We start from the raw sequence: 72,089 nt of genomic DNA, 5'->3' as shown, positions 1-72,089 counted from the left end.
GTATTTCTGAAGTTTCAGTTGTTACTTCTCTTTTTTCATTTCTAATTCTGTTGATTTTAATTTTCTACCTTTATTTTGATGATTCTGGCTAATGGTTTATCATTTTTGTTTATCTTCTCAAAGAACCAGGTTTTGATTTTACGGATGTTTGCTATTGTTTCCTTCATTTTGTTTTCATTTATTTCTGATCTGATCTTTATGATTTCTTTTCTTCTGCTAACTTTGGGTTTTTTTTGTTCTTCTTTCTCTAATTGCTTTAGGTGCAAGGTTAGGTTGTTTATTTGAGATGTTTCTTGTTTCTTGAGGTAGGATTGTATTGCTAAATACTTCCCTCTTAGAACTGCTTTTGCTGCATCCCATAGGTTTTGGGTTGTCGTGTTTTCATTGCCATTTTTTTCTAGGTATGTTTTGATTTCCTCTTTGATTTCTTCAGCAATCTCTTGGTTATTTAGGAGTTTATTGTTTAGCCTCCATGTGTTTGTATTTTTTACAGTATTTTTCCTGTAGTTGATATCTAGTCTCATAGCATTGTGGTCAGAAAAGTTACTTGATATGATTTCAATTTTAATAAATTTACCAAGGCTTGATTTGTGACACAAGATATAATCTATCCTGGAGAATGTTACATGAGCACTTGAGAAGAAAGTTTATTCTGCTGTTTTTGGATGGAATGTCCTATAATTATCAATTAAGTCCATCTTGTTTAATGTATCATTTAAAGCTTGTGTTTCCTTATTTATTTTCATTTTGGATGATCTGTCCATTGGTGAAAGTGAGGTGTTAAAGTCCCCTACTATGATTGTGTTACTGTCAATTTCCCCTTTTATGGCTGTTAGCATTTGCTGTATGTATTGAGTTGCTATGTTGGGTGCATAAATATTTACTATTGTTACATCTCTTCTTGGATTGATCCTTATGTAGTGTCCTTCATTGTCTCTTGTAACAGTCTTTATTTTAAAGTCTATTGTGTCTGACATGAGAATTGCTACTCCAGCTTTCTTTTGATTTTCATTTGCATGGAATATCTTTTTCCATCCCCTCACTTTCAGTCTGTATGTGTCCCTAGGTCTGAAGTGGGTCTCTTGTAAATAACATGTGTATGGGTCTTGTTTTTTTATCCATTCAGCCAGTCTATGTCTTTTGGATGGAATATTTAATCCATTTACATTTAAGGTAATTATTGATATGTTTGTTCTATTACCATTTTCTTAATTATTTTGAGTTTGTTATTGGAGGTCTTTTCCTTGTCTTGTGTTTCCTGCCTAGAGAAGTTCCTTTAGCATTTGTTGTAAAGCTGGTTTGGTGGTGCTGAATTCTCTTAGCTTTTGTCTAAGCCTTTTTGCCTGTAAAGGTTTTAATTTCTCTGTTGAATTTGAATGAGATCCTTGCTGGGTAGAGTAATCTTGATTGTAGGTTTTTCCCATTCATCACTTTGAATATGTCCTGCCAGTCCTTTCTGGCTTGCAGAGTTTCTGCTGAAAGCTCAGCTGTTAACCTTATGGGGATTCCCTTGTATGTTATTTTTTTGCTTTTCCCTTGCTGCTTTTAATATTTTTTCTTTGTATTTAATTTTTGATAGTTTGATTAATATATGTCTTGGTGTGTTTCTACTTGAAGTTATCCTGTATGGAACTCTGATCTTCCTGGACTTTATTGTTTGTTTCCTTTCCCACATTAGGGATTTTTCAACTATAATCTCTTCAAATATTTTCTCAGACCCTTTCTTTTTCTCTTCTTCTTCTGGAACCCTTATAATTTGAATATTGGTGCATTTAATGTTGTCCCAGAGGTCTCTGAGACCATCTCAATCCTTCTTATTCTTTTTTTCTTTAATCTACCCTTCAGTAGTTATTTCCAATAGTTTACCTTCCAGGTCATGTATCCATTCTTCTGCCTCAATTATTCTGCTATTGATCACTTCTAGAGATTTTTTTTTTTATTGTGTTGTTCATCATTGTTTGTTTGGTCTTTAGGTCTTCTTGGTCCTTATTAAATGTTTCTTGTGTTTTCTCCATTCTATTTCCAAGATTTTGGATCATTTTTACTATCATTACTCTAAATTATTTTTCAGATAGACTGCCTCTCTCTTCTTCATTTGTTTGGTCTGGTGGGCTTTTACCTTGCTCCTTCATCTGCTGCATATTTCTCTGTCTTCTCATTTTGTTTAACTTACTGTGTTTCGGGTATCCTTTTCACAGGCTACACGTTCATAGTTCCCGTTGTTTTTGGTGTCTGCTCCCAGTGTCTGAGGTAGATTCAGTAGCTTGTGTAGGCTTCCTGGTGGAGGGGACTGGTGCCTGTGTTTTGGTAGATGGGGCTGGGTCTTGTCTTTCTGGTTGGTGTGTTTTGGGGTGTCTGTGAACTTATTATGATTTTAGGCAGCCTCTCTGCTAATGGGTGGGGTTGTGTCCTTGTCTTGCTAGTTGTTTGGCTTGGGGCATCCAGCACTCGTGCTTGCTGGCCGTTGGGTGGAGCTGGGTCTCAACATTGAGCCAGAGATCTCTGGGAGAGTTCTCACCAATTGATATTACCTGGTGCTGGGAGGTCTTTGGTAGTCCAATGTCCTGAACTTTGCTTTCCCACCTGGGAGGCTCAGGCCTGACACCAGGCTGAAGCACTAAGACCCTGTCAGCCACACAGCTCAGAAGAGAAGGGAGAAAATAATTTTTTTAATAAAATAAAATTATTAAAATATAAAAATTAATTTAAGAAAAGGAAGAGAGCAACCAAACCAATAAACAAATCCACCAAAGATAACAAGTGCTAAAAGTTAATTAAGATAATCATAAAAATTAGAAACAAATCAGTCACAGACAGTGAACCCCAAGCCTACTGTTGCTCCCAAAATCCACCACCTGAATTTTGGGATGACTTGTTGTCTATTCAAGTATTCTACAGGTGCAGGGTACTTCAAGTTGATTGTGAGGATTTAATCCACTGCTCCTGAGGCTACATGGTGAAATTTCTCTTTCTCTTCTTTGTTCACACAGCTCTTGGTGTTCAGCTTTGGTTTTGGTCCCACCCCAGTGTGTAGGTCACCTTCAGGCATCTGTTCCCTGCCCAGACAGGTGGGGGTTAAAGCAGCAGCTGATTAGGGCACCCTTGCTCACTCAGGCCGGGGTGAAGGAAGGGTACAGTAGTCAAAATTGGGATGGGGCAAGCCTGCATTGGCAGAGGCCGCTGTGATGTTGCAACAAGCTGAGGCACGCAGTGTGTTCTCCCGGGGAAGTTGTCCCTGGATCTTGGGAGTCTGGCAGTGTCGGGCTGCACAGGCTCTCAGGTAAGGGGTGGATAGTGACCTGTGCTTGCACACAGGATTCTTGGTGGCAGCAGCAGCAGCATTAGCATTTCATTCCTGTCTCTGTGGTTTGAGCTGATAGCAGTGGCTTGCGCCCATCTCTGGAGCTGGCTTAGGTGGTGCTCTGCCATCTATGGGCAGATGGGGAAGGAATCCCCTCTCCTCATGCACCCTGAAACAATGGTCTCCTGCCCCTTAGATAGGTCCAGACATTTTCCCAGACTCCCTCCTGGCTAGCTGTTGTGCACTAACCCCCTCAGCCTGTCTTCACACAGCCAACCTCAGTCTTCTCCCTGGGATCTGACTCTGAAGCCCAAGCCTCACCTCCAAGCCTCCACCTGCCCTGGTGGGTGAGCAGACAAGCATCTCAGGCTGGTGTGTCCTGGTCAGCATGAACCCTCTGTGTGGGAATCTTTCTACCTTGCCCTCTGCACCCCTGTTGCTGCGCTCTCCTCCATGGCTCTGAAGCTTCCCCCCACCCATCCCCAGTCTCCTCCCGTGAAGGGGCTTCCTAGTATGTGGAAACTTTACCTCCTTCACAGCTCCCTCCCAGAGGTGCAGGTCCCATCCCTTCTCTTTTGTCTTGTTTTTTCTTTTTTTCTTTTGCCCTACCCAAGTACGTGGGGACTTTCTTCCCTTTTGGGAAGTTTGAGTTCTTCCACCAGCATTCAGTAGGTGTTCTGTAGAAGTTGTTCCACATGTAGATGTATTTTTGGTGTATTTATGGGGAAGAACGTGATCTCCATGTCTTACTCTTCCACCATCTTGAATGTCCCCCCATAAATGTTTTTTATTAGAGGTTAAAACAAAGTAGTTGGTTAGGATAAAAATGTATAATTAAGTCGGTTTTAAAACATTCTCAGGTGAACCCCATTTTTAAATTTTTATTTGTATTTTATTTGAAATATGTTAGATGTATAGCATTGTATACAATTAAGGTGTACAATAGTTTGATTTGACACACTTATAGGTCGTAATATGATAGCCATTGTACCAATACTTAGCATCCCTATCACATCACATAATCTTCATTTCTTTTTTGAGGAGTGCATAATTAAGATCTAGTCTTATCAAGTTTGATGATTTTAATACAATATCGTTGTCTATATTCACCATACTGAGCATTAGAAACTGATTTTTGAATCATTGATTCCTCAGTATTCTCTTGGTTTTCTTTTTCTGGCATTCCAGCTTTTTGGATGTTGGAACTTAATATGATTTTCCCAAGTCTCTTACAGCTTTTTTCATACTTCACAATCCCTTTTCCCTTTGGAAGCAATCCTCACTTGAATACATCTACTTGTTAGTTTACTGTTCAGCCATATCCATCTTGCTATTTAGCCTACATACTGAAGTTTCTTTTAGTTTCAAAATATTCTATTTTGCTCCGCGGCATGTGGGATCCTCCCGGACCGGGGCACGAACCCGTGTCCCTGCATCAGCAGGCAGACTCTCAACCACTGCACCACCAGGGAAGCCCCCAAAAACTCTATTTTTATTCTCTGGTGTTACTCTTTTTGTATGTGTATGTTTAAAGTCATACTTCCTTTAAGATACAATCATATCATTTTGTTTTTCTTTGTGCTTAAATGTTTCTCTTCATTGAGCCTGCTATTTCTCTGTTCTGGAGTCTGCTTTCCTGTCTTGTTTCATCAGTCTTCATATTGTTTTGTGGAAATTCCCTGTTGAGAGCTGAGATTCCATTGCACAGTTTACTGTCTACTTAAACATGCCTTTACTCCTCCATTGACTTCATCAAATTCACATTAGTATCACAGACAACTCTTTTTTTTTTTTTTTTTTTTTTGTGGTACACGGGCCTCTCACTGTTGTGGCCTCTCCCGTTGCGGAGCACAGGCTCCGGACGCGCAGCCTCAGTGGCCATGGCTCACAGGCCCAGCTGCTCCACGGCATGTGGGGTCTTCCCAGACCGAGGCACGAACCCGTGTCCCCTGCATTGGCAGGCGGACTCTCAACCACTGCACCACCAGGGAAGCCCCACTGACAACTCTTGCCCAACTTCACATTAGTATCACAGACAACCCTTGAGCAAGAAGATAAAATTACAAATAATTTTATTTTGCATTCCAGTAACTTACTGAAAGGTACATGTCAAGACCCTTTGTCCTACTTGCCTCAAAATTCTATCCTTACTGTGTCCACAATCCTAAACAATTTTATTATGTTTCTTACCCAATCCTAACCAAGGTTTCACATTAAAGGAGTCACCTTAAACCAGGCTTTAAAATCTCAATGAATATCTCTTTCCCCTCTGCTGAGGTAGTGTTCTCTGTTACCATGGCAAGAAATGAATTCAGGTTTATCTCATCAACTTGTTTTGGTAATACATAGCAAATCAACATTCAGTATTGCTCATGACTGAACAAAATCTTGGGGAACAAGGAAATATTGAATACATTCTGCTATTTTCATTGAAAGTATAGTCAAGTGAGCCCTGCTGCTGGGTGAGATGTCCGGTCATTGGGAAATCTCCATTCTTTGAGGTACCAGCCCAAGGGCTTGGTTTCCTCTCTCCTCTCTGATACCCCATTCTCACCGCTTTCCAATGGAAGTAAGGTAGCATTGTAAAGGCTCACTCTCTAATTAGACAACCACCCATAAACCAGAAATATTAAAGCTATATTAGTTTATACCTAATTGTGACTCAATTCTAATTGAGTTTAGACAATTTTTTAAAGTGCAAATAATTGAATATCAGATCATTCTTTGACTTATAGACTGGGAACTGTGAGGAAGTAGAAAAGCCCCAGACAATAATTGCTAACAGAAAAGTAAATGATTCTGTCAGAAGATAAGCCTCAAGGAAGTTATAACCTTGATTAAGATGGTCCCAATTTATTTTAACCTCTTTGGGGAAAAAGGTTCTGGAGCCTCTCCATAAAACAAATTACTCATATTGCTGTTTTCATTATGAAGCTTCTTTCTATGCTTGAATAAAATACTTTGGTTTTAAAAGGATCTGTTCTTTGAGGATTCATCGTATTTTATACATTGATTTTTTTTCTGACTGAAACATTTTCTATAAATACTATATACTATATTTTATAAAATACTTGAGGTTTCACTTTGGAATATGCATTGTAAAAAAGCAAAACAAAACCAAAAACATTTTTTTCTTTCCCTTTTCCATTCTAAAATTTCGAGTTTGCAATTATTTATTTCATTTATTGATTTACTGATAACTTCCATGTCCTGAAGATTTAAGGTGACTTATACAACTTTCTTTAACAGAGCAGGAAGATTTGTGTTTAGTCTTAATTTTCCAAATCATCATTCTTTCTTAAGATAAAACCATTAGTGTATGCTTAGCTTAATACAGGTAATATTCTGCATGTCCACCTCCATATAACTCAGTTAAATCTTGAAAAGTGACAATTTTATATGGTGTCTCCAAAGCTGAAAGACTTCTTTGTTTAGATCTAATTCTAAGAAGGTCAGGACAACCTAAAACCATCAGTCTTCATCATAGGTAATTCTTATACTTGAAAGCAGTATTTAATCTTGAACTTGTACTCTATGACTAAATTTTATTCCATATAATAGCATCATTTAAATACATTTAGAATGCTTTAATGGAAATGAGGAGACTTTTTAAAAAACTGTCATTCACCCACTTTTACAACTTCCTTCCCAACACATTCCAATAATTTTCTTATTCTATTTTTTCATATTGATGGTCATTTTAATATTTGAAACAATGATTAAATGGATGAAAGATATAGAATGGAGCCTTAAGTTTTCAAATCACTGATGGAGCTAACAAGTAGCTCATATTCCTCTACAGTTTCTTAAGTAACTTCAAAATAGTATGGCTTCTTTTTTTTTTTTTCTTTTTTTTCCGGTATGCAGGGCTCTCACTGTTGTGGCCTCTCCCGCTGTGGAGCACAGGCTCCGGACGTGCAGGCTCAGCGGCCATGGCTCACGGGCCCAATAGTATGGCTTCTTTTTATTGAGTAGAATCAGTGGTGTTATTCCCACTTTTCAGATGAGTAAATTAAGGTTGAAAAGATTATGTGATTTTTTTAAGGTCAAATGTCTAGTTGTTAAAGTTGTAAAGGTGTAAATGAATTTAGATGTTACCATTTATCTTAAAATTGTTGAATTATTACCATAATACACACACACAGACACACACACACACACATATATATATGTATGGATATATGTGTGTGTGTGTGTGTGAGTGTAAAATGTATGTCTTTACTCTTGATGTTCTGAAAGTGAAGATTGCTTTACTTTTCCTACTCAGATTTCACTGTACTATTTTAATGTGAGAACACATTTTCTATATTTCTAGATAAAAATTTCTATATTTCTAGATAAAAATGAAATCACATTCTACTTAAATATAGATTCGCTTCCCTATCACTTTTCTTCACCCTCTGGTGTTCCTTTAGACATATATCCATTCTTATTTTGTCTGTTTAGTTCAGTCATCATCTTTTTCTTCTTTTCTCTCAATCATCATCTTTAAACTCACTGTGATGTGTCCTTAGTGTTTTCCTAAGATCTGTTGGCCAAATAATTAACTAATAACAATAATGAGTAACTAATTAACTCTCTATCACTTTTAAATTTAAATGCAGATATGATTTATTTCTGGGATTTATATATTAAAAATGTTCTAGGCCCATTATGAACTTTATTTCTTCTTTTATCTCTTTGAATAATTTAACTATGTTTATTGTAAAATAAGTTTTCAGATCATTTTAAATCTATAGATTCTGGATCTGAATTTTCACTTTAATTCTGCAAATTCAACTTCAAAGAAAAAGATTCATGTAAATGCTTTTCAGTTGTCTTTGTGAGCCTTTCTCCAAAGACATTGTCTTCAAAAGGAGTGTCAGGTGTTCTCTGGGCTGTAGAAGTCTTCATGGGGGATGGGAGTGCATTCATCTCTGTGGGGCCTATGCTGGATTGTCCAATGTCAATTTAGCATCCACCTCATCCCCGTTTTCTGGTTTTCTCTGCATGGTAGAGGAGAAGCAGGGAACTTCCTTTACAGAACCCCATTTCCTCTAAAACTCTGGGCTACAGTTTACCAGTAAGAGAACTCATGCAATATTTAAAAGGTATTTTCTTCCTTACTCGTGGTCAAACTGAAGAATCACTGTAGCTTCTCAGCCAGCAAGTGAAAAGAACCATTTCCCTGCTGCTGACTGAAGCATTTGATAGGAGCTTCCAATCATTCAGTCCAGCCCATGAGAACCACCCAATCTAATGCTTAAGATGAAGACTTTGAGGTTTGTTTCTCTTACCTCCCACGAGCAATTGTTTTATATTTGGTGACAATTCCTTGAACTGTAGCTGCTCCAGCTCTCCCACAATCATCTAATCTCAATGCATTTATTAAACCAATTATTTCATTAAAATGACTTTGTTTTCATGATGGAATCAAGACTGAAATGTCGCTCTAGAAACTCTTTATGTCTGAATGATTTTTATGTTAGTTCTTTAAATAGAGGATTTATCACCAGAAATTTTGGGGTTCAGACTTAGGCATCTGTTTAGCCACAGGTGACACTCTTTTTAACTCACCATATTTCACTTCAGTTGGCCTCCTGGTCAGAGTTGTCAGTGTCTTTGCCCACTTATGGTTAGGATCGTTTTGGTTTTGTCATGGTCTGCGACCTTGTATCCATCATCACTTTATGGGTATTGAAACAAACCCAGCATGTTTGTATTCCACAACCCTATATGTGTAGTGACAATGTAACTTTGCACCCAAACCAGAAAACATCTGAGAGTATAAGGGGGTGATATTATTTAATCCAGATAATAAGGATATACTGGAATATCCCAGGCAAACTAGGTTACCTTAGACACAAGCCAAACAGCTTCCACATCATCTGCTGCTAAGGCATCTGAAAATTTCCCTGTGTTAACTTCAAGCTTGATTCTCTCCCTCTCTCTCTTATAAATTGTATATATATATATATATATATATATATATATATATATATATATACACACACACATATATATATTGCAAATTATATAAGTACATATTTATATATATTTACACTTTATACATATTTTTACATATTATATTCAGCATTTGTATATCTCAGTAGCAGAAACATAACATTCTATCATCTTAGCCAGATATCTGCTCCATGCTTTCTTTATTAATGTATATTGCTTTTTTCAGCATAATTCTCGTAATCAACAAAAGAGATTTCCTTATACAATTGCTAATAAAATGAATATTTTAAATAGTCTGCCACATGATTTATACTGATGGCTTATTTTAATAGAAAACCCTGATGTATAATAATCATAAAGAAAGTTCTAAACTGGAGACCCAGAAGCCTAGGTCTCAACTCTTACTCTGCTTCTAATGAGCTGTGTAGCTGAAACAAACTCCTACAATGCTCAGTATTTTCCTCATTTGCAAAGTATAAGTTTAATAGTCACTAATATTGAATATCTCTTCCGCTTTAAAGATTTGAGTCTATAATTCAAATAAGTATATTATTTTTTGTATGTACTGGAGAAATATATTTCAGAGATGGTCTTGAGACTAGAGGAAATAATATTTGTCCTTTGATTATTAAAATATGATCTCCAAAGGGCTCTTGTTTTTTGCAGCATCAAATTCTTTCATGAGGCTGGAATATTTGCCTTTGATAGCTCTGTCAGTTTGTGAGCTAGACTACAAAGCCTAATCAGGGTTCAAAAACTGCAAGAATGATAGCTCAGTGTTAGCTAAACTCTCTGTCACTTCAGTTTACCGCTGTCCTGGTAAATAAAGAATATAATGCAAAAGATGCACAAGATGAGGATGCACGTGGGGCATATAGCTCCTGGTGCTCATAAGTGCCCTCCTGAAGGAGACTGAGGTAAAGTTCATTGTTGAATAAATCCCATGTAGAATGATAAATTGAACAGGTTAGAAAAAAATAAACAATGGGCTTGCTGTCCTTTGTTACTTTCAGCTAACATAGGGATTCTATCTCTACTAAAAAAGCAAGTCTTAGCTTTCATACTTCAGTAGAATGTTTCCTTCTGGTCCATTTGGTACTAATGTGGCCTTGATTATGGCCTACCACAGTATTTTTGATAGTCAGACATCAGTTTGAAAATTTATTACATTCAATTTTATAAACAACTAAAGGAAACATACACTTTAAATTTTACAAGCTATGGCATGATTAGCTTTGAGTCTGACTGAGTGAGACCTACATAGTAATTGTATTTTAAATTGGATTTTCTTTTGTTTTGATTAAAGCAAAAGGGATATATTAAGTATGTATTAAAGTATTAAGTAAGTATTAAAGCTGACTACAAATTCTTTGATATTTTTCCACCCAGAGGTGGAGTTGATATGCTTTCTACTTGAATATGGGAGACTTCTATGACTACTTTTTTTTTTTTTTTTTTTTTTTTGCGGTTCGCGGGCCTCTCACTGCCGTGGCCTCTCCCATTGCAGAGCACAGGCTCCGGACGCGCAGGCTCAGCGGCCATGGCTCACGGGCCCAGCCGCTCCGCGGCACGTGGGATCTTCCTGGACCGGGACACGAACCCGGATCTTCCCGGACCAGGGCACGAACCCGTGTCCCCTGCATCGGCAGGCAGACTCTCAACCACTGCGCCACCAGGGAAGCCCTATGACTGCTTTGACAGACAGTACAGAAATAATGCTGTGACAGGTTCTAGGCTCAGGCCTTAGAAAAGTGGCAATTCCCACTTCTTGTCTTTTGCAATAATCTTTCTTAAAACCCAGCTATATCCTAAGAAGAGCCCCAGATAGCTTCAAGGAGATGCCCATTAGGAAAGAAGAAAAGATCCATGGCTGGCAGCTCTGGCTCAGCTCACAGCCATATGACCAAATCATCCTGGAAATAGATTCTCCAGCCACAGTTTAGCCACATCAGTGACACTCTGTGGCGTAAAGAGGAGCCAGCCCACCCCAGCACTGCCAGAATTGCAGGTCTGTGATCAAAGTAACTAATGATGTTTTAAGCCATTAAATTTTGAGGTAGTTGTATAAACAGCAATAGATAACCAGAACACTAATGTTTACAACATTTGACATTATTTTATGTATGATTAGTGCAATTCAGTGACATAGAGCATTCCTTTCGTTAACTAATTAATTAATCTAATTCCTTAGATTTTTTTTCAGTCTCTGCTTGTGACTGAGGTCTAGCCCAGAATTTTTTAAACAAATTTTTAAATATATAATGTATGTCCATTTAGTGTTTGTCTATTGTTTAATATAAGGATGCTGAACATTTGCAGGGGTATGTAAGATTCTTCACTCTGAAATGTAGGCAATTTGAATATAGTTAAGATTTCTCTAGGAAGGAATTGGCAATATATATCACATGATATCAAATATCCACTTTAGGTATAGTGAATTACATAGGAGAGTCAAGAGAACAGACAACAAAGTTCATACCACTTTTTGTTAATTTTGCCTAATCCTTATTATGTACTCTTATGGTAAAGGTAGGAGGCTGAACTTGGGAGAAATATGAACTTTAAAAAAATTTATTTTCAAATGAAATGTATTCATTTCATCAAAGTTTCATTATGATATGCTGTTGAAATATCTTGAGGAAGATAAAATTTCCTAAAGGACTACAGAGCAGACACTTTGCAACTACACAGATTACTCTGGGAGACCGACTCAAGAGGTTTCAACTAAGTGATAGGGATAGAAATGCTAGAGTTATAAACATAAAGACAGAGACAGAGCTAGATATAGACAGGCTGTGCCAGTGATAGAACTGATTTCCTAGCTACAGAAAAGACTTTATCTAAAAAATGATCGTGAACAATGGAGTTTTTGTGTGCATTATTTTCTAAACTTCACATCTGTATTCAGGCACATCTCTCTGTCTCTGGCTGTTTTGTACACACACATATCTATGCTGAATCCTTCCAGATTGGCTTTTAGCCTAAAGAATCTGTAAAACTGGTTTTCTACTGAGAAACATATAGGAATTTGGAACCGAAGACATTCTGACCAGAAACTCCTCATAAAAATACCTGATGACTTAAGTTACTGTAAAGAGTTACTTTTATTTTAAACCCACCTCTTTTAGAGATTAATATTAAAGCTGATAATTACCCATGGCTTTAATCAAATACTAATTCATATATATTTGAGGTACTACAAATTTCCTACCTTACTTTCAGATTTTTATACTCTTTGGAAGTAAACAGAGCACAGTATTTTCCCTCAGAACACATTATCTCCCATAGAATTTTGGAGGAAATTGGGGCTTCTGAATATTGCTTTTGGAGGACATTTCTTTTGAAGAACACATTTTAAGAAGCTTGCAAATATTGTGAGTTTTACCATTTTCATCATTCTTTTCATTTAAATGTACCTGTTTTTCCTTTCTCTTTCCAGCCCTTTCTATCTTTCATCACTCAATTGTAGAATGAGCCAATATACTGGTTCAATTTTTTGTTTTTCATTTGCTTCTTAAGCTTATTTTCAAAAAAACTAAAAACAATAGAAAATAAATGAAAGCACCGTTTTCATTTACAGCTGGGATTTTGCACAGCATGTAATACTAACTGCATCTGTGCAGAAAGTCCACCATATGGGTGGGAGGGGAATCATTTAATTTAGTTCATATGCATGAAGCAAGTGAAAAGTTGACTACATTTTAGATCTTGCCAAAGTCAAGCAACAGCAGAGCTAGGAACAGAATCCAAAAAGTTTCATAATCAATCTTATGTTCTTCTTGCTAAACTACTCCATCTTTTAAGGCTGTTCACTTGTACACTCAAGTGATCTATTCTCTTACTCTGAAAATGTATTTTTAAATCTATTTTTATGCATATTAAACTGTATAAAAGTAGATTTTATTAACAATTTTTTTTTATTTTTGAAGTTATATTTGAATTTCTTTATAAAATGTCTTAAATATGCAATTTAGAGGAAATTAAAAATGTAAATAATACCTGAAAATGACTTAATCATTTCTGGAAAACAATCAGTGTGAATTGGATGAATAAAGGCATAATTTTAATCTAACCCTAGCAAATGTAAATTAGTTAATTTTAATGTTGCAGAGATTAAAGGAAGCTCAGGAGAGTTGGTGCCAACAAATGGCACATTATAAGGACATTTGCCACTCAGAGATAAAGGGTAGAGAGGATTGAATGTGGGAAAGAACATCTGAAGAGTAGAGGACCTAAAAAGGAAATTTAATTTCATTATTTTCAACACAGTTACTCAAAATATGCACTCACTTTATAAGAATAATCTTTCTGCAAGTTATTTCAGAGATTTTTTGAGTAAATAAGCCTTCAAGTTTCTCATCTATTTATAGAGATAATGGCTACTAGGTGGCATATTAAATGAAAGTATAAATAAATGTTCTATATCTTCTTGAAGAAAAAACTTTCAGGCAAGTTTTTCATTATTTTTAAAACATTTTATTTACTACTATGGAAAAATGTCTCCTCTCTGAAGCCTTATTTTACTATGGGAGAACCATCACAACCATGAACTCAGAGTTCATTATATAAAAATAAAGCTGTGTGATTCACACATTTATATCCATTAAAAATATAAAAGGAGAGGAAACTACTTCTTGTGTAGAGATAAATATTATATTAATATGTTTCCAATGTAGATGTTATACATGGTAATATCTATTTGCTGTCAAAGGTTCTCAACCAGGCTACATTAAAGTAATTAGGATTAATCAACAATTTCCATTGCCATATTGTTGTAATTGATAATTTAATTTAAATGAATAATTCAATAAAATAATAGAGTGCTTCTGAAGAGTCATTTATTCTATTTAAATTAAAATAAGTGGTTATGGCTGGACTCCTATGGCTCAAGTCCTGACAACTCCCAAGAAACCCATGTGTGCCTTGCCTACCCTGCAGTGTGGCTCCACAAGACAAGGTCAGCAGAGGGTGGGAGGACTCATCAATTGACTATGAAGCACTAGGAGACTTGTACTCAAAGGGAGCTGCCATAGCTGGTGCTCACACAGGTGGTATATCAGAGGCAGCCTGGACAACTGTCTGTAGCCAGCTCGCCACAGCCTGTGTGATGTCATGAGCTGAGACCCTACACAAGACCAACTTGTTCCAGTGCCATTCCCCTCTGGGGTGGGATTCCTGGTGCTGAGAGAAGATAAGCACACACTTGAAGGGAAAAGAGCCAGTTCAAACTTAACACTCAGGGCTTCTGCTCCATCAACTTGGGATCTGTACCAGCACTTCATAGGGCAGTGATGGTAACTAAGCACAGGGGAAGCCCTGCCTCACACCTGGCTCCTGTCCTAGCCTTACCATCTCCAGCCCCACCTCCTACAGAGGTGATAGCTGCCAGCATAAGCTGAGTAAAGATGTGACTTCTGCTCACATCAAATCCAGGTCTCCCACCAAAGGTACTGACCACACACAGACTATATAGGGATGACCCCATAGAAGGACACCCCCTCAAGACAGCAGTAGGTAACTGTTTCACCTAAATTCATGTAGACAGAGAATGTTAAGCAAAATGAAAAGACAGAGAAGCTAGTCTCAATTGAAAGATCAAGAGAAAAACCCTGAAAAAAAAATAATAAAACAGCAATAAACAATTTACCAGATAAAGAATTCAAACCATTAGTAGTAAGAATGCTAACTGAATTAGGGAGAAGAATAGATGAACAATGAGAATTTTAACAAGGAACTAGAAAATATTAAAAAAAAAAAAAGAAAAAGAAAACCATTCAGAACTAAAGAATACAATAACTGAAAAAAAAAACCACACTAGAAGGAATGAAGAGCTGACCATGTGATAGGAAAGAACACATAAGTGATTTGGAAGACAGAATAATAGAAATCACTTAATCAGAACAGTAAAAAGAAAAACAAATTTAAAAAATGAGAACAGTTAAAGAGATCTCTGGGATGACATCAAACATACCAACACTTGTATTATAGGGCTACAAGAAGGATAAGAGAAAGAGAATGGGGTCAAAAATGTATTTGATGAAATTATGGCTGAAAACATCTTAAATCTGAAGAAAGAAAGAAAGAAATATTCAAGTACAGGAAGCTCAGAAGGTCCTAAGCAAGATGAACCCCCCAAAACTAATATCATATCATAATTAAAATGGCAAAAGTTAAAGAGAGGATTCCAAGAGAAAAACAGGCATATAAAAGGGAACCCCCATAAGACTATAAGTTGATTTTTCTGCACAAATTTTGCAGGCCAGATGGAGTGGAATGATCTATTCAAAGTGCTAAAAGGGAAAAACCTGCAACCTAGGGTATTCTACCTAGCAAGATAATAATTTAGAATAGAAGGAGAGATAAAGAATTTCTCCTACAAGCAAAAATTAAGGGTTCATCAATACTAATCTTAAATGTTAAACATTCTTATCTAAGTGGAAAAGAAAAGGCTATCACAAGAATTAAGAATCTATAGGAAAGGAAAAAAAAATCACACTAGGAAAGGCAAATATACAGTAAGAGCTGACACTCAATCAACTTAAATAAGATAGTACTCAGAACAAAAGACAAAAAAAATTGTAAAAGCAACTATAACCATAATAAGCAGTGAAGGAATAAACATGAAAATGTAAGATGTGACATCAAAAAGACAAAATGTAGAAGAGAGGAGTAAAAAAGTGTTTCTTTCTTTTAGAAAGTGTTTTAACTTAAATGACTACCAGTTTAAAACAGTTATAGCTATAGGTCAACATATGAGCCCTATGGTAACCACAAATCAAAAACATACAATAGACACACAAAAACTAGAAAGAATGGAACACAAGCATACTTCTAAGGAAAATCATCAAGCCACCAGTGAAGAAACAAAGAGAAGAAGAAATGAACAGGGAAGAATTACAAAAACAACCAGGAAACAATTAATAAAATGGCAGTAAGTGAATAACTATCAATAATTACTTTATATGTCAATGGACTAAATGCTCCTATCAAAAGATCAAAAGACATAGTGTGGCTGATTGGATTAAAAAACAAACAAAAATACAAACAAGACCCATCTATGTCCTGCTTACAAATGACTCACTTCAGAGCTAAAGACTCACAGAGACTGAAAATGAGCAAATGAAAAAAGATATTTCATGTAAATGGAAATGACAAGAAAATGGGGGTAGCAACACTCATCAGACAAAATAGGCTTTAAAATAAAGTCTATAATAGAAAGACAAAAAGGACATATATAATGATAAAGGAATGAATATAAGCTCATTTACATATATGCACCCAACAGAGGAGCACCTAAATAATTAAAGGAAATATTAGCAGAACTTACAGGAGAAACTGACAATGATACAATAATACAAGGGGATTTTAACACCCCACTTACATCAATGGACATATCATTCAGACAGAAAGTCAATGAGGCAACAGTGGGCTTAACTGACATAATAAACCAGTTGGATTTAACATATAACATATATAACATATATCTCTAGGACATTTCTTCCCAAAATAGCAGAATACACATTCTTTTCAAGTGCACATGGAACATTCTCCAGGATAGATCATATGCTAGGCCACAAAACAAGTCTTAACAAAATTAAGAGGATAGAAATTATATCAAGAATGTTTTCTGACCACAATGGTATGAAACTAGAAATCAATTACAGAAAGAAAAATGGGAAAAGTAAAAACATGTGGAGATTAAAAACGAGCTACTGAAAAAACAGTGGGTCAATGAAGAAATCAGAAAATGACTCAAGAAAAATGAAAATGGATACACAACTCTCCAAAATCTATGGGAATCAGCAAAAGCAGTTCTAAGAGGGAATAGCAATACAGGTCTAGCTCAAGAAATAAGAAAAATAACAAAGAAACAACCTAACCTACCTTCTAAAGGAATTAGAAAAATAAAACAAGTAAAGCCCAAAGTCAGCAGAGGGAAGAAATAATAAAGATCAGAGAGGAAATAACGAAAATAGAGACCAAAAAGACAATAGAAAAGATCAATGAAACCAAGAGCTGGCCTTTTGAAAAGATAAACAAAATTGAGCCAGGCTCATCCAGAAGATAAGAGTGAGGACCCAAATACACAAAATAAAAAATGAAAAGGAAGAAATAACAACTGATATCACAGAGACACAAAAATCATAAGAATACTCTGAGCAGTTATATGCCAATAAATTGGACATCCTAGAAGAAATGGACAAATTTCTAGAAACATGCAACCTGTCAAGATTGAATCAGGAAAAAACTGATAATCTGAACAAACAAATCACTAGTACTAAAATTGAATGTAATAAAATAAACTCCCAGTAAACAGAAGTCCAGGACCAGATGGCTCACAGGGGAATTCTACCAAATATATAAAGAAAAGATAACACCTATCCTTCTCAAACTATTCCAGAAAATTGAAGAGGATGGAAAACTCCCAAATTTATTCTAGGAGGCCACTATTCCCCTGATACTAAAACCAGAGACACCACAAAAAAAGAAAATTAGAGGTCAATATCTTTGATGAATATAGATGTGAAAATCCTCAACAAAATATTAGCAAAGCAAATCCAACAATACATAAAAAGGATCATACACCATGATCAAGTGGGGTTTATTCCAGGGATGCAAGTATGGTTCAATATTTGTAAGTCAGTCAATGTGATAAACCATATTAATGGAAGGAAAGATAAAAATCACATGATCATCTCAACAGACACAGAAAAGGCATTTGACAAAATTCAACATCCATCCTTGAAAAAAACTCTCATCAAAGTAGGCATACAGGGAACATATCTCAACATAATAAAGACCATTTATGTTAAACCCATAGCTAACATCATACTCAATGGTGAAAAAGCTTTCAGCTTTTCCTCTAATTTCAGGAGTATGACAAGGATGCCTACTCTCACCACTTCAATTTAACATAGTATTTGATGTTGTAGCCACAGCAATCAGACAAAAAGAAAAGAACATCCAAACTAAAAGGGAAGAAGTAAAACTGTCACTATTTGAAGATGGCATAATACTGTATATAGAAAACTGTAAAGTCTCCACCAAAAAGCTATTAGAACTAATAAATGAATTCTGTAAAGTTTCAGGATACAGATTAATATACAGAAATCTGTTGCCTTTCTATATAATAATGAACAATCAAAAAGAAAAAGCAAAATATCAATCCCATTCAAAATAGCATCAAAGAGAATAAAATACCTAGGAATAAACTTAACCAAGAAGGTCAAAGGCCTATACTCTGAAAACTATAAAACTTTCATAAAGGAAATTGAAGATGATACAAAGAAATGGAAACTATCCTGTGTTCATGAATTGGAAGAATAAATATTGCTAAAAGGACCATACTACCCAAAGCAATCTATAGATTTAATGTAATCACTATCAAAATACCCATGATATTTTTTGCAGAACTAGAACAAATAATCCTAGAATTTATATGTAACCACAAAAGACTCTGAATTGCCACAGCAGTCATGAGAGAAAAAAAGGAAAAAGGCTGGAGGTATCACCCTCCCAGACTTCAGACTATACTACAAAGCTACAGTATCAAAAAATATGGTACTGGCACTAATACAGATGCAGATCAATGGAAAAGAATAGATAGCCCAGAAATAAACACACACACCTACGGCCAATTAATGTATGACAAAGGAGTCAAAAATTTACAGTGGAGAAAAAACAGCCTCTTCAATAAGTGGTGCTAGAAATACTGGACAGCTACTTGTAAAAGAATGAGATTAGAACATTTCCTTACATCACTTACAAAATTAACCTCAAAATGGATAAAGACCTAAATGTGAGATCTGAAACCATAAAACTCCTAGAAGCCCTTGTTTCACAAAGTATTTATATCACTACTGGGAGATATGTTCTGGATTTTTGGTTAAGTTGTATATATTAGGAGGTAAAGCCATATTGTATCATTATGCATTTCATTATACTCATCCTAATAAATAGTTGAGAACAAAGAGAGAAGATAACATGGAAGTGTCTCACAGAAGGAGGCAACATAAATCTAGATTTTTTAAAATAAGAGTCCCTGTTCCTATTGTACAATTGGTTTTCCCTAATCCAGTATGTAGAATATCTGTAATTCAATATTTGTTTACTTCATGGATTTGGGAAGGGTAGATAAATAAAGTCATTAGTAAGTTTCCTAGTAACAGTACCATAGTATTCAAGTATACAGATGAAATGTACTAAAGTATTGCATTATTAAGATCCTTGAACCCATTGTCTCATTAACTTCCCAAATTCCTATGAAGTCAGTCATATTATGATAATTTTAGAGATGCATCGTTATTGACAGGCAATACAAAAAGTGCACAGTGAGAAAATAAGACATTTTTAAAACAATCATTTCCGAATTAGTGTGTAACTGTATAGTGGCGGGCTTATTAATCATTTTGTTGGGAGGCAGTTAAAAATGAGTAGAGGTTGTGAAATAGTGCATTGAGAAAAGTGCTTTTTATTTTATAAGTTTTAATCAGAAAATCTCAGTTTGAGCTGGGTGGGAGAAGTCCATGTCTTAGATCACATGATGTGACAAACATTATAGCATCAATAAATTGCCTAAGATTCTGAGAGCCAGAACAAACTTACATAGGAGAGACTATCTCGAATCCAAGATTCTATTGCTATAATGATCTTGGTAGCTATATCACCTCCTAGTGATTTGGAGGAAACTCATCACAAGATGCAGTTTTTTTATTATTTTTTTTTTTCTTTGATGAGAAGAGAAGTAATTGCCAGGGCATACTGTGTGCTAGGTACCATGTTAGGGCTTGCATGTGTAATTTCACTTGCTCTTCAAAACCACTTTGTGAGACAGAGATTACTAAACCCACTGTAAAGATAAATTTCCTGAGATTCAGAAAGTTTTCATGAGGTCACACTGTTGGGAAGCAGTAGAGGCAGAATATATGCACGAACGTGCAGTGACCCTATGCTCTTATTGGTTTAAAATGTCTATAATTCTTTTGTGATTGGAGTAAGGAAAGGGAGTGATTCTCCATCTTCTCCCTCTCCAACTACGAAATAAGGACCTTTAAGGAACTCAGCTTAGAGCAATTTGAAAGCCACATATTTGATTATAGGATATACCCAACTCACTCATAACCAATTTATCATTACTCATCTTTTTCATCTATTATATGTCAGTCACTTGGAATGTGCTGGGGATACAGAGCCCATGGAGCCATTGCTTTCAAGATCCTATAGTCTAGCAGAGTGAAATAGATATTAAAGCAATGAAATACAATGCATCACAGGTGTTCTGCAAGAAATAGACACATGGGGCTTCCCTGGTGACGCAGTGGTTGAGAGTCTGCCTGCCGATGCGGGGGACACGGGTTTGTGTCCCGGTCTGGGAAGATCCCACATGCCGTGGAGTGGCTGGGCCTGTGAGCCATGGCCACTGAGCCTGCACATTTGGAGCCTGTGCTCCGCAACGGGAGAGGCCGCGACAGTGAGAGGCCCGCGTACCGCACAAAAAAAAAAAAAAAAAAAAAAAAAAAGAAATAGACACATGTACCCTGGATGGACAAAGGAAAAAAACTGTCAATTTATTCAGGAAGCTTGAAAGAGTCATCATAATGTGGGGGTCACTTCCCAGATACTCTAAAAGAAGAAGCCTTGTGGGATTTTCAACAGTTTTGCATAGAGGGAAATAATATTTTCTGTGGCTTTCTTATAAATAAATTCCACTCTGTTCCAATGACCTAAACTTAATCAGAAGAAAATAGTTCATTTATACACTAAGTTCTTTGACAAAAATGTCAAAATTACTTCAGGTAGAGTTGGGGAATTTGGGGAGAAGCTTTATTTTCTGAAATATAGCAGAAGTGTTAATAATCAGTTGGTTTAATGTCATATCTTGTGCACAATTCATCTCAATCATTTATTGAGTAACAATCCATTTCTCTAGTTGCTGGAACATTCTGGTATAATTAACAAAAGCTACCAGAACAGAGAAGGTAAAATACCAAATGTTTCAAAGTTAAAAAAAAAAAAAAAGATGTACTCTGATTACCTATATAATTGACATTTCACCAAGAAAGAAACTGGAGCTTAATGAGATAAATGACTTGCCCAAGATCAAGCAATTAAACAAATGATAGATTTGAAACTGACTTCTGGTCTTCTCTTTCTGGTCTCAATGTTTCTACCACTGAAGAGGACCAGAGATTTTTCTCAGATTTTCATAACCTGAGAGCTTGGATTGGATTCATAAACTAGAGCTTGGATTGCTATTTTTTCCAAGATTAACCTTCTTCTGAAAACATTGCATAACACTAATGGTTAAATGCTTCTCTTTTTTTTTAACTTTTAGGAAACATATTCTTTGATCTATGAGCCTTGATTTTACAAGTTGGGCCTTCCAGAGGCCTATTTTGAGATGGAGCCTGCCTAATATTTAACAAGGATCCACACTTGTGAAAAGAAGGAGTCAGAATCTGGATTTGGCAGGGGAAGGAATCAAGTTGCATTCACAGGCCTGAAAAGCCTGAGCCAATCCCACAGGAAGCTCTGGGGTGAAGACTGCTGGTCAGAAAGCCCGCATGGAGATGATATTTCCAATCCTTTATACTGCCTGCCTTAAAAACCACTGAATGCAGGCTTCTTGGAAGGATGTGGCCCTTGGAAATGTAACTGAGGTGGAGATAAGGTCCTAAAGGAGCTGACAGCTGGAGTCTGTCTAGTGACTGACTTCCTAGAGTTGACAGCAAGTCCTTCCTTAAAGGGGCATCTGGGCACTGCATCTCTGTGTCTACATCATCTTGTATCCTGGGCAATAACCTTGATTCTTCTCTATTTCTTTGGAATCTTATAAATTTAAAACATCTGAGCTTTTGTTAGAGTTATTTCTTCCATCATATTCTGTAACCACTCAGTCTCTCTAATGACTCAGTAAAGATCAAGAGGTTCTCCTTTTCCTCAAATCCTTCCCCAGCAGAAGGCTCAAGATGTGTTTACAGCGCATACACTTAATGAGGGCCCCCAAGCAGGAAGGTCAACGTGACCTACAGATGGCAGGTCCTGGAACAGTGTCTTTGCTTTCTGTAACTTCACAATCCCAAAGTGACCTAACAGTACCTTTCCCAACACATTACTTAAAGTTCTGCTTGTCCATTAACTCTATGAATCCAAGTTCTTAGTAACACAGGTTCTCAGAGGAATTGAGCCTTTAAGCTCCCCTGATGGTGCCCCATATTGTCATTTTTAACCTCAACTGAGCTCCCATGCCCTGGTGCTTACTCAGCTACAATTTAGCCAAGACTAAAAATTCAAAAAACCCAGAGACCTTTGGCTGGCATTCTAAAATCTCTTAGTTTATATTACACATTTTTTTTCTCTGAAAACTGAATTCAGTTTCATAGAAAAAAAAAATGCTACTTCATCAAATACATAATCTACAACGTGCTTTGCCTCATTTATCCAGGAGGGGTGCTGCAGTGAATAAGCAAGCACTTGGTGTTAGTTATATTACAAGTTATATATCTTTTGCAAATTATTTATCTTTTAATTTTTTGTTGCTCTTGTTCAGTTGAAAAAGGAGTTAATAATACTTGTACTAGAATACAATGTGAATATTAAGTATAATACTATATTTAAACTTTTTGACATGTGTAGACTCTCACTTTGATTACCTTTGCTTAACATTCAATTTCATTTTATTTTACTTTCTTCTAATTCAAGTATTCCCACTGTCACATCTCCTTATATACAGTCTTACTGTAATTTTAAAAGGTACTATTAATCTTAGGGAAACACTGGTTGAAAAAGTAGAAAATAGATTAAAATATCCCACTTTATTCTACTCTTTTTAAATTTGGTCCTTTAATACACACCTTTGTCATATATCTTTAGAGAATATTCCCTAGAAAAAAAACTATCATAATTTTCCTTTTTTTACCTCTCCGAAGTAGATTTCTCTCTGAATCTTAGCCCTCCTACAGCACACAGTATATCCACTTAAGATTTTGACATTTATCATTAATTGAACTTTACAAGCATTACAATAATGATGACTATTACAGTGAAAATGTCATTTTCTAGATACAAACTTCTGCCAACTTTTTAAATTTAACTTACAATCTTTAAGCAACATGGACACCTAGAAAGATAAGAAGAATGTTGTAATTCAATTTTATTTGGAGGCAGAAAGGATTACTTTCCATTTTTAAAAAGATTGATCTCTTCAGCTTTTAACTGCCTTTTATTCAGATGTATAAATAGTAGGTAGGGCTTCCCTGGTGGCGCAGTGGTTGAGAGTCCGCCTGCCGATGCAGGGGACACGGGTTCGTGCCCCAGTCCGGGAAGATCCCACGTGCCGCGGAGCGCCTGGGCCCGTGAGCCATGGCCGCTGAGCCTGTGCGTCTGGAGCCTGTGCTCCGCAACGGGAGAGGCCACAACAGTGAGAGGCCCGTGTACCGCCCCCCGCCAAAAAAAAAGAAAAGAAAAAAAAAATAGTAGGTAAAAAAATAGATGTCTCTTTCATGCTATTTGATAAAGATAACTTTGGATTAAATTTTGGAGAAATACACACACACATGCATAACCTCACACATAAATACATACAGACACAAAAAATAGTGCTTATAAATTATAATGTACTTTTGGAGTGTGTCACATTTAATATATTGTCAAACATCTCCCCTGTTTAATTCAATGCTTTCATGAGGTAGAAAAAACAAAACTAAATATCATTTACTACTCTTATTTATCGTTGATTTGATAAGTTCTTAGTTTAATTTTGTTTACATCAAATTAATCCTTTAGTATATACATAACCTGTGGCTCTGTTATTTTTTTTAAATTTTATTTTATTTTTTGCGGTACGCGGGCTTCTCACTGTTGTGGCCTCTCCCGTTGCAGAGCACAGGCTCTGGACGTGCAAGCTCAGCGGTCATGGCTCACGGGCCCAGCCGCTCCGCAGCATGTGGGATCTCCCCGGACCAGGGCACGAACCCATGTCCGCTGCATGTACAGGCGGACTCTCAACCATTGCGCCACCAGGGAAGCCCTGTGGCTGTGCTTTGAAAAATTCTACTTGGAGTTATGTCTGGCTGTACTGCATGGTTGAAATCTAATTCTGGTCAGAGAAACATATGAGCGTTTTGAAGTGAAACTTGTATGAGTGGTAGAACATGAGAAAAATTCCAAAGAGCTAGTTTATTACTTTTACACTTAGGTGTGAATCATCTAAACTTTTACTGGAAAAGTCTTTAAAATTAACTTTACAGAATTATTTGAATATGCTAATTATTTACTTTTAGAAATAAACAAACAAGTTAGATGGTAGTGCTGTGTCTTTTTCCTTTTCAAGTGTGGTTAAAAAAAAAAAAAAAAAGACAATGCAGTTCCAGCCCCACAAAGGTCTTTTTGAAACGCTTTTTTTGGATAAAAGCTCTGAGAAGGATAAACTTACAATGTTTGCAACAAAAGCTACAAACTAATGATTTCAGAGCCTTCATATAATACTAATGTGTTAGAAAGTCCATTTATTGCTTCATCTAATAAGATTTTTTAAATTAGTTAACTAATTAATTTTTGTGGTAAAATATGCATAACATAAAATTTGCCATTTTAGCCATTATTAAGTGTACAGTTCAGTAGTATCTAAGTACATTCACATTTTGTGCTACCATCACCACCATCAACCTCCAGAAATTTTTTTTTCATCTTCCCAGACTGAAACTTTGTGCCCTTTAAATAACAACTCTTTATTCCTCAATTCTCCCAGCTCCAGGAAACCACCATTTTACTTCTTTCTCCATGAATTTGACAAGTCTATGTATCTCACATGAATAGAGTCATACAGTGTTTGTCCTTTTGTGACCTGCTTATTTCACTTAGCATAATGTCTTAAAGATTCATCCATGCTTTAGCATATGTCAAAATCTCCTTCCTTTTAAAGGCTGAATAATAGTCTATTGTGTGTATATATATCACATTTTGTTTATCCATTTATCCACTGATGGATACTTAGGTTGCTTCCACCTTTTGGCTAGTGTGAATAATGTTGCTATGAACACAGTTGTAAAATAATCTATTTATCTCCCTATGTCCCCACTTTCAGTTCTGTTGGGTACATACCCAGAAGTAGAATTGCTGGATCAAAATGTAATTTAAATATTGTGTTGCTCAAAAACTGATGTTAAAACATTAACTTAAAAGCTACAATATTTGGTGTGATTATGATTTACAACGCTACTGCTTTAGGTACAGAAAGGTTAGGCACTGCTTTAGTTAGAGTAGCAATACTTTCAGCTTCCTGAAATAGTGGAACTAGAGCCAAGGAGATTATCCTTCAGGGAGAGAAGTAAATAAGGAGAAGTAAATAAGGAAGAGAGAAATCATGAATAATAGTCACAAGAATACTTCCACATGAAAACCTGAAGTCATGGAAATGGAGATCCCTCTTTTTATCTCCAACATTTTCCTCTTTTAATACACTGGGTTTAACCAACAAGTCCATGACCCATCCATCAGGATGTGATAATCTCCCACTTGTGGGCAGTTTAGTACTTCCCCTAAAAAGGCCCTAAAAAGGCTAGAAGACCACATTAATTAAACTGGCTTCAGGGCTCACAGTTACCCTAGCTCCATGGAGAGGGAGCTTCAGTAACTTTGCATGGGTCCTTTCCTAAAGCCTGGTCACTCCTGTTTTTTTGGATTTTTGAATCACTGAGTATATATTCTCCTATGACAGCAATGTCTATCTGAAATTAAGGGACATGCTCTTATCTCCATTCTCTTCTTACTCTCCTAATCATTCTAGAAGAGTTTGATTAAGATTTTAGATTCTTAACTGCTTCTCAGTTATCTGTCTATGGAAAACTGGCACAATTTACTGGATATTGGTATTCTTTCCTTCTACTTTATCTTTGTTTTCTGACAAGATTTTTTTTTCATAACACAATCTAGCAATTGTTGTCTTGTGATGATGGACTGGTGAAGTGCACAAACTCTCCCACCTCCTAGTTGTGTGAACTTTCTATGCCCATGCTTCCTTCAGTAAAATGGGGGTAGGGGTGTGGAGTTGCTGTAATGCATATAAGTTAATATGCATATAACCATGTAGCACAGTATCTGATACACAGAAACTGTGTTGTGTTTCCTTTTTTTTTTTTTTTTTTGTGGTACGCTGGCCTCTCACTGTTGTGGCCTCTCCCATTGTGGAGCACAGACTCCGGACGCACAGGCTCATTGGCTGTGGCTCACGGGCCCAGCTGCTCCGTGGCATGTCGGATCTTCCTGGACCAGGGCACGAACCTGAGTCCCCAGCATCGGCAGGCAGACTCTCAACCACTGCGCCACCAGGGAAGCCTTCCCTTTATTTTGTAATCAAATATTGTTCCCTCTATCTAGAACACTGCTCACTTATTATTTAATCTTCAAACTTCTGTCTGGTTAATTTGAACTTTTTCCTTTTTTTTTTTGTTTCTTTTATTTATATGTTTGCCAAACCCCTTTTGTCTTTTGCATAAAACTGGACTGATCAAAATCTTTATTACATATTAACTTCATTGCTACAGACAATGGACCTGTACTATTAATTATTTTCTAAAAAATGACTTTTTGTTTGTTATGGGAGGTTATTGGTGTTTTTTTTTTTTTTTTTTTTGCTAACATCTTTATTGGAGTATAATTTCTTAACAATGGTGTGTTAGTTTCTGCTCTATAACAAAGTGAATCAACTATATGTATACATATATCCTCATATACCCTCCCTCTTGCATCTCCCTCCCACCCTCCCTAACCCACCCCTCTAGGTGGACACAAAACACCGACCTGATCTCCCTGTGCTATGCAGCTGCTTCCAGCTAGCTATCTATTTTACATTTGGTAGCATATATATGTCCATGCCACTATCTCACTTCGTCCCAGCTTCTCCCTTCCCCCTCTCCGTATCCTCAAGCCCATTTTCTACATCTGCTTCTTTATTCTTGCCCTGCCTCTAGGTTCTTCAGAACAATTTTTTTTTTTAGATTCCATATATATGTATTATCATATGGCATTTATCATATGGCATTTGTTTTTCTCTTTCTGACTTACTCCACTCTGAATGACAGACTCTAGCTCCATCCACCTCACTACAAATAACTCAATTTCATTTCTTTTTATGGCTGAGTAATATTCCATTGTATATATGTACCATGTCTTCTTCATCTATTCAATCTGTAGATAGACACTTAGGTTAATTCCATATCCTGGCTATTGTAAATAGTGCTGCAATGAATATTGTGGTACATGAATCTTTTTGAATTATGGTTTTCTAAGGGTATATGCCCAGTAGTGGGATTGCTGGGTCATATGGTAATTCTATTTTTAGTTTTTTAAGGAACCTCCATATTGTTCCCCATAGTGGCTGTATCAATTTACATTCCCACCAACAGTGCGAGAGGGTTCCCTTTTCTCCACACCCTCTCCAGCATTTATTGTTTGTAGGTTTTTTGATGATGGCCATTCTGACTGGTGTGAGGGGATAACTCATTGTAGTTTTGATTGCATTTCTCTAATGATTAGTGATGTTGAGCATTCTTTCATGTGTTTCTTGGCAATCTGTGTATCTTCTTTAGAGAAATATCTATTTAGGTCCTCTGCCCATTTTTGGATTGGGTTGTTTGTTTTTTTGATATTGAGCTGCATGAGCTGCTTGTATATTTGGGAGATTAATCCTTTGTCAGTTGCTTCATTTGCAAATATTTTCTCCCATTCTGAGGATAGTCTTTTCATTTTGTTTCTGGTTTCCTTTGCTGTGCAAAAGCTTTGAAGTTTCATTAGATCCCATTTGTTTATTTTCGTTTTTATTTCCCTTTCTCTAGGAGGTGGGTCAAAAAGGATCTTGCTGTGATTTATGTCACAGAGGGTTCTGCCTATGTTTTCCTCTAAGAGTTTTACAGTGTCTGGCCTTACATTTAGGTCTTTAATCCATTATGAGTTTATTTTTGTGTATGGTGTTAGGGAGTGTTCTAATCTCATTCTTTTACATGTAGCCATCCAGTTTCCTCAGCACCTGTTATTGAAGAGGCTGTCTTTGCTCCATTGTATATTCCTGACTCCTTTATCAAAAATAAGGTGACAATATGTGTGTGGGTTTATCTCTGGGCTTTCTATCCTGTTCCATTGATCTATATTTCTGGGCTTTTTGCCAGTACCATACTGTCTTGATTACTGTAGCTTTGTAGTATAGTCTGAAGTCAGGAAGCCTGATTCCTCCAGCTCCATTTTTAGTTCTCAAGATTGCTTTGGCTATTCGGGGTCTTTTGTGTTTCCATACAAATTGTGAAATTTTTTGTTCTAGTTCTGTGAAAAATGCCATTGGTAGTTTGATAGGGATTGCATTGAATCTGTAGATTGCTTTGGGTAGTAGAGTCATTTTCACAATGTTGATTCTTCCAATCCAAGAACATGGCATATCTCTCCATCTATTTGTATCATCTTTAATTACTTTCATTAGTGTCTTATAATTTTCTGCATACAGGTCTTTTGTCTCCTTAGGTAGATTTATTCCTAGATATTTTATTCTTTATGTTGCAATGGTAAATGGGAGTGTTTTCTTAATTTCACTTTCAGATTTTTCATCATTAGTGTATAAGAATGTCAGAGATTTCTGTGCATTAATTTTGTATCCTGCTACTTTACAAAATTCATTGATTAGCTCTAGCAGTTTTCTGGTAGCATCTTTAGGATTCTCTATGTATAGTATCATGTCATCTGCAAACAGTGACAGTTTTACTTCTTCTTTTCTGCTTTGGATTCATTTTACTTCTTCTTCTTCTCTTATTACTGTGGCTAAAACTTCCAAAACTATGTTGAAAAATAGTGGTGAGAGTGGGCAACCTTGTCTTGTTCCTGATCTTAGTGGAAATGATTTCAGGATTTTGCCATTGAGAAAATGTTGGCTGTGGGTTTGTCATATATGTGGCTCTTATTATGTTGAGGTAAGTTCCTCTATGCCTACTTTCTGGTGGGTTTTTATCATAAATAGGTGTTGAATTTTGTCAAAAGCTTTTTCTGCATCTATTGAGATGATCATATGGTTTTTATCCTTCAATTTGTTAATATGGTGTATCACATTGATTGATTTGTGTATCTTGAAGAATCCTTGCACTCCTGGGATAAACCAAATTTGACCATGGTGTATGATCCTTTTAATGTGCTGTTGGATTCTGTTGCCTAGTATTTTGTTGAGGATTTTTGCATCTATGTTCATCAGTGATATTAGCCTGTAGTTTTCTTTTTTTGTGACAGTTTTGTCTGGTTTTGGTATCAGGGTGATGGTGGCCTTGGAGAATGAGTTTGGGAGTGTTCCTCCCTCTGCTATATATTGGAAGACTTTGAGAAGAATATGTGTTACCTCTTCTCTAAATGTTTGATAGAATTCACCTGTGAAGCTATCTGGTCCTGGACTTCTGTTTGTTGGAAGATTTTTAATCACAGTTTCAATTTCATTGCTTGTGATTGGTCTGTTCATATTTTGTATTTCTTCCTGGTTCATTCTCGGAAGGTGGTGCTTTTCTAAGAATTTGTCCATTTCTTCCAGGTTGTCCATTTTATTGGCATCTAGTTGCTTGTAGTAATCTCTCATGATCCTTTGCATTTCTGCAGTGTCAGTTGTTCCTTCTCCTTTTTTCATTTCTAATTCTATTGATTTGGTTTTTCTCCCTTTTTTATTTGATGATTCTGGCAAATGGTTTATCAATTTTGTTTATCTTCTCAAAGAACCAGCTTTTATGTTTATTGATCTTTGCTATCACTTCCTTCATTTCTGATCTGATCTTTATGATTTCTTTCCTTCTAGCTTTAGGGTTTTTTTTGTTGTTGTTCTTCTTCTTCTTTCTCTAATTCCTTTAGATGTAAGGTTAGGTTGTTTATTTGAGATTTTTCTTGTTTCTTGAGGTAGGAATGTACTGTTATAAACTTCCCTCTTAGAACTGCTTTTGCTGAATTCCATAGGTTTTGGGTTGTTGTGTTTTCACTGTCATTCGTTCTAAGTATTTTTTGATTTCCTTTTTGATTTCTTCAGTTATCTCTTGGTTATTTAGTAGTGTATTGTTTAGCCTCCATGTGTTTTTAATTTTTATAGTTTTTTTCTTGTAATTGATATCTAATCTCATAGCATTGTGGTCAGAAAAGATACTTCATACCATCTCAATTTTCTTAAATTTATCAAGGCTTGATTTGTGACCCAAGATATGATCTATCCTGGAGAATGTTCCATGAGCACTTAAGAAGAAATTGTGTTCTGTTGTCTTGGTTGCAATGTCTTATAAATATCAAGTCCATCTTATTCAATACGTTATTCAAAGCTTTTGTTTCCTTATTTATTTTCATTTTGTATGATCTGTCCATTGGTGAAAGTGGGGTGTTAAAGTCCCCTACTATCATTGTGTTACTGTCAATTTCTCTTTTTATGGCTTTAGCATTTGCCTTATGTATTGATGTGCTCCTTTGTTGGGTGTATAAATATTTACCTTTATTATATATTTTTCTTGGATTGATCCTTTGATCATTATATAGTGTCCTTCTTTGTCTCTTGTAATAGTCTGTATTTTAAAGTCTGTTTTGTCTGATACGAGAATTGCTACTCCAGCTTTCTTTTGATTTCCATTTGTATTGAATATCTTTTTCCATCCCCTCACTTTCATTCTGTATGTTTCCCTAGGTCTGAAGTGGGTCTCTTATAGACAGCATATATATTAGTCTTGTTTTTTTATCCATTCAACCAGTCTATGTCTTTTGGTTGGAGCATTTAATCCATTTACATTTAAGGTAATTATCAATATGTATGTTCCTATTACCATTTTCTTAATTGTTTTGGGTTTGCTATTGTAGGTCTTTTCCTTCTCTTGTGTTTCCTGCCTAGAGAAATTCCTTTAGCATTTGTTGTAAAGCTGGTTTGGTGGTGCTGAATTCTCTTAGCTTTTGCTTGTCTGTAAAGGTTTTAATTTCTCTGTTGAATCTGAATGAGGTCCTTGCTGGGTAGAGTAATCTTGGTTGTAGGGTTTTCCCTTTCATCACTTTAAGTATAACCTGCCACTCCCTTCTGGCTTGCAGAGTTTCTGCTGAAAGATCAGCTGTTAACCTTATGGGGATTCCCTTGTATAGTATCTGTTGCTTTCCCTTGCTGCTTTTAATTTTTTTCTTTGTATTTAATTTTTAATAGTTTGATTAATATATATCTTGGTGTGTTTCTTCTTGAATTTATCCTGTATGAGATTCTCTGCACTTCCTGGACTTTATTGACTATTTCCTTTCCCATATTAGGGAAGTTTTCAACTATAATCTCTTCAAATATTTTCTCAGTCCCTTTCTTTTTCTCTTTTCTTCTGGGACCCCTATAATTCCAATGTTGGTGATTTAATGTTGTCCCAGAATTCTCTGAGACTCTCTTCAATTCTTTTCCTTCTTTTTTCTTTATTCTGCTCTGCAGTAGTTATTTCCACTATTTTATCTTCAGAGTCACTTATCTGTTCTTCTGCCTTAGTTATTCTGCTATTGATTACTTCTAGAGAATTTTTAATTTCATTTATTGTGTTGTTCATCATTGCTGTTTGGTCTTTAGTTCTTCTAGGTCCTTGTTAATTGTTTCTTGTATTTTCTCCATTCTATTTCCAAGATTTAGTATCATTTTTACTATCATTACTCTGAATTCTTTTTCAGGTAGACTACCTATTTCCTATTCATTTTTTTGTTTTGGTGGGTTTTTAGCTTACTCCTTCATCTGCTGTGTGTTTCTCTGTCTTCTCATTCTGCTTAACTTACTGTGTTTGGGGTCTCCTTTTCTCAGGCTGCAGGTTTGTGGTTCCTGTTGTTTTTGGTGTCTGCTCTTAGTGGGTAGGGCTGATTCAGTGGTTTGTGTAGGCTTTCTGGTGGAGTGGACTGGTGCCTCTTTTCTGGTGAATGAGGCTGGATCTTGTGTTTCTTGTGGGCAGGATTGCATCCAGTGGTGTGTTTTGGCATGTCTGTGAACTTATGATTTTAGGCAGCCTCTCTGCTAATGGGTGGGGTTTTGTTCCTGTGTTGCTTGTTGTTTGGCATAGGGTGTCCAGCACTGGAGCTTGCTGGTTGTTGAGTGGAGCTAGGTCTTAGCATTGAGACAGAGATCTTTGGGAGAGCTCTCACCGATTGATATTACATGGTACCGGGAGGTCTCTGCTGGACCAATGTCCTGAACTCGGCTCTCCCACCTCAGAGGCTCAGGCCTGACACCCGGCCAGAGCACCAAGACCCTGTCAGCCACATGGCTCTATAACTCTGTCTAGTGCAGTTTTTGCTTTGATAATTCCTATCCGTGTGGAAAATGAATTATGTCCTACAGGACTCCACTAGAAGTGCCACTAGCATAAAGCCCAGGTCCTAAGTGATGCACTTTGGCAGGAATATCACACAAGTGATGCTGTGTTCTTCTTATTGCATCCTATCAGGGGTGTGCACAATTTCAATTTGTTTCGTTCCTTGTGACGTTAACTTTGTTTGCTTGAGTCACTTGATGAAGATGGTCTCTGCCAGATTTCTTGGCACTCAGAATCTAAGATCCAGGTGCTAAGTGGGCTCCTTGCTTTGGGATGTTTCCACCCTCAGTCCCTCTCAATGGATAAACCTGAGATGATGGTGGCTTGGACGAGGGTGTCAGAGGTGATAAGAAGTGGGGTATTCTGGGGAATTCCCTGACAGTCCAGTGGTTAAGACTCTGAGCTTTCAGTCCCGAGGGTGCAGGTTTGATCCGCGGTTGGGCAACTGGAAGCTCTTGAGAAGAACCTGCTTCTAAACTCATTCAGATTGTTGGCAGAATCCAGTTTCTTGTGGCTACGGCTCCGAGGTCCTGTTTCCCGACTGGCTGGGAGCTGGGAACTGCTCTTTCCACAATGTTTTATGTCATTTATATCTCAATAAAGATGATTATGGCGGCTGAGAAGTCTCAAGGTCTGCAGTCAACAAGCTGAATGGAGACCCAGCAGAGCAGATGGTACAGTTGTAGTTTAAGTCTGAAGGTTGTGAGAACCAGAGAGCGGATGGTGTAAGTTCTACTCCAAAAGCTGGCAGGCTCAAGACCCAAGAAGAGCCAATCTGTCACTTCCAATCTCTTCAGCTTCTTACCCCAACTATAATGAATTCCCTGCTGTTTCCTTGAATCATTTGCCACATGACTTATTTTTATGACAGGATGAACAGCCATAGACACATTGTCAAAGATGAGGATTAATTACTGTCAACAGTGCTTGTCTATTTGCCAGTCCCTCTTCTATTCTATCATTCCTAAAATTAATCCTTATTTTGAATTTGAGAGTTTTCATATCCTGCTTTATTTTTTAATCAATATATATGTAAAATTTTACTTATATTTGAGCTTTATATAAAATTGTCTTCTATTAATAGTCTTTGGGAACTTGCTTTCTCAACACAATATTTATTACTAATATTCACTTAGGTGACCCCTTTATTTTCACTGCTGTGTAATTATATAACTGTGTGAATTTTCTATAATATGGTTACCCACTGGATCAGAGTCTGGGTTGGTTCCAATACATCACTCGAATACAATGCTATTCAATGATCCTATATTTTAGATGTCTCCAGGTACACAGATATTAAAGCTTTTCTTGGGTATATTATATAAGGATGAAATTACAATATTATAAGGTATATATAACTGTTCAACTTAACAATATAAATCCAAGAGTTTTTTTTTTTTCAGAGTAGTTTGTACATTCAACATCAAGAAAACTCTTTTATCCACATTCACTCCCACTCTTGTATTCTCAGATTTTTAAATTTAAAACAGGTAAATAAGTATAAACAGGTTTGTATTTTTTAGTATTTTATTTTTATTTTATTCTCTCTTCATTTTCATTCTGATACTAGTAATGATATTTTAAATTCAAATCACTCCCATTCTTTCTTGATTTCTGGAGCAAAATAATTTCAAGATTATTATAGATATGTATTAAAATTTCCCGAGCTTCCCTGGTGGCGCAGTGGTTGAGAGTCTGCCTGCCAATGCAGGGGACATGGGTTCATGCCCCAGTCTGGGAAGATCCCACATGCCGCGGAGTGGCTGGTCCCATGAGCCATGGCCGCTGAGCCTGTGCGTCTGAAAAAATTTTCCTTTTAAGTATTTGATTTGTAATATTTTCAACAAGTTGTTTATCAATTTCCATCAAAGAATATCACATATTGCATATCATATTGCATATCACATAGTGCATATCACATATGCACCCCACTGCTTAACAGTGTTTATTCTGTTTATAATTGTTTTTTTTCCTGTTTATAAAATGTACCACTTTTCCTTTCTGTGGGTGATGAAAGTTTTGATGTCTACTACCTAAAGCCATATTCAGAGTTTATGCAGTTAGTTAACTAGAGACCATGTGAGTGCTGGAAATTTTTGCCTATTAAAAAAAGCCACATGGATCCAAGAGGTTAGCTTATTCACAGTTCCTTCCTTTGGCCCTGTGAACAGTCAAAGACAACAGAGCAATTAAGTAAGTTTGAGGCTGCTTGTCTGACAGCACTGGCCAATACTGTAAAACTCCAAACTCAACATGGCTTTTTGCACTCTTGGCTAAGAAACCAAGTCTGTAGATATCTAAGGGGCCTAGATATATAAAAATTCTCTCTTCCTTATAATTGAATCCCTATTTCAGTAATACCTGGCTAGGGCTTGTCAAAATCAGATTCACAAATTCTTGCCAAAACAGTCAGTCCTTGCTCACTTAGATATTGTTTGCTCAGCAATTAAGACTAGTCAAGCACTCACGTAAAAAGGTAGTCAGTAGAAACTAACCATAAACCACCAAGCTCAAACTCATTTGGTACACGTTTAGAACCAGCTCTTGTGATAAACAAGGATCCTTAATCTTAATATGTAACACTCTTCCCCTAAAGTTATTTCTTATCTATTTCTCACGGTGCCTGGCTAATTCACCAAAATGTGGAGGTCTCAGCAAATCAATTAAATAAGGCCTTTTCCTTCACTTCCACACATCAGGAGGAACTGAGAGTAAAGACTCTCCTCAGGGAAATGCAAAATCAGGGAAACAGCAACTAGCAGATTAAGTGAAACTATTTGTCTTAAATATCAATAGCCTCTGAGTTAAGCATGTGGTCTTGATATAAGAATAGAAAAAAAGAAGTATCTTTAAATCCTGAATTTCTCTGGCATCCAGGATTCCTTCATACAAAATAAAACCAAACTCTTGGGACTGAATGAGTCTTAGAAGAGAAACTAAACAATTTGTGGCAAAGTACAAGGAATCATGTATCACATTGTGAACCAGCACAAAATGAGGTCATCTTAGATATCTCACTAAGAAGATACATACAGTACTTATTTCTGGAGTAAGATTCTCTGACCTGGAAGTTTCCTAAAATATAGAATAAAAAACTTTAGCTTTCTAGGCCAAATTGAGATATCAAATCATCTTAGCTCTGGGAAAAGTAGAACCTTAGCCCTTGGAAAATCTGTGTTAAGAAAAAGAAAAAAAAGTGTATTAAAAAGCGTTTTTATATTGCATTCACTTCTTATAACCACTTTTCTTATCAATTTGTTTTTCATAACTTGAATTAATCAAATTAATTTCCTTTTTAAGGCATTTAAAAATAAAATTTATTTTCCATATTAAAGTTATTCAAATACAAATATCACATTTTTACAAAAATGCTTTGCAACATTAAGTGCCACTTATCTTATAAATCATGTTTTCTTTTTAAGAATTCCACAAATAGTAAGGTAAAAATAGGTTGCTGCCTTGTACCTTCTGTGCTATTTTGGGGCAAACAGAAACAGGAGGAGAAGAGGACAAATGGAATACCCTTGATTTTAAAAAGTAGACTTTTTTTTAATAAGCAGCAAATTCTCTGCATTTCCAAAGGTGCTTTCCTGAGATATTTGTTTTGGAAATTGATATTTTATTCTTCTTTTCAAGTAAGCATGGTAAATGCTTTTATCTCAGTTCATATATGGAAACCATTCTAACAAATCATTTTCTTGCCTGATTTTGAAGATGACATCAGTTATGTATGAAATGCCCACTAAATGACTCATCTGTTTTAGTTGATTTTTGGCAATAGCTCTCAGCAATAGCTGTGCATTTGAATTACCAGGAGTGCTTTAAAAAATATACTGATGTGTGGATCTCATTGCATTTTAAAATCTCCCTTAGTTATTGAAATAAGCAGCCATATTTGAGAAACACTACTTCAGGGAAAACTTAGAAGAAATATAAAACTATATTTGAAAATATGGTATAGAAAAAAACATACTTTTAACAACCTTTGTAAAAATTTGTATTTATTTATTTTCTTTAGAATACTGAAGTACGTATTGTGGCTAGAATTTGGGCTGCACTTCACTGGAAAAAAAGAAAAACAGACGGAGGAAGACAAATCTACATGTGGTAGTAAGTAGTGAGTCAGGAGGTAGAAGGGGCAGAGGGAAGTGAGAACAACCACATAATTCCAGGCAAAAATGTCAAATAGTGGATGCTTGTTTTTTGTGGTCTCCTATGTCTCCTTTACAGACTTACATTTTGCCCAGTTACTTTCTCTCTTCAAATTTCTTTTTGACTTAATAAAATAGCACTACACTCATTGGAACTTCCTTGGTGGTGCAGTGGTTAAGAATCTGCCTGCCAATGCAGCGGACACTGGTTCGATCCCTGATCTGGGGAGATCCCACATGCCATGGAGCAACTAAGCCTGTGCACCACAACTCCTGAGCCCACATGTCGCAACTACTGAAGCCCACATGACTAGAGCCTGTGCTCCTCAACAAAAGAAACCACCACAATGAGAAGCCCATGCACTGCAATGAAGAGTAGCCTCTGCTTACCGCAACTAGAGAAAAGTCCACACACAACAACAAAGACCCAGTGCAGACAAGAGTTAATTAATTAAATAATTTTAAAAATCCACTCATTGCCCAAATTCACACATGCTTGAAAAATTCACTTTTCTTTTTTTCCATTATCATACACTTTATTAAGATGCCCATTTTCTTCTATTTAGCTCAAGATGTTAGAAGGAAAACAGATAACTAAACTAAGCTGTATAAAATCTGACAGACCTTTAAATTCCCATATTATTTATGTTAAAAATTGAGCACATGGATTGGACATACAACTCAACATCAAAAAAACAAACAACCCGATTAAAACATATGTGGAAGAATTGAATAGATATTTTTCCAAAGAGGAAATGCAGATGGCCAACAGGCACATGAAAAGATGTTCAACATTACTAATCACCAGGGAAACGCAAATCAAAACCACAATGAAATATCGGAATGACTATAATCAAAAAGAACACAAATAACAAATGTTGGCGAGGATGTGGAGAAAAGGGAACCTTTGTACACTGTTGGGGAGAATGTAAATTGGTGCAGCCACTGTGGAAAACAATATGGAAGTGTCTCAAAAAACTAAAACTAGAAATACCGTATGACCCAGCAATTCCACTCCTGGATATATATATCTGAGAAAACAAAACAAAAACAGTAATTCGAAAAGATACATGCACCCCAATGTTCATAGCAGCATTATTTACATTTGCCAAGATATGGAAGCAACCTAAGTGTCTATCAACAGAGGAATGGATAAAGAAGATGTGGTGTACATATATATACAATGGAATACTACTCAGACATAAAAAAAATAATGAAATTTTGCCATTTGCAGCAACATGGATGGACTTGGAGAGCATTATGTTAAGTGACATAAGTCAGACAGAAAAAGACAAATACTGTATGATATCACTTATATGTGGAATCTAAAAAATGCACCATCTAGTGAATAAAACAACAAAAAAGAAGCAGACTCAGAGATGAAGAGAAAAAACTAGTGGTTACTAGTGGGAAGAGGGAAGAGGGGAGGGGCAATATAGGACTAGGAGAAAACAAAGGGGGTTATTATCGAATTATATGAAATCATCTGTGTGAAACTTTTGAAAATTGTAAAGCACTATAGAATTTAAAGAATCTTTCATTCAATAAAATTTTTGTTTTAATTGGAAATCTTGTTAACTTAAGTCAAAATATTGACAATATTTGAGCTAAGATAATAAAACAACATAAAAAACATAGAATTTGATGGTTAGAAAACAGTTTGGGTAAGAAATATTTCTGAATTAAAAATATTTATTGACTATTAACTATATCCCATGTACCAAAATAGGTAATAGCGATACATAAATGAATAATAAAAGTTTGTAATTTAAGAGTACTCCCTGAATTTAGGTCCTGGATTTAGGAAATTTGTGATTTAGTAGGAAAAGTATGCAAGTAAACCGTTGAGTTGAATACAGTGTAAAGAAGATAAACGATTTGTTTATCACACCAGTTGGTAAAATGGTTAAGTTTACTTCTACATATGGGTAAATTAAATGTTATACTTGTTTAAAGGAAAATTATTAATAAAGCAGAACAAATTTTTCTGGATTACATTATTTTGATAATCTGAGAACATGTTTAGTTTTACTCTCTTAAAATGAGAAGGTAAAATTGAAATATCATGTATTTAATAAAGTGCATTATTAAACACTGTGAATTTGCCATCGTTAAATGTTCCCTTCTGTAATCCTACATCGTGTTTCTACATTTAATCTTCATACAGACTTATTGTTTGCAGCTGAAAGAAAAATAAAGAAAAATGTGGAAACACTGAGGTGAGGGGAGGAAGATAATTTGATGACAGTGGAGGAAATGTAGACTTTAAAAAGTGTTATTTATGTGGGAAGAATATGTACTTTTCAATAAGTGTATGCATAGTTATCAAATTAAAAGGCAAGCTGTCATAATGAGAAAGAGTATACAATTTACAGGTAGAAAAATCTAAGAATTCAATTTAGTAATAATAATAATAACAATAATAATAAATGGATCCCTTTTCTGTTTTCTAAAGTCATTTCAAAATATTGTGTCTCAGTCAAACACGAGACTTTTTTGTTGATAGATACATAAATATCATACATATAAAAACATGTTTCTGTAGATACTTCTAATATAATCTTGCATTTGATTATGTTTTTGGAGTTAATTCTCATTTTTAAAAAAATATTACTTAATAATTATAAAAAGGTACAGATTAATACTACATAGAAAATTCTGCTTCTCAAAATAAAATAATTTTCAAGTTATAGTCTTATACTTCTTTGAATTTAATCACAGGGCTCTCTCAAATGCTTTCCTATCCTATTTACATATTCAGACCTGTAATATACAATAAGGCAAAATGTCCAATGAGTCAGATTTTATTTATAGACAATAAAATCCAAATAATAAAATGAATTAATAAAATATTTTTTAGCAAATTTTGTCTATGACAACTTTTGTTAGATTTGATGAGGTGTTATTTATTAACTGAGATGGTGCTCCCATATCATCTCCTGATAGGCTCTGGAATATCATTGAAGTTCAAAGAAGCATTTTTTTCATTTAGTTTAGAAGAAAAATTTTGTATCATCATTATTCTTTTATGACATATCAAAACTTTCTCTTTCACTTTAGGAAGTTCAGGGTCCTGTTACCCAATGCATGTCCAACGTAAAGAAAAACCAGAGAATCTTTCAGAAACTATAGTTTTGTATCAGTATGTCACATTTTTTTTGGTAATTGATGTAAAATTTTATATGGCATACAGTGTGATGAATTTTTATATTTGCACACACCTGAATAACTTACACTGGTACAAATATATAGGCAATTTACATCATCTTAGATGAAAAAATCTATCATGTCCCTTCCTAGTCAGCCCTCATCTTCACAACTCCTCAATAACTATTATTTGAACTTTCATCCTGTCTGCAGTTCATGTAGATGAAATCATGCAGCGAGTATTCTTTTCTCTCTGCTGCTTCTGCTCAGCATGTTGTTAGGATCACCTATGTTGTTGCAAATATGGTTTTGTTTTTCCCCTTTTGATGATTCAGTAGAGTTCCATGGTATTGTTATATCACAATCCATTTATTGCTTATCCCTTCTCCTTGCTACGTATTTGGATTGTTTCCAGCTTGGGCTATTATGAAAAATATTATTTTCTATAAATCTTTCTGTGTAAAACTATGTTTATTTTATACACATATTCATTTTTCTTGGGGATGTCATTATTTCCAATTTAGACCATTTTCATAGGGGTTAAGAGCTCTCCCAGGACTTCCCTGTTGGCACAGTGGTTAATAATCCGCCTGCCAGTGCAGGGGACACAGGTTCGAGCCCTGGTCCAGGAAGATGCCACATGCTGTGGAGCAACTAGGCCTGTACGCCACAACTACTGAGCCTGCGCTCTAGATCCTGTGTGCTATAACTAATGAGCCCACGTGCTGCATCTACTGAAGCCCGTGCACCTAGAGCCCATGCTCCACAACAAAAGAAGCCACCGCAGTGAGAAGCCCGTGCACCACAACACAGTACACCCACTCGCCACAACTAGAGAAAGCCCACGTGCAACAACAAAGACCCCATGCAGCAAAAAATGAATAAAATAAATTAATTAATTTTTTAAAAAGAGCTCTCTCAATGTGATTATAATTTGCAGTTCCCAGATAACTAATTTAATATTTTAGAGCAATAAGTTAAATGATACTTGTTTGGTGATGTGTGACAGATGAAGCCAGGCTAAGTTATGGTTATTAAGCACAACTTTTGGTGTCTCATCAATGTCCTTATGGTACATGTCCCTCAGTTCCTGGCATTATAAGATTAGATAATATTTGGAACTGTAGCATCTGACCCGTGTATAAACGGGAAGGACCAGAACAATGAATTAAAGTCATCCACAGTACTGACATTTTCATTCTGATGAATTAATTATAGGACCAATTACTCCTACACTTCTTATTTTATTTTATTTTTTATTCTGTTCTATTCTATTCTATTTTTTACATAGACATTTCTTCAAAGAAGACATACAGATGACCAAGAGGCACATGAAAAAATGCTCAACATCGTTAGTCATTAGAGAAATGAAAATCTTATTACATTTTAAAATCAGAACCTTATTATTTAACTTGCTTTTCAACAGGTATTCTGTTACCTGACACTGAAAGACCTTTAACCTGGGGATAAAAATGGGAAAAGAGTGGGGCTTGGAGAGGCTTCATAGTTTGAGGGAGGAAAGTTATAGCAAATAGAAGAAAAACAGAAATAGAGTTACAGATATAGAAGACAAACTTATGGTTACCAGGGGGTAAGGGGTGCGGAAAGATAAATTGGGAGATTGGGATTGACATATACACACTACTATACATAAAATAGATAACAAATAAAGACCCTACAGTATGTATAGCACAGGGAACTCTACTCAATACTTTGTAATGACCTATATGGGAAAAGAATCTTAAAAAGAGTGGATCTATGTATATAATTGATTCATTTTGCTGTACACCTGAAACTAACACAACATTGTAAATCAATTATACTCCAATAAAAATTAATACATATATGTATGTATGTATGTATATATATATATATATATATACATATATATTATATATATATATAAGATAACAGCAGATCAAGGACATCTCAGCTAATACAATGCACTGAGGAAACAATGTTAGAACCAGATGACATGATGTCCCAACCATATATGTCTCTTTGGATGAACGTAAGGAAATATATTGATCAAATATCAGCAGCTCCTCTGTCAATGCACTGACCGTGTGTCCACTTTTTCATAATTTTTATCTACCCTGTGAAGAAAGGGAAGAGGGAAAGCTAGGTTAACTGAGAAAACTCTTATTAGATTATTCTTACATTGAATTACCATACTGGTTACAGTTGACGCTCATGTTAGCATTAAGTTCAGGAGAAGAAATTTAGAGTTGTATTTTTGTACACATTTGCATTCTTAAGTTTGTACTTTCTGTGTATGTTCTCCTGTAGTTTCTTTAAGGCCAACTCAAACAAGCACTTAGATTTACCTCCTATCTCTAGATCCATCTATAATGAGTTTTATTGAAATTAAATGCATTAGGTGTTGTAACTCAGATGCTATTACATTTTTGATGGCATCATAAAAAATGCAAACTGCCAAACTTTAGCTCTCATTTGGAATTCAAAGGCCGAAAGATTCAGGTTTTACATAAAAATCATTAATGTAAATTCCCATATTGTCTTTAATATTGTGGAAAAATAATATCCTCTTTCAACTCACCTTTTCACACGTGAATTTCTGTACTTAAAACAGCCTCACTTTTTCAAATCTGAAATGGTGATTGCTAAGGATAGATACTGACACATTCCCAGTAGTTCACAGTTGGCTTACATTAGGCTGGCATTCTGCCCCTCGACTGCTTGTTACTAAGAAAGAAAGAGAAGGCTGTCTGGAGTTAGACCACTTTTTTTTTTACTAAACAGAACTTTACTTTGATGGCACCTTGGATTGTAAGTAGTTGTCAGCTGACTCGAGTCATTCCTGGTACAGATTCACTGTCAATCAGCAGAGGATACACACAAACTTCTGAAAAAAGAACTTTGAGAAAATCTGGTTGAGATGAACATTCATTATCAAAGATCGGTTTAAAATGGAGTGATGTAAATTTGGAGTTGTACTTGGAGGAATATGTAAAAGAGATCACTTATTAGCAGCAACATCAAGGGCCTTAAAGGTTTTACAAAAATATATAATAATTTCTCTGATTTCATCTTTCTTCCTTCCCCTTAGTGAAGATTTCCTCTTTGCTTGTTTCTTACACATGTATCTTCCTTTTCTCTCCTATCTTCTTCTGATTTCTTTGGGAACATTTTGTGTTTTGTATACTTTCCATACTATTTTCATTTATTCTCCTTTATTTTGTTTTCCTTCTGTAGGTTCCCTTTGCTCCTTAGTGAGTTATACTCAAACAGAGCTGGAATCCAAAAGAGATGTATGTCAGTAAACTAACATGTGTAGTCCTCTGAAATAAATAAGGAATTATTTGGTCACTGCAATTATATAGTAGGAAATGTACAAATAGAAAAACCAATTGATTGCATGATGTAACAATAATATACCTATACCCTATGAATAGAAGTCCTGAGATATTTTAGAAATTAGACTGAGAGAGAAAAAAAGGAAGAGATGTGTTAATAGTATTTTCACTATTAAATTTACAGTGTTTGACTATATAATGGAAACTAGATTGTGTCCAAGAACAGGATCAAAATTGGACTCAGAACCTAAAATAAAATACAACTATCTTGCAAATAAATCAGTGTCAACAAAAATATTTACCTCAATGCTTTTGTACACAATATATGTTTCATTTAATCTTATTTAGAGATAAGTATTGATGTTATATCAATAATTGCCAAATGTCATTATCAGCCCTTTGGAAGGTGATGGGGCAGTGTCATAAAGAAATTATGTAATAGGTTGAAATGCAAAAGGAATAGCAATTTATACACAGAAAGTGAAGAAAATTAGAGGTATTTCAAATTCCCTATCATTCAACTCTTGATATCCTCAGTTCAAGCAGAGGCTAGACTATTCCACTAGTTAGTTATAAAACAAAAAAAGTATTTAGAACTCAAATTACCAAATATTTATTAATTATCTATTATTCTCAAGGTACTATTATATGGGTCATAAAAAATTTTAAATTTGGGAATATGAAACAAGTAGATAATAAAGTAATAATAATTTCATAGTATAAAACTTTCATTATTCAGTATATGAGTATTTGTGGCAGTAGTCATGCAGAAAAGATGAGTTTTTATTTAAAGGCTAGAGAAATGACTGTGAACTGGCTGATGGGATATTTTAGAACTGACCAAGCTTATCTTTTTGATTATTATCAATATTATCTTAATGAAATGAAAATGAGATTGTTTATTGTAGTTTGGGGTGTCTCAGTTCAAGTAGAAGCTAATTTATATTTGCCAGTTATATAATCTGGTCTTCTATACATGGAGTATATTATTGACAAAACGGGAACAAAAAACTTATATCACCTTCTAAATATGCTAACCAGGAGGATTTACAATTGTCACTCTTTGGCATTCCAAAAGGAAAGTTAGACTTTAGGTGTTGTATATTTTGGAATGAATTTTGGAAAAAAAAAAAAAAAACACCTAAAAGTGAATTGGATGATCTGTTTCTCAAGTATTCTGTTATCTATGAGAAAGGATTTTGCTATATCCTCCTGGCTGCTTCCACCACCCACCACTCTTAGTATTTCTTTAGGAGTAGGATATGTTAACCGGTATGGGTCAGAGTCTTCATCCAGATTTCTCAACTAGCTGAAGTTAGGGACACTCCCACTCCACCACCCCGCCACATGCACACACACACACATATACACACTCTAAAGTAGTAGAGAGTAGCAACGTGGGTAAATAATGTCTATTCTACAACTGTAAACATTCCTTTGCATGGGCTATTTTAAGAATAATAAGTATGAAAACCATTTTTTAAAAATCTCATATAAGCTAGATCTTTATCAGTTAAACAAAACAAAAGCATGTGATAGTTCTATGTCTGCTAATTCTTTGTTGCTTCTCAACTGACTCCAAACTTGATGGGAAAGAGTGATTCTCCACATTCATATTGTGATTCAAAATTATAAAATATTAATCCACAGATTTAATTTCTCACAACTTTCACTGCATTGTCAAAAAAATCTTCATTTTATGACTATCTCTTTCAATTACTTTTTGATTTAGAAATCAAATACATGAAATAAATAAATGAAAGTGATATGGCTAAGTTTTTAACATGCTTATGATACCACAGTGGTGGCATAAATCACAGTAAATAATCTATAACATTACTTTGTTTTCCTTTCTTTAACATTGAGTGCATAATAATCTACGGAAATCTTACCAGGAAGTCAGTATTCAAACAAAGCATTGTACTTTAATTTTTATTTGAGTTGATGCAAAAGATGGTAGGCACGTAAAAGTGACATGAACTCTAACAGCATTTAAAAGATTTTTTTCACAAAGTTAAATATATGAAGTTGTGAACTATCGAATTATTTTGCACACATCAGTAGTGTCTAATGAACTCAGTGGTTATTCATAAACCTAGACAGAATTAGGGTAGACAGAGGAAGGCTTAAGATCTCACATGTGTTTTAGAGAAATATGTATTTTTCATATTGCCATTTAATGTAATGAAATGATGAAGCTAAACCAAGTAACACAATAAAAAATACTCCAAACTATTTAACACTCCTGAAATGAAACTTCAAATCATTTTCTGCCTCACTCTTTTTTTTTCTCCATTTACTTCAAAATCAACTGTACCCTTCTAGATAAGTTTGAAGTTGGTATTATTATTATTCTTATATCATAAACTGAAAAATTGAGGTGGAAATACCTTTTATTTCCCAAAGACACACAGCAAGTTAACGAAACATAAATAATGAAGGAGAAATATTGGAGAATTTTTATTGCTCTAGTTCTATCCTTTTGCTCATACTGAATCATTTCATAGTATTAACCACTTAACATAACTGAGTGAATTAAAGAAACTCATAAATATCCCTCAGGACTCAGCACAGAAAAGACTTACTGAAAAGAAATAAAATTATAGTTAGGCATTATTATTATTAATTTTAATGTTGAAATTCATTATACACACAAAAGAGTAAGATTTACTTCAATGTCATTTTATGTATCAAGCATTTCATATGTAACAAAATTATTTTAGTCAAAAAATTAGAGATAATTTGTCAACACAATATTTTTTACAAATTAATTTAAGAATTATGCATAACATGTATTTTTTTGAATTCGTGTTTTTGCTTTTTTCCAATATATATCCAGGGTTAGAATTGTCAGGTCATATGGTAGTCCTATTTTTAGTTTTTTGAGAACCTCCATACAGTTTTCCACAGTGGCTGCACCAACTTACATTCCCACAGTCAGTGTACAAGGGTTTCTTTTTTCTACATCCTCGTCAACATTTGTTATTTGTAGTCTTTTTGATAATAGCCATTCTGACAGGTGTGAGATGATATCTCATTGTGGTTTTGATTTGCATTTCCCTGATGATTAATGGTGTTGAGCATCTTTTCATGTGTTTGTTGACCATCTTCATTTCCTTGTTGGAAAAATATCTATTCAGGTCTTCTGCCTGTTTTTTATTCAAGTTGTTTTTTTTTTATATTGAGCTGTATGAGCTGTTTATATATTTTGGGTAGTAATCCCTTATTGGTCATACCATTTGCAAATATTTTCTTCCATTCAGTAGGATGTCTTTTCATTTTGTAGATGGTTTTCTTTGCTGTGCAAAAGCTTTTAAGTTTAATTAGGCCCCATTTGTTTATTTTTGCTTTTATTTCCTTTGCTTTAAGAGACAGATCCAAAAAAATATTGCTGCAATTTATGTCAAAGAGAGTTCTGCCTGCATTTTCCTCTAATTTTATGGTTTCTGGTCTTAAGATACATGCATCCCAATGTTCAAGCAGCATTATTTACAATTGCCAAAATATGGAAGCAACCTAAGTGTCCATCAACAGATGAATGAATAAAGAAGAAATGGTATATATATATACAATGGAGTACCACTCAGTCATAAAAAAGAATAAAAAATTGCCATTTACAACAACATGGATGGACTTGGAGGGTATTATGCTAAGTGAAATAAGTCAGACAGAGAAAGTCAAATTCTGTATGATATCACTTATATGTGTAATCTAAAAAATACAACAAACTAGTGAATAAACAAAAAAGAAGCAGACTCACAGATATAGAGAACAAACTAGTGGTTACCAATAGGGAGTGGGAGGGGGAGGGGCAATATAGGGATAGCAGGTTAAGAGACATGAACTATTATGTACAAAACAAGCTACAAGGATATAGTGTACAATACAGGGAATAGAGCCACTATTTTATAATAACTATAAATGGAGTATAACCTTTAAAAATTGTGAACCACTATACTGTTTACCTGTAACATATAATATTGTACATCAACTATACTTCAATAAAAATAACAATTATATACAACATTACAAAAATTGTTTTAAAACTATCTTGTTTTTATCTCTATGAAGTCTATGGCCTCTACCCTTACATAATTGAAGGTCACCTATAATTTCTTCTCTAGTTTTGATATTCTTTGGTCACTCTGTACAACTCAGTTGCTCCCTCCTTGTTGATACTGTTGTCTGTGTTGGTATTTAGGGCCCTGTGCTACCTTGAATCCCCTCGTCCTTCTTCTGTTTCTCTTTCTCCAATTCTATTTCTGTTTTGGATTACTTTTGACAATGCTCTGAAAATGCGGGTGATTCAGCATTAGGTTTTTGGCCATCTGTTCTTTCATTTTTGTAACCATCCTTGAGAGCTTATCTATTCTCACAGCTTTAGAAATCAATTCTCTAGGGATGATCCTAAACCTTATCTGGCATTCAAATTTCTTCTAAATTCTAGGGCCAGACTTTTCACTGTTTCATGAACCTTTTCACTTGGAAGTCTTACTATAATCCCACACTCAAGGGTCCTAAAACAAAAGTTAAGTCTCTTCTTGATATCTTGCCCTCTCTCATTTATGTTATCAATTTTCAGATTAATAATTTTCAATACCACAGTTTTAACTTCAAGGCTATTTCATCACTTTTTCATGATTCTGTCAAATTCAGTGTCACAATTATTTATCTAATTTTATATTAACCCCTTTTTACAACTGTAGTTAAACCACTTTCCATTAAACACAAGTGATTACATAACTTTGTCTGTATCTTCACTGTGATTACTAATTTTAAGATATAAGTCACTAAGGACTTCCTAGCTGCCTATAAAATATGCGGTAATCTATTAATTTTAGGCTCTAGTCCCACCACACTTACCACTGTCCTCTGTTAAATATCTTTCAGTATACAACCATCATGACATTTTCACAGGGCACTACTTTATGTAAATTTTACCCTCACTGCTTTAAAATTTTAAATAAAATTTTATTTTAGAGAAATTCTATTTACATGCTCTATATCTTATTTATTTTAGTTATTATTTTTTAAAATTTTGAATCCCTAGAATTAAAAATTTTTCATCCTTAGAATACAAGCTCTAATAGAGCAGAAATTATGGTCTATTTTATTTGTTTATGTTCCCCAAGGCCTAAAAAATGTCAAGAACATAGTAGGTGTCAAGAACTGTGAAGGGACTGAGATTTTATTCTCCTTTTAAGTTAGAGAAGACCCCTGCATTAAAGAAAAAGGGTTTTTTTTTTGTTTTTTGTTGTTTTTTTTTATGCATAGCAAAACAGACATCGTGAGCTCCATGTTTGCTCTGGTTCCCTGTGCCTTCCAGGTCTCACAGCAGTGACTCAGAGGGGCCTAGCTGGGTGTAGCACATGCAGTGTTTTTGCTCACATCCAAAGAACTCCAATTTCAGAAAATGCCAATCTTTACCAGTGATGCAAACCTGCCCAACCTTTGTCCCAGAGAGAGACATTAACTTTATTATTGTGGCCAGCAGACAAATCTCTCTGCTCTAGAGAAAGACACCATCTCTATCTTTTAAGGTGGTTCACTCTACAGGCTGCCTTGAAAATACAGTCTGGAACAAAAGCTGTCAGTGCTTTTGCTTGCAAGATGTTCAGAAACATAAGGGACCCATAGAAAATTGTCTCCCAAAAGGTGGTGCTCTAAAAATATTTTTAGTCTGAATGAATAACATAAACTCTGGATTTTACTTAAGTGGCCACCTTTATCTTGTTTCCCTCCCTTGAATTTACTACTGCCTCCTGTATCTTTGATTTCCTTTTCAGCAGTCTCTTCCTTCTCTTCTAATACTGAATATTCTCTTCATTTTTTAAGGCTGATTTCAAGTTCAGGTCTAACCAGACATAGCCTATTTTCTTTGTCCTCTGAATTTAATAGTGGTTAATGCACAGTTTAACCCATTCCACCCCTACAAATATATATGTTATTGTAATTAGGGAAAACTGAAAGGAAAGCAATGATTATGCTTCAAAATAAATCAGTTCCTTAAAATTAAACTTCTTCCTGCACAGTGTTCTGCTAATACCAAATTATTCTTTAAATTTTACTTCAGTGGGAAAATTGCTTCTATATTCAAGTGCATTTCATCCTATTCAAAGGTAAATATCTGCAACACTACATTAACTAATGTGGAAAGGAACCTCCAGATAACAAGTATTACGCCTAATAAATAAATCAGTCGATATTTATAGCTTCAGATAAGACAATCCGTCACAAATAAGCCACCGCTCTCTCCTCCATCTAGAAAGGAAGTCAAGAGGTGGGGCTCACCATAAAGTTGGGTGAAGATCATCCTTTTAACTCAGAGGATGCTTCTCCAGGGGCTTGAAATCTAGCTAAAGAATGTAATCTAAGAAAACTGAAATAATTATAATCCTGTAAAATGAAGGAGCAGAAGAATTCTAAATGAGGTTACAGAGATTACCAGCAAGAGAGTTCAGAGAAGGGAGTCACTGATGTTGGAAGAATAGACTAGGAGTTGACTTTATTACAATGTGCACTGAAAAGAAAGGAAGAGAGATGCTAATCTTATCTAAATCTTTCTCTGTCGATGATGCATTACTCGTTGGATTCTATAAAGAGGTTTTCTGGTGAAATGCCACTTTTTAAGCCTCTATTCTAAGAAAAATAGTATGAAATCCAGTTCATTTTTATGACATTCAAGTATTAAAGGAAAAAAAATCTTAAACTTCAAGGGGCATTAAGTACCTGTTCTAATCTTCCTTCAGGTAAAGAAGAAAGTATCTCTCTGATTAATCTTTTAAAATATATATCTCCTTGTTTCTTTATAAATTAGTTTGGGCTTATATTATAGGCTACTTGATAAATTTCTATTAACACTCTTATTTGATTAATTTTTAAATGAGTTTTTGTATAATCAATGTTATCTGTGTTAGAGCTTAATATTACTCTTTTTTCATATTGCTGCCTGAACTATCGTGTACTCTTAGAATTATTAAATGAATAATAAAACTCAATATTTCCATTATGATCATATAAAAATATTAACTAGTGGTACTTGAAGAAAATTAGGCTATTACTTTTTCAATGCCAATAAATATAAATATAAGAAAATACAATTAACAATAATTTACTTCAACCCATTTCATCTCTAAAATTACATATATATTTTGTGAGTAGAGAATGATGGACAAGCATCAATGCATTATGCCCCAATAGAAATCCTTTCTTGATCTTAGAATTTTTGTTGTTATAGTGATCTGTTAATATGTAGCAGTCATACCAGATTTGCCTTTAATTTTACTTCAGTAGAAAAATTGCCACTATATCTAGTGCATATCATATTTTTGGTAAATATGATGCTAGAATATTTTCACTGATATGTGGTAGTAAACTCTAGATAAGCCTGTATTTATAATTTATTTCTAATAAATAAATTAACTGATAACTTTTGTAGATTAAGAAAGGACAGTCTGTCACAAATGAGCCTCTGTATTCTCTTCCATCTAGGAATGAAGTCAAGGGGAGGGGCCCACCATGAGGATGGTAAACTGAGAGATTGTCCTCCTAATTGAGAGGGTGCTTCTTTATTGACTTGTTGCAAAAAAAAGAATGATTCACAGTAACTAGGGCTTCTATTTTGTCTCTTTCTTTTGTATATTAATGTAAGATGCTGAATTTTTTTTTAGTTCTTAGACATAATTAGGACAATAATCATGTGAAACTGTGAACATATACTTCAAGTATGTGCTATTCATTTCAGAAATTAAAATTTGCTTCACTGGAATCAAGTCATCAAAATAATAATATTTTCCACATAAAATAATTTAGATTTCCTCCTTTTATCCATTATCTGAAACTAAAAAATTCTATTTGGGGGCTTCCCTGGTGGCGCAGTGGTTGGGAGTCTGCCTGCCAATGCAGGGGACATGGGTTCGCGCCCTGGTCTGGGAAGATCCCTACATGCCGCGGAGCAACTGGGCCCGTGAGCCACAACTAGCTTGTGCTCCGCAACAAGAGAGGCCGCGATAGTGAGAGGCCCGCGCACCGCGATGAAGAGTGGCCCCCGCTTGCCACAACTAGATAAAGCCCTCGCACAGAAACAAAGACCCAACACAGCCATAAATAAATAAATAAAATTTTTTAAAACATACTATTTGATCTTTTCATTTTTTAGCTTTAAAAACAGTTGCTGCTCCAGTTTTCATGGTATTTTAATTTCTATTTGCTTTCATGCACGCCAAAAACTTAATGTAATACATAACTGCACAATCTGAAGAAAGAAATGCCTGTGTCCTGACCAAATTCCTTAAGAAAGGAAGAAATAAGTGAATCTTGATTCACATTTGTGCTGTTTTCCTTTTAGTAGAATGAATCTACTGTTCTGAATTTTGTGTTATTTAATGCCTTGCTTAACATTACTCATTTGTCTCATAGGTAAATATGCCCAATAATATATTGTTTAATTTTGCATTGTATGACTACACGTAAGTCAATATCTGTTTTACAGATATTCAGTTTGTGCGTGTGTGGTGTTGTTGTTGTATTATGAACAGTGCATACTGTGCATGGCTTCTGGTATACAAGACTATATCCTGGAAACACAATTGCTGAATAATAAGGAACGTATGTACAAGTTCCGCTTTATAAGGTAATGAAATGACAAACTGTTTTCTAAATGGCCGTACCAATTTGTCCTCAGCAGCATGTGCATATGTCCATTGTTCCATACGTCATCAACAATTAGATTATGACACTATTTTTTTTTTCCAATCTGGTAGTTAAACTTATTTTCTGAGTCCACTTATGAATTATATTTGATTTCTTCAGGGATATGAAATGTTATTTTCACCATACATCAGAAATTCATACATAGCAGCCTTTTTGACTACTTTCTTCTCTGTTTGTTTGGTCTCTTTGTTCATCCCTGTGCACACTGTCTTGTTTACCATGGCTGTACAATACCTTGTTATTATGTATAGCAAGTGTCTTTCAAAACTTTTGTTTGTTCCATCTTCTTGAGTTATTAACCCAAAGGTTACTGTGAATTAATATTTGGTAAAACAGATGGAAACCTGAAATTTAAGTCAATAAGGCAAATTTTCAAACATATTTCTGTATACCTTAATTTGTAGATTTGTAGATTTTGACATATATCTGCTTTCCTTACAATATGAAACCAATAGCCGAATTTTCTAATATAATAAACTATGACTGAAAAAACTAAATCCTAATTTTAACATAACTTCTTATTCCATTTCAATGTTCCATTCTTCTACCAAAATAATCTTTCAATTAAAAACTATTCATTTATTGGTGGGCATTATATACTTAAGCAGACATCAATGATGAGAATAAAGGGTGAAGACTAGAAAGACTATGATCATTAAAATAAAACCATGCAGTTTACACTGTAATCAAGCTCAGGGCTGTAAATATCTACTATGCTAGAGACTTTTATGATTTGTGATCTGGGTTGAAATCCTATGAAATTATCCTATTTTGAGTTTACCCACAGAAAGTCAGTGGCTATAATGCAGTAATACTTCACATTGTTTCACTGTTTGTCTCTCCATTTAATAAAGAGAAACTGCCCACAGCTTACATAGTTTGAACAGACCAAGGTAGAAAAGGTATTATTTTGCATATAGTTTCTGTTATAGAAATAATGGCTTAACACAACATTTGAGATTTGAAAATACAAGTAAGATGGAAAAAAGGAAACAAAGCTGTCTCTGTTTCCCCATTTAAAGTAAATATAAAATATAAATTCAGATTGTTCCTCTAGTTCGTGGTTTATTACTCTGCAGTATGTAAAAATCTTGATTATACAAATTAATATAACTTTGCCTGGTCCCAAATTAAACACAGATATTTATGAGAAAAGATGACTGTTCTTAATTTTTTAACTCAAGATAGCTTTTGAGCTGTCAACTACTGTACTTTTTAGGCTAATTTAGATTTATATATAATCCTTAATGAATGTGCACGGGCTGAAAGAAGAACTCAGTAATTACTTTCTCTAATTATCTATTTTAATTATATTCTAGCTATATGCAAAAAGGAAGCAATCTAGCAGATCTGTATTTAAGAAAACCAAAATCAAGGCTTCCTTTATATGGATGCTTTCCTTAAAGATAGTTGGGTAGATACTGCCAAAGCTTATTAATCCCTCACCCCCAAAATTGAGATTTAACTTGTTAATAAGCAAAAATCTCATTTTAAAAATGGGTTATTTAATGGAAATATGGTGTGGCACAGCCCTGTCATTTTCTCAATTATTAAACATTATTTTTCAAGAATGGCACAAAATATCAACCTTATTCTATAGCACATAAGCCTCCCATTTTCAATATGTGTATCTTATTTAATCAGTTTCCAAAGGAAATCCATAAATGTACACTTTCCCATCAAACTGATTACATTGTATTATAATTATCTTTGAATTTATTCTAAATAATAAAATAGTTTAAATGTATGAATTACTGCTCATAAATTGTTAGGCAAACATAAGAATTCTGAATAAGTGTTAAAAACACAGTTTTTTAATATATATACCTATGTATATATTTAGCATAGCAACAATTATATAAAATTATAACATTTATAGATAAGGCAACTTTTTAAAACGTAGTTTTTCTGTCTCTAAAATTGTTCTAGCAGAGCCTGGTTAATCTCGGTAAAAGGGACGTGTGCACAATCATTGGGTTAAAAGACTTCAAATATCCCTTTAATAAACATATGACAATAATAATTATACTAACAACAATAGAAAACAGACAATAAAGCTACCATCATTGAACACTTAATTTTTAACATTGTCTTGAGTACTTCAGAACTATTGCCTTATTTAATACCCATGGTTACACAAGTGTAGTCTTCACTAAGTTGATTTTTCCTGTGATTGAATTGAAAATGAGGGAAATCAATTACATGCTGAAAATCACACAGATGGTAGAGGTCAGAGGCGGGTGGGATTCAAATTGAGATAACTGTTTCTATAAGCTCATGCCCTTTCTCTAACACTACTCATTATTCTTCTCATTTGCTCAGATTTCTAGTAAATATGATTGTTATAAATATAGATATATATAGACACATAAATAATATACATACAAGCATGCTATGAAATATGCATTTTAAAATACTTTTGGGTTTTGGCTTTTTAACATCTGAAAAAAAGATATAAAAATAACATTTATTTCCATTAGAATTTTTTAAACGTTCTAAATTGTCTGTTTCTTACAATTACTTTTCAGAAATCTCTTCTTCTGCATTCTTTCAAGTTTATTGGCAGTAGTGTAAAAAATAAAGCTGTTTTAAATCACTACCAACACCTAAAAATTTAAATATATATTTATTATTATAACCACTGCTATACCATGTAATTGTTCACAGGTGAATACAACTGTATGATTTTCCTCTAGGTGAAATTTTTTAAGTGGAATCACTTTATCAAGGCACTCTCTGCAATATCAAATATTGATACATGTTGTCAATTTAAATGCACTCGATTTGTATAAAGGTATACTTCCACTGATAACCTGTTTATAACCCTTACCAATCACATAGAAAAAAAAAAGTGGCTCTCATCGTGTTAGATTATAGACCCTAGTGAAGGAAATCACAGCCTTACGGCTGGGTTTAATGCTAATCTGACATGTCATGTTCCTGGATAATTTTACGGAGCAGAGAAACTCTGCCAACGTTGGAACATTCACCTCTGGACTATTAAGTGAGGGAAAAATAAAGTTACCACGGTTGAGCAGTTGAGTATTGTCCTTTATCGAATCCTGAGTTAATAAGGGCCTCTCAGGTTTACTTCCAACATTTTGGAGTATTACACAGGCTCAAAGACCTGCATTACACAACAGCATTAGCATTTGTTCCCCAAACCGCATCAATGATGAGTTTACATAACCTGAGAGCTCCCTGCTCAGTTTCAGCTGTTTATGTATTGGTTTTTTAATCCTTGAATGATGTTCTCTAAATTATTTTCAGCATAAGAGTGAATTCAAAAGAGAGTTTGCTGTAATTCATCTAATAGCCACTTGAAATATAGTGAAAACACTTTAGCACATTTGCTTTGCCGTACTGTCCCTTACACATTTTTTCTCTTTGTGATTTATTTTTAAATCATATATTATTAGTTAACACTATATAGATTTTTTTTTTTTTTTTCGGTACGTGGACCTCTCACTGTTGTGGTCTCTCCCGTTGCGGAACACAGGCTCCGGACGCGCAGGCTCAGCGGCCATGGCTCACGGGCCCAGCCGCTCTGCGGCATGTGGGATCTTCGCGGACCGGGGCACGAACCCGTGTCCCCTGCATCAGCAGGCAGACTCTCAACCACTGCGCCACCAGGGAAGCCCTCACCTTTAAATAATAATGTTTAATTTACAAGTATTTATTATTAACTATTATTTGTAATTATTAATATATCTATTTACTACCTTTAATTTTTGACAGGACTATTTATACTACTAGTCAGATACACGGATTTATGGACTATGTGTAAATTTTCTCCAAAATCTAATGTGTCAAAGATGACAATTTTCTGTCAGAATAAATTTTTGACAATATATTCATGGCGTGTTTTTGACCATTTTTGTTTCGACAATTTAACATTCTGCTACGGTGGTAAAATATTTTATTAAGTTAGTTGTCGGGTTAAAGAGCCCCCCAAAACTGTTCCATAAATAACAGAGTTATTTTTGGATATAATGTCAGTCTGTTCATGGGCTCTTTAGATCACTCAACTTTCAATAATACCGTTAAATTTACAGAGTTTACTTTTGTGGACATGGTCAAGACGTTTGAGGATAAAATGGCATTTGAAAGTACAAAGAGTTAGGGAGATGAATGTGCTTTATTCTAGAACTATACGAAGCATGCAACCAGAATGAGCTCCTGATCATTAAATGGAAAAAAAAAAACATCAAAGAAAGTCAGATCATGCCACTCGTTCTCCTTCATTTTTTTGACAGATGCCTGCTGTGGATCAGGACGAAATTTACCACAACAGAAAAATAACGTATATCCACTTTAGAGTTCCAGTTAGGCCAATAATTCTCCAATTATCATTTTGGAGTTTATGTCTGAAAACAAATTTAATCTGGGGAAGAGGAATTTGTAGACTCCGCAAAGATGAGGTTTAGGGAAAATAAAATTCCCAGGAAATGGAAAAATATTTTCTATTCTGATCCTTTGATATAATTGGCTAATTTTTGGACTTTCAGTTAGATATAAAATAATTCATGTACAGTAATAAAGACTTCATATGCACAATACTGACTTCGAGAAAATATAGGCACAGTATTCCTAATAGAGATCTGGCATAGTTCTATGTCAGAAAATGTCTGTGTTTAAAAGAACAATGCACAGTTTTCTACTCATTACAAGAATTGTTAATGTTTTTGATGTTTTCCAAACAATCAGAATATTTATTCAAGGAAATTGTCTCTGTTTATTTTTTGACATTAAACCCACATTGAAAACCATAGTGCCAGTTAGAAATCTGTTCAGAACACAAGGGAAAATTTCAAGGTTTTGTGTGAAACAAACTGAAGAAATAAATGCCACATGCTGTGCAGTTTGCAGACTTCACAGTGAATTTCATGTGTCCCTCAACTTTGATCTAAACAATTGCAATTGATAAATGGAATACGATCTTGGAGGCAAGAGAGTAGACATTTCCCCAGTTTCTAAACAATTTAGTTGTTACAGGCTTTCTTTGGAAGAGACATTTCAATTTACACACTAGTTCCTACTCAAGAGAGTTGGGTGAAGGCAGAAATATTTTAAAAGACTAGAATTCAAGATTATTGATAGAGGTGTGAAGCAGATAATTCAGAACAAAATATAAGAGTGTGGCCTAGCTGTAGAGTGCAAGGAAACGGCATACAAGCTGGTTTCAAATTTACTTTTTTTTTTTTTAATTTCAAGCTTTATTGAGGTATACCTGACAAATAAAATTGTAAGATATTTAAAGTGAACATCATGGTAATTTTACATATATATACGTTGTGAAAGGATTTCCCTCATCTGTCAATTACATATCCATCACCCCACATATTTATCTTTTTTCCTTTCTTGGTGGGCACATTTAAGTTCTACTCTCTTAGCAAATTTCAATTATACAATACAGTGTTATCAACTATAGTCACTATGTCATACAGACCTTATTTATCTTATAGCTGAAAGTTTGTGCCCTTTCACTACCCCCTCCCTATTTCTCTGGAAACCCCAGGCCCCAGCAAGCACTTTTCTTTTTTATTTTTTTACATTCCACTTCCACATATAAGTGATACTGTGCAGTATTTGTCTTCCTCTGTCTGCCTCATTTCACTTAGAGTAATGCCCTCAGGATCCATCCATGTTGTTGCAAATGACAAGATTACTTTCTTTCTAATGGCTAAATAATATTCCATTGTGTATATATATATATATATATATATATATATATATATATATATATATATATATATATACCATATCTTCTTCATCCATTCATCCATTGATGGACACTTAGGTTGTTTCCATATCTTGGCCATTGTGCATAATACTGCTTTTACCTCTGGCTCTTAATTCTGTCCAGTCATTTCAAAATGTTCAGCCTCTTTGATCCTCAGTTTCTCCCTCTTAAAATACAATAACAGAATCTTAGCAGGTTGTGAAGTTAAAATAAATCAGATTTGTGAGAAATAAAATTTAAACTAAAAATACTATATATATTTAAAATAAATTTTATTTGCTCTAACTGTGATAATTAGAAAGTAGTCTGAAATTGTTCTAAAGAAATATTGTAAATAAAGTAACATTCATTCAAGGTCATATAATAAATCCCTTCAAAGAATGACAAGAGTCTGTGCCTTTGAACTGTGACCTCATCCCTTACCACGACTCTCTAGCAACAAGTTACAGAAGCTCTACACAGAACACCTTACTGCAGGCAGGTAATACCAAGAGGATGGGCTCCTCCCAGTTGTCATTCTGGGGTTGTGGTTTCATCCTGGAAGGGGCAGCCTGCTTGAGTTTCTCACTTACTGCCCCAGCACCATGTTGCGGAGGCTCTAATCCATGCAGGTGTATATCTGATACAACCAGGTCTCCATCCCCCCACTCAGTCCCCACTTATATGGTGGAAATTCTTACCCAGGCATGTCAAACCAAGAATCCTGGGACACCACTCACTCGTTCTTAGAGCAGAAATTCCATGCTGGGGAGAGAGGAAGCAAGCTGAGAAAGTGGTTGCCACAATTACCCAATGTCAACTCATAGAGAGAGGGTGTCATTCCAGAAAAAAAAATCTGTCTGAGGGAGCTGACTTTATTTGCATATGAGAATAGAGACTTCTATGCCTAAGGGTGTTGTCAAAATAAATAAATAAATAAAGAGCTTGGAGAGAAAATAAGAGGAAGCTGGTAGGTCTATGACACAAGCAAAGTGGTAGAACAGCCAGAAGTTTAATAGAGAATGAAGGGAAGAAAAAGCTAAGAACTGGCCTTCAGGGATCACAGTCAACCCTGGAAAATGGGAAGCTTGTGTACATGCACTTGGTTGAACTCTCTCAGGAACAGAGCAGGATGTTTTGCAGACTTGAAAGCATCTTCAAGTCACAAATAGACTTAACATCACATAGTGGAAGAGCCACTGACACAGGGGGTTTAAAGCAAACCTCTGGCTAAACACTGACTGAATTATAAACTGCTCTTATAGCTGAATTCAAACATTCAGAATTAAAAACAAAATCACTCTCATTCCTGGCAGTTTGGAAGACTGAGTGCATACACAAGGCTAAACCCTCTTAGGGATGATCTGAGAGAGTACCTCCAAGCTAATGGTCTTTGAAACCGGGGACAAAATAAGCCACACATCTAACAGTAAATGGTAAAATCGAAATGGCCAAGAAAGCTTAAATAAAACTTTTGTAAAATGCAGCTAACACCAATTCAGGGATGACCCATAGGTAGCCTGCCTAAAAGATGAAAGGGAAATATCACCTGAACAGGGACATCAGTAGCTTCAAAATGCAGGGAAAAGTGATTTCACAAATTTAGTTCAGCAAAATCACTCAACACAAAATGACTAAGCAAACAACAAAAAATCAGCCTCTGGAAGGGGAGAATCAATATCCAGAGACACTACACTACATTCTAAAATGTCCACTTTTTTTCCACCTAAAAACTACAAGTCATGCAAAGAAACAACAAAATAAAAGCATGACACAAATACGGGGGGAAAAAGTGGTAATAGAAATTGCCTATGAAGGGGACCAGAAGGTGTAATCAGAATAAAACAATTTTAAAGCAGTTCTCACAAATATGTTTGAAAACTAAAGAAAACTATGTTTCAAAAATAAAGAAACATATGAATACAATGTATCATCAGATAGAGCATCAACAAAGGCACGGACATTATTACAAATGACAAAATGAAAATTCTGCGGTTGAAAAATACAGTAACCAAAATGAGACATTCACAAGAAGAATTCAACAAGAGTTTTGAACTGGAAGAAAAAAGAATAAGCACAACTGAAGAATGATCAATAGAGATTATGTAATTTGAAGAACCCATAGAAGAAAGACTGAAGAAAAATTAAAAATGTTTGAAGGGAACGTTGGACCATTAACCAGAGAAGCTATGTGTAACTGGGCTGGAGAAGAGAGAGAAAAAGAAAGATAAAAAGAAAAAAAATATTTGAGGAAATAATGACTGAAATCTTTCCGGATTAATAAAAAGATTAATCTGCTCCCTTATGAAGCTCAACAAACTCCAAACAAGATGAAAGCAAAAAGATATACCCTCAGACACACTATTGTTAATGTATTAAAAAGTCAAAGGCAAAGAGAAAATCTTGAAAGCAGCAAAAGAAAAACAAGTCATTATGTATATGGGGGTCCCAGTAAGAAATGAGCTGACTTATTATCAGAAACAAGAGATTCCAGGAAGTAGTGGGACAAAATATTCAAAGTGATGAAAGTAAAAAATAAAACAAAAAACTATCAATCAAGATTCTGATATCTATCTTATACTAATTATAACTAATTTACCAAAATTATGTTAAAGACATTTCCAGGTAAATGAAAGTAGAGAGAATTCATTGCTTAAAGACACATGTAACAAGAAATTCTAAAGGAAGTTCTTCAAGGTGAAAGCAAGTGACATCAGAATGTAATTCAAAATAATGAGTTCCGTTAAAGATAATTATATAGGTAACTACAAAAGACTATAATTGCACATTGCTTCTCCTTTCTTCTCATGACTAATTTAAAAAGCAGTTGTCTAAAACTATTATTATGTAATTGTACTGCTGGACCCATAACATATAGAAATGTAATATATTTGACAATAACAAAATAACACAGAACAGGTGGGTGGGGAAAAAGTTGTATTTGGTATAAACAAATGACACCCATTAGCAAAAGAATCCACAAGAAATGAACAGAGCAAAAACAGGTAAATAAAAATGTTATTTTAAAACGAATTTTATATATGCTTTCCTTTCTTCTCTCAGCTTCTTTAAAATACATAAGATAATATAAAGTAATAATTATAACAATGGATTTATATCAAATATAGACATAATATGTGTACAAGTAATAGCATTAAAAGTGGAGGAGAAAATGAGCAATATAGGAGTACAGTTTCCACATTTTGAAACAGAGCAGGACTTTGTGGGCCTTCCCAGCGACAGAACCCCCAGCCCTGTGTCCTTTGACTTTTTTTTTTTTAATTGGGGTATATTTGCTTTACAATGTTGGTTAGTTTCTGCTGTACAATGAAGTGAATCAGCTATATGTATACATATATCCCCTCCCTCTTGGTCTTCCCTCCCATCCACCCCCATCCCACCCATCCCACCCATCTAGGTCACCCCAGAGCAACGAGCTGAGCTCCCTGCGCTATACAGCAGGTCCCCACTAGCTATCTGTTATACACATGGTAGTGTATATATGTCAATCCCAATCTCCCAATTTGTCCCACCCTCTCCTCCCCACCCCCATGTCCACATGCCTGTTCTCTACACCTGCGTCTCTATTCCTGCCTTGCAAATAGGTTCATCTGTACCGTTTTTCTAGATTCCACATATATGCGTTAACATATATTTGTTTTTCTATTTCTGACTTACTTTTTACTCTGTATGACAGACCCTAGGTCCATTCACATCTCTACAAATGACAGTTTTGTTCCTTTTTATGGCTGAGCAATATTCCATTGTATATGTATGTACTACATCTTCTTTATCCATTCATCTGTCAATGGACATTTAGGTCACTTCCATGTCCTGATTATTGTAAATAGTGCTGCAATGAACATTGGGGTGCATGTGTCTTTTTTGAATTATGGTTTTCTCAGGGTATATGCTTATTGTAAATAGTGCTGCAATGAACATTGGGGTGCATGTGTCTTTTTGAATTTTGGTTTTCTCAGGGTATATGCCCGGTACTGGGATTGCTGGGTCATATGGTAGTTCTATTTTTAGTCTTTATTACTGTAACTCTGTAGTATAGTCTGAGGTCAGGGAGCCTTATTCCTCAAGATCTGTTTTTCCTTCTCAAGATTGCTTTAGCTATTTGGGATCCTTTGTGTTTCCATACAAATTGTAAATTTTTTTGTTCTAATTCTGTGAAAAATGCCACTGGTAATTTGATAGGGATTTCACTGAACCTGTAGATTATTTTGAGTAATACAGTCATTTTCACAACATTGATTCTTCCAATCCAAGAACATAATACACCTCTCCAACTGTTTGTGTCATCTTTGACTTCTTTCAGCAGTGTCTTATAGTTTTCTGAGTACAGGTCTTTTACCTCAGGTGCGTTTCTTCCTAGGTATGTTATTCTTTTTGTTGCAATGGTGAATGGGATCGTTTCCTTAATTTCCCTTTCTCATCTTTTGTTGTTGGTGTATAGGAATGCAAGAGATTTCTGTGCATTAGTTTTGTATCCTGCAACTTTACCAAATTCATTCATTAGCTCTAGTGGTTTTCCGGTGGCATCTTTAGGATTTTCTATGTATAATATCATGTCATCTGCAAACAGTGACAGTTTCACTTCTTTTCCAATTTGTATTCCTTTTATTTCTTTTTCTTCTCTGCTTGCTGTGGCTATGACTTCCAAAACTATGCTGAATAATAGTGGCAAGAGTGGACATCCTTTTCTTGTTCTTGATCTTAGAGGAAATGCTTTCAGTTTTTCACCATTGAGAATGATGTTTGCTGTAGGTTTGTCATATATGGCCTATATTATGTTGAGGTAGATTGCCTCTGTGCCGACTTTCTGGAGAGTTTTTATAATAAATCGGTGTTGAATTTTGTCAAAAGCTTTTTCTGCATCTATGGAGATGATCATAGGTTTTAGTGTAGAAGTCTTGCTAAATACACAATAATTATGTCATTTTTAGAATCCATATAGTTGGAAGCACACAGTGTGTAGCCTTTTCAGATTGGTTTCTTTCACTTAATAATATGCATTTAAGGTTACTCTATGTCTTTTCATGGTCTGCTGGCTCATTTGTTTTCAGCACTGAATAGTATTCCATTGTCTGGATGTCCTGCAGTTTATTTCTTCATTCACTCACTGAGGAATCTTGGTTTCTTTCAAGTTTTGACAATTATGAGTAGAGCTGCTATAAACATCTGTGTTCAGGCTCTGTGTGAATATAAATTTTCAACTCTTTTCAGTAATACCAAGAAACATGATTGGTGATTGTATGCTAAGAGTATGTTTAGTTTTGTAAGAAACCACCAAAATGTCTTGCAAAGTGTCTGTACTATTTTGCATTCCCACCAGCAATGAATGAGAGTTCCTGTTGTCCTACATTCTTACCAGCATTTGGGGTTGTCAGTGTTCTGAATTTTGGCTATTCTAATAGGTGTGCAGTGGTATCTCATTGTCTTTATTTATATTTCCCTGATAACATGTGATGTGGAGCAACTTTTCACATGCTTATTTGGCATCTGTATATTTTCTTTGGTGAAGTGTCAGTTAAGGTATTTGGCCCTTTTTTTTTTTTAATTGGAGTGTTTTTTTCCTTATTTTTTAGTTTTAAGAGTTCACTGTAAAATTTGAATAACAGTGCTTCATCAGATGTGTCTTTTGAAACTATTTTCTCCTAGTCGGTGGGTTTTCTTTCATTCTCTTGACACCATCTTTCACACAGCAGAAGTTTTGTGTTGTTTTTTAATTTTAACGATGTTCAGCTTATCAATGATTTCTTCTATGGATCATGCCTTCGTGTTGTATATAAAAAGTCAAGACCTATTTGCAGCAACATGGATGGGCCTAGAGATTATTATACTAAATGACATTAAGTCAGCGAAAGACAGATATCATATGATATCACTCATATATGGAATCTAATTTTTAAAAAATGATACAAATGAACTTATTTACAAAACAGAAACAGACTCACAGATGTCGAAAACAAACCTATGGTTACATGGGGAAACATGGCGGTGGAGGGATAAATTAGAAGCTTGGGATTAACATACACACACTACTATATATAAAATAGATAACAAACTAAAACCTACCGTATAGCACAGCAAATTCTACTCAATGTTCTGTAATAACCTATATGGGTAAAGTCTGAAAAAGAATGAATATATATATATATGTATAACTGAATCACTTTGCTGTACACCTGAAATTAACACAACATTGTAAATCAACTACACTCAAATAAATTTTTTTAAAAAATGGAAAGGAAAAACAAGTCAAGGCTATACCCAATGTTATCTAAGTTTTCTTCAATGTTATCTTATAGGAATATATTCTATAGATTTGCATTTTACACTTAGGTCTTTGGTCCATATTGAGTTAATTTTTGTGAAGGGTTTAAGTTCTGTGTTTAGATTCATTATTTTGTATGTAGATGTCCATTGTCCCAGGACCTTTAATTGAAGACTATATTCACTCCATTGTATTGTTTTTGATCCTTTGTCAAGTATCTGTTCTTTCATGGATACCACTCTGTCTTGATTACTGTAGCTTTATGGTAAGTGTTGAAGTCAGGTAGTAGTATCAGTACTCCACCTTTCTTCTTTACCTTCAATATTGAATTAGAATGCACTCATTGTCATGTTTATCTCTACTGATTTCATTCTATTCAAACTCTGCTAATTTCATATAATCATAGCTTATCATAGTCTGAGGGAACCTCAGAGATCAATTTGTGATTCTTAGGCTCCCATTACAGATCAGCACACAAAGTCTCAGAGAAGTTAAATGATGTCCTAGGTCTCATAGCTTTTTAACAACAGAAGCAGTACTGAAACCAGGTTGTATGTAATTTTAAGTGGTAAGATAACATTCTTTTTTCTTAAGGAAACATCATATGTGAAATTACAGGTGTTTTCTATGGACTTTTTATAGAGGCATTGAATAATAATGCACATTTTTAATTAATTTAATTTTTATTGAAGTATAGGTGATTTACAATATTGTGTTAGTTTCAGGTGTACAGCACAGTGATTCGGTATTTTTGAGGATTATATTCCATTATAGGTTATTATAATATACTGGACGTAATTCCCTGTGTTATACAGTAAATTCTTGTTGCTTTTCTACTTTATGTATAGTAGTTTGCATCTGTTAATCCCATACCCCTATCCTCCCCCTCCTCTCCCCTTGGTAACCACAAGTTTGTTTTCTATGTCTGTGAGTCTGTTTCTGTCCTGTATATATTCATTTGTATTATTTTTTAGATTCTAGATAAGTGAGATTGTACAGTAATTGTCTTTCTCTGTCTGACTTATGTCACTACACATAATACTCTCTAGGTACATTCACATTGTCGCAAATGGCAGAATCTCATTCTTTTTATGACTGTATAATATTCTATTGTATATATATATACCACATCTTCTTAAGACAATTGTCTGTTGATGGGTATTTGTGTTGCTTCCATATCTCGGCTATTGTAGATAGTGCTGCTATAAACATTGGGATGCATGTATCTTTTTGGATTAGTGTTTTCTTTTTTCCAGATGTATACCCAGAAGTGGGATTGCTGGATCATATGGTAGTTTTATTTTTAGTTTTTTTTGAGGAACCTGCATACTGTTTTCCACAGTGGCTGCATTAATTTACATTTGAGGGTTCCCATTTCTCCACATCTTATCCAACATTTGTTATTTTTGTAGACCTTTTGATGATAACCATTCTGACAGGTGTGAGGTGATACCTCATTGTGGTTTTGATTTGCATTTCTCTAATAATTAGTGATGTTGAGCATCTTTTCATGTGCCTATTAGCCATCTGTATGCCTTCTTTGAAAAAAATGTCTATTCAAATCTTTTGCCTATTTTTTGATTGGATTGTTTGGTTTTTTTGATACTGAGTTGTATGACCTGTTTTTATATTTTGGATATTAAGCTCTTGTCAGTCACATCATTTGCAAATATTTTCTCCCATTCTTAGGTTGTCTTTTCATTTTGTTGATGGTTTCCTTTGCTGAATAATACACGTTTTATTTCTCCAATAAGAATAGTGGCTTTAGATATTTTTTAAAGGATAATAATCTGTTTTTAATACATTTTCACATATTTCATTATATTTTTAATAACTGCATCTACCACACTAATACTAGTGTGGTTATATGAAAGTTATTTTCTTCTTTTTTGCTTGTTCATCTGTATAATCACATTATAGCCTGAAAATCCTGCAACATCTCTTTGTAAGAATCATTATAATGGTCTTTAGTTAAAATAATTTTATTCTACAATGTAATACTGGCTACCTATAAGTAAGGTCCTGTGCTTGGAACATTGATTTAATCGAACCAGTGTGAATATATGTTGTCTGGTCTAAGAGCCCTAGTGAAAAATTTTAAATATAATATCTTAGTGTACTTATTAGTTTGTTTAGGACTAAACTTAGCATGAATCTTGTTTTTCCCATTAATTGTAACAGAACCTTTGGGAAGTTTTTCTCTTTGTACTCAGTTTCCTTACTTGTAAAATGGGAATGATAGCAGATCCAACCTCATAGCATTTTTGTGAGTGTTTGGTCAGTTCTTATATGTAATGATTTCAGAAAATTGCCTGGCACACAAAAAAGTGTTCAGCAAATGTAAGCTTTTAAAATTTATTATTAGGTATGACAATTGAAAACATTACTTTTGGCTAATAAGTACAGAAGACCATATTAATGGCAGAGCAGCTTTGGTGCAGTAAAAATGAGTATTATATTCATGGGGAAAACCTTCATTCACATCAACTTTTCTTTTTCACTTTACTTAAAAACTTATATTTAAATGGTATGTTCCTAATCTAATAACTTCTAAAACCTGAGGACAATTGGAGTAATAAAGGAATTTGTCAAATACAGCAGAATCATGATGATACAAATGTTTCCTGATTCCTGTTCTGCTATAATTTTTATCTTGAAACATAGTATCAAACTATAGGGGTGTGTGTGTGTGTGTGTGTGTGTGTGTGTATTAATTTAAATTTCTTTTCTTTTTCCAATTTTGTAAAGGCTGTATTGTTAATATTTTCTTTAAGCTCCTATAGGACTTTCTCTGCCATAGCGTTTATCCCTTTCCATTGTAATTGCCTATTCACTTTGCTGTTTGCCTTACATAACTATGTGTTTTAAGGAATATGACTGTGTCATTTTTCATATCATATGGTTCTAGTACAAGATGAATAAATGTTCAATAAGTATTCAGTTCCAATTAATTGACCCCATTGCATTAAAAAAATCTTCCTGTACTTATTTCTATATGTACCTGGCAATTTTATATTCACAGTCTTCTAACTATAAAGGGAAGGTGAGGTAATTTGACTCTTTCTCCTGCAGGTCATTCAAATGTTTGCATTTCTTTTCTTTTTGGCTTATCAACATGTGTCTTATAAAAAGGAATCAAACGTATGTCATATAAAAAATATCCCATGGTCCCATGGAATCCACCTACCGTACATAATAATTAATTTATAAATAAGTCTATAGGTATAAAATAGATGCCATTTGTTCTACATATATTTGAAAGTAAATCTTTGAAAATAAATTTGTCAGTAAATAAAATATTTAATTACAACCATGTATTATATGTACATTTCCTAGTATATCATTACACCTACTTACTGAAAGTGAATAGATAAATGATTTTACCTAAGGGGAAATCTAGTGTTAATTCACCTTGTCAGTCATAACACAATATTCCTTCTACTCTGTTTCAAAGTCAAAAGCAAGAGAGCAAGACAAATTTTTCAGATTTTTTTTTTCTAGAAAAATGATTATGACTGTCAATATGACCGCTGTGCAATATCAATCATACTATCAAGGATTAGTGGTTATTTCATAATATAAGAATAATGTTATTCATATAGCATAGAATTAATGAATGGTCTTTTTTACACACAAAACTCTCTCCAGCTCACCGTTAGAGAGAATGGCTTAGAACAAATCCTCAGTGAACAGATAACCCTGATTATTTATCATATGGTACCTTTCATTGATATGACATGTGTACATGTTCACAGCAATGCTCCAGTATAGTTCATTCATATTGAACTGTAATTCATTCACAGTGGTCAATTCTGGATGTACTCTAGATTTAGTTTAATTACAATTCCATCATATATCACCAAGGAGTCCCAATTCTGATGGTATTTTATTTTTGACAAAATAGAGATGGTCTTCATGACATTCCCTACTTGCCTAATATCTTTTTCTTAAAATGTGCTCTTCTTCTGCTTTCTGGGTATAATTGTTCTCAAAGGAATGGTGTATTAAATAATTTTGTTATTTATCAGTTATTTTCCATGGTGTATTAAATACTTTTGATGAATTCTTTGAAGGATTACAATAAATCAACTTGTAAATTCCAAATGACAAGTTTGATTATCATTCTTATTACAAAATACCTTCATCTTAAACATCTATTAACATCTCACTTTAACCTTTCTTTAAAACTCATTTAAAATTAACTTTGCATCTGATATTAATTGTTTTAATAACAGGGCTATAATTGTTAGCTTAATGTATCCCTAATCACAATAAAAATTTGTCATGATACATTTACTCTTAACATTGCCACTTTTTCTGAAACTTCTTTTTCAATAATTAATAATTGAGTGTGAATGGTTCACACTCCTCTGACAAGGCTCAGGACACAGTAGCCCAAATATTTTACTGGCATACTGAATATTTTAAGCTGAAGGAGCTTGAAAACACAGCAGAGGAAGGAAGGTCACGTTGACTTTCTCCTGACCTTTCTCCGTTGAAAAACATCGTAAAACCCTCAGGTAAGAGGTGCCTTCCCTGTAACTGAAGGGAAGGAGCACCCTTACCTCCCAAGACAAAGCAAGGTGTGAAGAATACTAAGAAACAGGCCTTGCTAAGTTTCCCCAGTTTACCTCACACTCCTTGACTTACAATATTTCTCCATGACTGTCCACTCGTCATTAGAACTAGCATAAAAATACTCAGATTTAACTGTTTCTTGGGGTTTCATTACCTTATGAAGGCTCCCATGTCACCTGAAACATATTAAAAAACATTATGTATTTCTTTTGTTAATTTGTCTTTGTCAGTTTAATTTTCAGACCCAGCCAGGGACTCTAAGAGACCCAAGGAACATTTTTCTTTCCTACACCTTCAAATTTATTTTCACTAACAGTACACAGGCTATTCCATCTTTGAGCAAATATTTTATTTTAATGACAGGAAAAACTCTAATACAAAAAGTGAGTCCAGTTATAGCTTTGACTAACATACAGTTTGATAAAAAAAATCACACCTATCTATATAATTGATAAAGCAATGTTTTTCTGAAAATAGGAGTTAATCACATATTTGGGGGAATATAAAAACCTAAAATATATAAACATTTCGGATAGTGAAAACCGTGTTAAATATAAAAGGTCATATTTATTAGTATAGAAACAAAAATGTATTACTGTCAAGAAGTGAACAGCAAGACTCCATACTCTAAGAAAATTAGTAGATAAATAATATCTCATAGTTGAGAAAAATCTTGAAGAGAACCAGTGATGAAGGGAATTCAAGTAAATATTATCTAATTCTAAGGATATTTTATATCCCTCCATTCTCAAATATAACTTATGGTCAAGAATTTTCCAAATTTGCTGTTAGTCTTATGAAAGTATAGACTCAAAGCTCCATAAGGCTCAGAAATGCGGTATTGGGAATTACACTTCCATACTTTTCTCACTGGAATGTACTTCACTTGTAGGATGAAATATTGGTCTATTTCTAATATGCTCTCAAATGACAGCTTAGTGAGGTATTATTGTGTGCTAGACACTGTGCTAAGTACTTTGTATTATCTCAAGCTTCATAATAATTCTATCAGTTTCATATTATTATCTCTATTTTACAGATTATGTAACTGAGGTTTACACATCTGACTAATTTGCACATGATTCTGAGACAAATACATGGCAGAGCTATAATTTGAAACAAAACAGTCTGAATCAAAAGCTCCCAAATATTTGTTAAAAATTGAGAATATAATTAAAATAAAGACAGAATATCTTTAAGTATAGATATATCTGATATATTTTCTTGTATGTTTCACAAGGAATGTTTTGTTATATTCTAGAAATACTAAATATTAATATTTGAACTTTAGCACTTTAAGTCAAAATCTGTTCATAGATTAAAACACCAAGTAAGTAGAGATTTATCAGGAAAAATATATCCTCTCCCTTTCTGTGTTCATGTTTGTTTACTTCTTTGAGATCACATGCTAAAATAATTATTTCACTTTGAATGCATTGTCAGGTTTACACATTAATTGCAAGTAAGCCAGCTGCCAGGACAATTGTCAACATTTTAAGCTATTCCTGCTTTTAAAACTATTAGTGTATGTTAAAGCTATACATTTAAGTGAAAAAAATTCAAAACCATCAACTTTATAAATCTGAATTAGATTACCTCATAGTTAAAGTGCTTATGACAATGCCTATCATAGAGAAAACATTACACACATGTTGACAATTACATGCAGAAATGTAATTGTGTGTGTTTGTATGTGTTAATAGTATTATAACATTTTCAGATTAAAACACTGACCATTCTTAAAATTATTGTGTGTGTGTGTGTGTGTGTGTACAAGAGAGAGCGAGAGCGAGAGCGAGAGAGAGAGAGAGAGAGAGAGAGAGAGGGAGACACATGCATTTTAGTTTACACTGCAGTCAAATTAAAATAAGAGTACGAATGTTTGGCAAAGAAATGGTTGATGCACGTACTTTGAAGCTCTTTTTTGTGCTGATGCGCTCATCACTGTATGTTCACCTCTCAACACATATAGATGCATGATAAACACTTGTTTGATGAAATGAATAATAAATAAGTGAAAACTGAGCTTTTATATTTTCTATGGTTTTAGCATTAAGCCACTATATAAAAGGGGTGACTTTAGGGACCAGATTTTGAGACAGTTCTATAGTGGAGGACACTGGGAATCTGAATGTTTCTGTCTAAAGATTCGGGGCAAAGGGTTAAAATCATGGTTGTGGAATAAAGAAAAGAGAAGGTCATAAACATTGTGTCTGGGAAGGTGAAATATATGCGAACACAAAACTAATTTTGTAGATTTTAATTCATAGAAAACCTTGATTTCTTTTTTTTTAGGTATAAAAAATATATTTATTTCAACCAAGGAAAGAAATCACAAGTTACAAATTTTAACAGCTGACCAACATCACAAAATCTGTAACTGCTTGACACACTTCTGTAATAACTTTTAAAAAAAATTTTTAATTTAATTTAATTTTTTTATACAGCAGGTTCTTATAAGTTATCTATTTTATACATATTAGTGTATATGTGTCAATCCCAATCTCCCAAATCATCACAGCACCACCACCACCTCCACCGCTTTCCCGCCTTGGTGTCCATATGTTTGTTCTCTACATCAGTGTCTCTATTTCTGCCCTGCAAACCGGTTCATCTGTACCATTATTCTAGGTTCCACATATATGCATTAGTATACAATATTTGTTTTTCTCTTTCTGGCTTACTTCACTCTGTATAACAGTCTCTAGATCCATCCACGTCTCTACAAATGACCCAATTTCGTTCCTTTTTATGGCTGAGTAATAGTCCATTTTATATATGTACTACATATATACAATGGAATATATGTACCACGTCACTCTTTATCCATTCGTCTGTTGATGGCCATTTAGGTTGCTGCCATGACCTGGTTATTGTAAATAGTGTTGCAATAAATATTGGGGTGCATGCGTCATTTTGAATTATGGTTTTCTCTGGGTATATGCCCGGTAGTGGGATTGCTGGGTCATATGGTAATTCTATTTTTAGTTTTTTAAGGCACATCCATACTGTTCTCCACAGTGGCTGTATCAATTTACTTTCCTACCAACAGTGCAAGAGGGTTCACTTTTCTCCACACCCTCTCCAGCATTTGTTGTTTGTAGATTTTCTGATGAAGCCCATTCTAACTGGTGTGAGGTGATACCTCATTGTAGTTTTGACTTACATTTCTCTAATAATTAGTGATGTTGAGCAGCTTTTCATGTGTTTCTTGACCATCTGTATGTCTTCTTTGGAGAAATGTCTATTTAGGTCTTCTGCCCATTTTTTGATTGGGTTGTTTGTTTTTCTTATTATTGAGCTACATGTGCTGTTTATATATTTTGGAGATTAATCTTTTGTCTGCAAATATTTTCTCCCATTCTGAGGGTTGTCTTTTTGTCTTGTTTGTAGTTTCCTTTGCTTTGCAAAAGCTTTTAAGTTTCCTTAGGTCCCATTTGTTTATTTTTTTTTAAATTTCCATTACTCTAGGAGGTGGATCAAAAAAGATCTTTCTGTGATTTATGTCAAAGAGTGTTCTTCATATGCTTTCCTCTAAGAGTTTTATAGTGTCTGGTCTTACATTTAGATCTCTACTCCTTTTTGATTTTATTTTTGTGTATGATGTTAGGGAGTGTTCTAATTCATTC

Source organism: Stenella coeruleoalba, assembly GCF_951394435.1.
Source record: "Stenella coeruleoalba genome assembly, chromosome: 5".
Classification (NCBI taxonomy): Eukaryota; Metazoa; Chordata; class Mammalia; order Artiodactyla; family Delphinidae; genus Stenella; species Stenella coeruleoalba.
This window is presented reverse-complemented; position numbering follows the sequence as displayed.